The following is a 72089-nucleotide window of genomic DNA, read 5'->3' as shown; positions in this document are numbered from 1 at the left end:
ATTTACTCTGACTGTTTAAATGGATTACTAGCTGAGGAAAGGAGAAAGCAATACACCTTGGATGAAATCCTGCCCTTGAGCAGATCTTGTAATCCAAGTGCTGAATCCTCAGATGAGATTTTGTCCTGGAGTTAATCTCTTGAGGGAGCGGTTTTACACCTCTTTGTTGTTATGATAATGTTCAACCCCACCTTTATATCCCAACCCTTCATGATCTCTATGTAACTATGCTATAAGGGGTAAAAGGGGAGGAGATGAAAAATGAGATGCTGAGAACGAGACGAGTAAATCGACTGTCGACTGATGAGATGTTGAAGATGAGGAGATGAACTGAGACTTTGGAGACTTTGGGACTAGAAGGAGAACCAGATGACAATGATGATTGGAAGTAGAGGACTATGAGACTTTGTCAAGATGAGGAAGAGGATATAACAAAAGAGAGGGCTTTGAGGAGACTAGGATGATGGAACTCTGATGACTGCGACTACGATCAAAACTACGACTACAACTGTGCCATAAGAGAGAGATTGGACTACTCTGGGGAGGAGAGGAAGAAGAAACCAACTACCAACCAGCCCAGGGCCCAGTTCCTGTTCCTCCATTCTGCCACTGTGGATCAGCCTGGGGAGGCAGCTCTCAGACACCAAGTGTTCGAGTTTCCCATGGGCCCATGCACTGCTTCTCTTTGGAAACTTACACTTTATCTCTGGAGGCCCCACGACTTAGCATACTAATTTGTGCTACATAGAATATGCCTTATTGCTCCAGTTTCTTTTCTAAATAAATATATTCACCCCACAGGGGCCCATGGTTTTTATTTAGCAAAGGATTCACCTTATTCTGCCTATTTTTTTCCTCAAGATGTGCCAATGAGGGGCTGGAGCGATAGCAGAGGGTAGGGCATTTGCCTTGCATAAGGCTGACCCAGGTTCGAATTCCAGCATCCCATATGGTTCCCTGAGCATGCCAGGAGAAATTCCTGAATGCAGAGCCAGGAATAATCCCTGAGCATCACCGAGTGTGACCAAAAAAGGAAAAAAAAAGAAGATGTGCCAATGATTATCAAGAGAAAACATTCTCACAAAGCCTGGCTTTGAGATGACTGTCTTGCTCATACTAAATTTTTTTTTTTAATTTCAAAAAGTCAACTTTGACTTCCTTTTTCTATTCTTCATAATAATCTTTATCTTCTTAACAGGAAAATGAATGATACTCTTTTATGATTCTTTTTTTGACTTTCACTTCCTTGAACTTATCTTTTACCCCAGAATACACTTCAGTTGGCTACACAATTCCATTAATTTACTCTGTCTTTACAAAACAGAAAGAGTAAAAAAAGAGGAAAAAAAAACGGGATGGAGAGATATAACAGGGTATTAAGGGTAGCGCACTTGCCTTGCATATGACCAACTCAGATTCGATCCCCAGCACTCCATATAGTCCCCTAGGTACTACCAGGAGTGATCCCTGAGTGCAGAGGTAGGAATAAGCCCTGGACAATACTGGGTGTGCCCTAACCACATCCTCCAACACCCCATTAAAAAATAAGGAAAGGAGAAATAAAGAATTAGATTTCATCGACTTATAAATATTATACAAATTATAAAAATATATACTCACCAACAATATTGAACTAAATCTTCATAAATTCTAAAAAATGAAAAAAAGAAGAAGATTTCTGAGCTGAAGAGATAACTTAATAGCTGTGTGCCAAACTAATTTAAAGTGCAGAACTTGGTGCTGGAGCAATAGCACAGCGGGTAGGACATTTGTCTTGCTTGCAGCCGACCAGAGTTCGATTCCCAGCATCCCATATGGTCCCCCAAGCACCAACAGGAGTAATTCCTGAGTGCAGAACCAGGAGTAGCCCCTGTGCATCACTGGGTATGACCCAAAAAGAAAAAAAAAGGTGCAGAACTTCCTTGTTCTCCTATACATGTAGCCCTGGAGGCCCTGAGCACCACCAAGTGTGGACCTGGTGGTCCCCAGCATCTTGGGCCCAGAGCAGCTCCACATTCTCTGGCCCTGGCATTGAAAAACCCAGTCCTGGTGGCCAAGGTTTACTGTGACTTCCGGGTTCCCTGAACACTGGGAGACCATCTCCCACAATTCCCACCCCAAGAAAGAGAATTTCAAATTTCTCTAAAGTGCAAGAACAAATTCTTACATCCATTTGGGCCAAAAAAGAACCAGTTGACATTTTCCTGGGGTTAACTTTAATTGTAGCCAAGAAAGTATTCTATCTCTCACTCTGATCTCATTCTAGAAGTCACAAAATAGTCCTTCTATACTTGAGTTTCCTCCCTGACCACAGTACACTAGTAGACAAACTTGTATTTCTTGTTAGACAGTGAAGGAAATTATGTGGTGCGATAGATGTAAAGTTTGAATAACATAGTGTAGAAGGAAACAAAAAATATTTCATTTCAGCCAAATTCTAAGTCATTGTGACAGTAAGCTCGAATGAGCTAGAGGTCTGAGATGGCCCTGTGCCAGAGGTGTAACATAAACTCAAATCATTCCCATATTAGTCCAGTAGTGTGTAATCCTTTATTTATTTCATGACTCTCCCAATTTACATCAGGATTGAGTAAATTATTTCCTTAATCTAACAATTCAGAGGGTTCCCAAACTGGGTTGGCCCAATTCCCCCCTTTGCAGAAAACAACTCAGCAGCAGCCTGGAAATTGAACTTTTTAAAAATCACAGAAAGATTACAAGTTTATTGGGGGAAATATAAGAAATAATGCATTTGTGTGGGGCACACTTGACTGCGTTTAGGGCTTATGTCTCACTTGGTAAGCAGGTGGCAGGGCTCAGGGAACTATGGGTGGTGCCAGAGATCAAACCTGATTTGGCAGAGTGCAAGACAAGCAATTTACCCACTGTATTACCTCTCTGGCCCCAAGAATTCATGCATTTAGCGGGACCAAAATATTAAAGTATTCAAATAAAAGACTGGAGCGATAGCACAGCAGGTAGGGTGTTTGCCTTGCACACGGCCGACTCGGGTTTGATTCCTCCGCCCCTCTTGGAGACCCAGCAAGCTACCGAGAGTATCCCACCCACACAGCAGAGCCTGGCAAGCTCCCCGTGGCGTATTCAATATGTCAAAAACAGTAACAAGTCTCACAATGGAGACATTACTGGTGCCCGCTCAAGCAAAATCGATGAACAATGGGAGGACAGTGCTACAGTGCAAATAAAAGACATGACTGTTATTAATGCTCAGATTTTCAACAAAATACAGTGTAAGTGAATATAGAATATTTTTGTTACAGGAAATATCAAAACAACATGTAAATACAAAAATCTACCTGAGGCCCAGAGGCCTCAATAACTGTCAACCCCTGCTGTATATTGAATCATTTAGGGATATTTTACTTTATTTGGTTTGGCGGCTACAGCTTAAGTTTTTCAAGGCTTATTCCAGTCTCTATGTTCATCCAAGGAGGTCTCAGAGTACTATATGCGGTGCTAGAGATTGAACTTGGTTCAACTGCATGCAAGGCAAGTGTCCTACTTGTACTGTCTCTCTTGTCCCATCTCCTACTTAAAAATAAAAAAAATCCTGGGACTAATTTTTAAAAATTCTTTATCTTATTCACTGACATAACTCTTTTGATGAGGTATTTATTCTTATCTCTCAATTTGGGGGGCCCACCCAATCTCTTAAAAAATAGAATTGAATACTAGTTATGAAATTCACAGATCTCAGCCACTAAACATAAAATTTATTTATACTGTGAAAATAATTTGTTAGGGTCAAATCAAGCTTTACAGCTCACTGGTTACCCAGCAGCTCACTGAAGGGGACAAAAGAGGGTTCAACAGTGACTGAGATTGTATTATTCCCAATGGCATCCCCAGCTCCAATGGAACGATCTCCAAGAACTAACTGCTGGTATACGGTGTTATCATGAACTGGACACAAATTAGAGAGAGCATTTTAAGGACTTTAAGGTCAGAAAAAAATGATTTTTTGTATGGATTTCTTCATAGAAATGAAGAAGTAAAGAATTTGCTGGTTTAGTTCTAGAAATGTTGGGCCAGGTCGGCCCCTAGTGGATGTCTTGACTATTACAGTCGCTCACCTTTGAGTGGTTGAGCTTGGTAGTAGAGTTCATTCATTTCCTCAAGAGGCCACAGAGATCCCACGTCCTGCTCTCCCAAAAGGGAGCATAACGTGATGCACTCATCATAGCCAAGCCACTGGACCCTGCATCATTTCACTCTGGGCACCCCAGACGGGGGAGGGTGAGAACCCTCCCCACCCCAAGGGGCCCAGCCCTGGCAGCCAAAAACCTCCAGAACCCAACACCTCCTTGCTCAAGGCCACTCCCCACACACTCAGGTCGAGCCTCAAGCACAACTGATGTTATTCCTAGATCTCGAGACACATCATAAGACACACACCACCCATACTCTAAGAGTACCACACGGCATTTGATGGGATCCAAATAGTAGGTAACCAATCATAGGGGGAAATGTGTGTGTATACGTACATATACATATGTATATGTATGTGTATACACACACATACATATATATTTACAGATATATATACGAAAGTTTACAGGGCTCAACCTTTAGCAACATATTAGTGATAGAGAAGGTCTTAATGGCCCCTGTCAAAATAGAACAATCTTGACACTCTTTCCTCTATGGATACTTTTTTGTAGCATTTTCAGCGGTTTTTCATAGCAAACAATACAAAATATGTTAATTCGGTTCTGATTTTGGGCAGGGTTTGGGATGGAAACATCCCAAGTATGGTGGTGGGAAGGTGTAATGGTGGTGCTTGAATATTAAATTTGATCAAATACTGTGAACTACCTTATAAAATAAAAAAAATTTAAAGAAAAAAAAGAGGTCACAGAAATTTTAAACAGAGACTCATTTCAGATGGCAGAAATACGTTGTTCTCTCCACCACATCTAACTATACAGTGTGACTTTCATGACCCTGTCGCAGAAGATTGGTCTTCCTGTTTGTAAAAGACAGAATTAGTAAAGAGATTCTTCTACAGTTTCCCATCATATACAGAAGAAAATTCCAGAAAACCCTCTGTAGAGAAAAATGAATTCTTGGTATCTTGCTCCTTTTCCATCGCTTCATTTTATGCCTTTTCTCAGTTCCATTTGCAGTTCCAGGAACAGAAGGGAAAAACATTCCTAAGAGAGGGAATCTATATGCAAAGCACCAAAAGAATCCAAGAGTGCATGTTTAGGGAATTACAAATGGATTAGTGTTTCTGAAGTGAAAAAAAAAAGAAAAAGTAAAAGAGATTGGACAACTGGTTCTTTCAGTCTAACTCATTTCCTTAACTTGCTGCAGAGACAAGGAGTATTTCTCCATTCCAAAATAAACAGAGTGCAAATGGGCTGACAGCCTCCATACAGGGGCCCTGGGACATAGCCAGGGTGTGGATGAAGGGAAAGTCTAGCTTCTGTCTTAGCCAGGAAATCTGTCCTGACCTGGTGGAGGACTTTTCACATTTTCAGGCAAATCTCCACATCTGGACTTTTAGGATTCTGCCCTCTCTGTAACATTATTTATTCATTCATTACTGGCTACTCTTCATGGTATTAAGCCTGGGCTTATGGAAAAGAACAAAAGGGGACAATTTGTGGGGGAGTGATTCCACTTTAATGGGGAGAAAAATAATTTTAAAACCAAATTTTTTTTGATAGAATTTTTTTTCATTTTTTAAATTTATTTTTTTATTAGTGAAACACCATGAGGTACAGTTATAGACTTACAAATTTTTGTGCTTGGGTTTCAGTTATACAATGATCAAGTACCCATCCCTCCACCAGCACCCGTCCTCTACCACCACGGGTCCCAGCATCCCTCCCACCCCCATCCCATCCCACATCCCACCCTGCCTCTGTGGCAGGGCATTTCCCCTTGTTCTCTCTCTCTTCTCTTGGGTTCTGTTTAAAACCAAATTTTAAATGAAATGAAAAATATTAGATGGGGGAGTCCGGTGAAAGTTCTGTAATAGAGCGTGTACTTTGTATCCAAAGGCCCTGAGTTTGATCCTAACACTTGCCTGCATGCTAAGTCCTATCCTGGTGGCCCTGTTCTTTGGGTGCCCTTGTGCCACACCACTGTCATCTCTGGCATTCCACAACTTAGAGGTGTGACCTCTGGGTAATTGCAACAACATCAACAATGGGAAGGGCAAGGAAACAGAATGAAGAACAGATTATTTGATGGTAGTAAGTGCTATGGAGAATAACTTAGGGGAGGAAAATGAGGATGGGTGGAGGGGTGCTACAGTGTTGAGGAAGGTGGCTGGAGGAGGGCCACAGAGTAGGGCCTGAGAGCTCAAGATGTCTTGTGACTGGTGTGCTTATTGATATAGTGATGTTGATTGAACACTACTAGGGATGGATACGGATCTTTCTTCAGCAGAGGTTATATTTTTCTTTTAGTTTTTGTATGATCTCCCTTCCCCTTTCCTTTGTACTCTTGATGCATCTTACAATGGCCTGGGTTCACACACACACACATACACACTCACACACACTCACACACACACATATATACACACACATTTACACACACACACACACTCACACACATGCATGCAGATTTCGTTGTGCTTTCTGGTGCTCACCAGTGGTTACATCCTTTTATCGTAGCATCACTAGCACATACCAGGCTAGAGTAAAGTTAGAAATGGCTCTCAATGCTGGAGTCACAGAGAGCAGAGCTGCCAGGCATAAACAGTAGAGCTACCAGAATCTCTGCCAGCATACGTGAGTGTCATTGGAGGTCAAAGTCGTGGCCTCACATTTGTAGGCAGGCACTTAAGCCAGGAAGCCATCTTTTGGCCCCAGAGAATATTTTCTTGCTGGAATAAGCCAGACAATATGCCAGAAACCAAATAGGACAGGGCGAGAGTTAGAGAGAGCAAGAGAGTGAATGCGAGAGCATGAGAGAGCAAGAGAGCACGAGAGAGAGAGAGAGAGAGAGAGAGAGAGAGAGAGAGAGAGAGAGAGAAAGAGAGACTGAGTCCTTACAACAAAAGAAATAAGCTAAGATACATCAGAGGACAGAGAAGTGGCTCTGTGGGATAGAGCAGCTGGAAGAGGCCAACTAAGAGACAAGGGTGGAATGAGCAAAGTCTACTGTGCTAAGTTCTGGGAAAAGGCATTCAAGGCCAAGAACATAGCAAGGGCACAAGCTGGCAAGACGAATAAAGCTTGGTCACAGTGTCCAGTGTCGGGTCTGTGGAGCAAAGCAAACACATATGGTATGAAAACCCACAGCCTGGAGCAGGCTCCTGTGAAACTGTGAAATAAGAAATGTTCACAGTGACTTTTCCTGCTGGTGTCTGTCCTAGACATTATTTCCCTGTCTCTAGGTGCTTCTCTGGCCTCACTTGACCCCACACTCTTTGTCTTTCTCACTCTCAGGAAAGGGCACTTAGCTGTGTATGCTGAAAAATGATAAGGTGATGATTCCTCTTATGGGTATTTACATTCCAAGAATAATGATTTAATTATGAAAGTTGATGCATCAGCTGTTTGGGTATTAGAGCAGTTTATGGTTGAGGAAGTATATTAATTTCTGAGGATTTCTATAACAAATTACTGCAAACTTTGTGGCTTAAAAACAACACAAAGTTATGGTCTTAGAGGGCTGGAAACTGCATGTCCAAAATGAGTCAGCAGCACTTGGATGGTTTGGCAGCTCTGGGGGAGAATTCGGTTCCTCTGGTTTCTTTTTCAGCTCCAAGAAGCTGCCCACATTTTCTGCCCTGTGGCTCTGTGTCAATTGCCACCTCCATCCCGAAGCTTTCTCCCTCCCTTTTATAAGAATCCTGTGATTACACCAGCTGACTCTGATAATCTAGGATCATCTCTCAGTCTCAAGATCCTTACGGTAATCACATATGCAAGGTCCCTATTGCCATGTGAGATAACATATTCTCCTGTTCCAGGGAGAAGTACACAGACATCTTGGGGGGCCACTATTCTAACGACCACCAGGAGGTATATATTAACACCCTATGGGGGTAGGTATGAAATTAGATCACCCAAGAGTCTTCTTATTTTTAAGTTGCTTCTGTTCATTTTGTTGGAATTTTAGGAATGAAATAGCTGATCTTTGTGAAGGGCATTTTGCCCAAACCAATGGGTAATTTTCCTAAGTCTCAGTTGGTAAAGTTAGATAAGATGATATCTCACTGCACTGGTAGTTTTGAATGCGTTGTTTGCCCACAAGGCTATTTGAGATGGAAGCTTCTGGGCTGGGACTTCTAAAGCTCTGCAGTTTCTGACCTCTCTGGAATTTGAAAAACAAACATCTACTGAAACAGAAACAGGAGCCTGAATTAAAGATCTGAAAGGATAGGTTTTTTTTTTTTTAATTTTTACTGAAAAGCTTATCATGTAATGAGCGCTGTTTGGGGGGCCCAATAAGAATTCTTCTCAGCCTGGAGCAATAGCACAGAGGGTAGGGTGTTTGCCTTGCACGCGCCTGACCTGGGTTCAATTTCCAGCATCCCATAGGATCCCCCAAGCACGGCCAGGAGTAATTCTGAGTACAGAGCCAGGAGTAACCCCTGAGCATAGCTGGGTGTGACCCAAAAAGAAAAAAAAAGAATTCTTCTCTTCCTCATCTTTCAGCAAAGACCTGATTCTGTACTTCCCTGCAGAGGGGGACACACCCCCAGGGGTTCACCTCGGGTCTCTGAAGTGCTTTATTTCCAGTCTCTGATGGGTCAACTTGGGACAATGAGGTGGACTGGTATTTTCATTAGCACCCAGTTATTAATAAGCCAAACTCAACTACCAGTTCCTACTCTAAAGGCTAGTTATTTGGATTCTACTTCCCATACATTTGACCCAGTGCCATTTCCTCCATCAAATTTCCTCTTTTCTCAGCTACATGCTGAGTTAGAATCTTTTATATTCAAACTCTGGACATTTTCAAAGATTGGCATTTTACTGACTCAGCAGGCGCAGATTCATTCCCACTATGCCTGCTTTTCTTTTGTAGTATTTTTTTCACTTCACTTGATCACTTGACATCCTGTTACTCGTTGATTTGCTCGATCGGGTGCCAGTAACGTCTCCATTCATCCCTGTCGCATGCTAGTGTAGCCCAATGGCGTCTACTTGCTCCAGGAACACAAAGAACCTTAAACCGTTCGTTCAGTGTCTTGATGAAGAAGTCTGACCATCTCGTAGGTGGGCGGCCACACAAGCTTTTGACATCTCGTGGAATCCAGTTGGCAATGGCTCTAGTTCAGTGGTCGTCTCCAAATTACGTGGACAAATTATGTGTCCAGCCCATCTGATTTTCAACACCTTGGCAAATGAGACAGCATCCCTGATTCTTGATTGTGGACAGAGGTCGGAACTCCAGATTCTTTCTTTCACTTGAGTGAAGCATGATGCTCCAAGCATAGCTCTTTTGATTACTCTTTGGGAGACCCGAATGACATCCTCATCCTGTTTTTGTAGGGCCAAGATCTCTGAGGCATATGTTAATGCAGGAAGAACAGTGGAATCGAGGAGATGTGCCTGGAGCTGGAGGTTCTTTGTCCTCTTAGTTATTTCTTTGACGCTCTTGAAGGCATTCCATGTCACTTTCTTCCTCCTGCACAACTCAGGTGCCAGGTCATTCATCATGTTGACTTCTCGACCTAGGTACACATAACTGTTGCGATTGGAGATGTTCGTTCCGTTGAGAGTGAATGGAACATCAGGAATGAATCCGTTTCACATAAACATTGTCTTCGTGAGATTCAGCTGTAGTCCGACCTTTCCACACTCATGGTCGAAGTCGGCCAACATTTGTGCCACTTGGCTAATGTTTGGTGTTATTAGAATGATGTCATCAGTGAAGCGGAGGTGGCATGGTTGCCAACCATCTATCTTCACTCCCATTCCTTCCCATTCCAGTCATTGCATGACGTTCTCGAGGGTGGCACTGAAGGGTTTCAGTGAAATGGTATCACCCTGCCTAACTCCTCTTTTGACATGAATGATCACTTCCTTGTAGAATGGTGAGATCCTGGTAGTGAATTTGTAATACAGCTCACGGAGAATCCTGATGTATTGAGTTTGAATGCCCTGTTTGGCTAGGGCTTCGATGACCACTTCAGTCTCAACAGAATCAAAGGCCTTCTTTAAATCAATGAACGTTAGACAGAGCGGCATCTTGAACTCCCGAGAAACCTCAATGAGCTTGGTTACCATGTGGATATGGTTGATCCTGCTGAATCCTTTTTGGAACCCAGCTTGCTCGCATGGTTGTCCTTCATCTAGTGCTCTGCAAATCCTATTCAGGATGACTCAAGTGAACAGCTTGTAGATGACAGACAGCAGGCAGATAGGGTGATAGTTGCCAATGTCATGGATGTCTCCTTTCTTGTACAGTAGTACAGTCCTGCTGTTTTTCCACTGGGACAGAACCTTGCATTCAGACAGGTAGCATGTGAAGAGCCAAGCCAGTGTATTGATGAGTACTGATGGCAGGTTCTTCAGGTGTTAGAATCTAACCTTGTCTGGGCTGGGTGCTGTTCATTTCTTCACTGATGAGATGGCATGTCGAATTTCGGAAGGAAGAACGTTGGGAACAACATATCAATCCTGCGGATTTTGGTATGTGGGCGGGTGGACGTGGCTATAGAAGAGATTCGAGTAGAAGTCATGGATAATCTTCTCCATTGCCCTTCTGGAAGATGTGATAGATCCATCAGGATGTCGGAGGACAGTCATCTTGGTCTTGTAGTTGGCAAAGGACAGGTGGGCATTGCGAATGCTTTTCCCGGCTTCTACCGCATCTGCCAGCACTGCTGCTCTTCTCTCTTTGAGGGCTTCCCACCCCCAGTGTCAATTTCCCTCCACCAGTGTTCCCATATTCCCTCCCTACCCCAACCCCTACCCAATTCCCACTGTCAATGTGGCTGGCACATTATAAAGTTTCAGTGGTTGCAGGTTAGATCTCATGTTTTCACTTATGTTGAGTCTGTGTTTTGGGTATATGGCCATACCACTCTCCCATATCATCAGTGTAACTGAAGCCCTGATGCCTATTCACCCATTACTTCCCATTCTCTTCTTCCCCCTTTGATTTCTTTTCCTTCTTTGTCCTTCTCCTATCTGAACACTGGGGTCAAGAGTGATCGAGGTATCCTCCTTTTACTACAGTACATTTCCTGATCCAGTATTCTATATACTACAGATAAGTGAGATCATCCTATTTGTCTTTCTTCTTTTGGCTTACTACACTCAGTATGGTATCTTCCAGTTCCAACCACATTGCAACAAACTATGATTTCATCTTTCCTTGTAGCTGCATAATATTCCATTTTATATATATACCACATCTTCATAACCCATTCATCTATCATTGATCACCTAGGTTGGTTCCCTATCTTAGCTATTACAGTTTTTTTCCTCTTGTTGTCATTGTTTTTGAGTTTTTGGACCACAAAGGCAGCACTCAGGACTTACTCCAGGATCTGTGCCAGGAGCACTCCTGGTGGTGTTCAGAAGATCATATATGGGCGGTGGGAACTGAACTGGATAAGCCATATGCTAGTTAAGTGCCTTAATCCCTGTACAATCTCTCAGTACCTGCTTCTGTAGTTTTTGATGTGTCCAACTGATAAAAACAAAACAAAAGATGAATTTTCCAGGCACTCTTCTGTTTAATCACTATAACTGACTAAACTAATGGTTTACAGGGATTTAAAAACTATGTTACTTATCATCATTATTTATGTTGCATTGTATCTTAGAATTGTGAAGAATATGTATTCTTCTATATTTAAGATTGTAATTATCTCAGAAATTGGACTGTTGATTTTTAAATGAGCTGAATAGGAACAGGAGGAAGAACTGGTAGTGACAGTTTAAGTCAAGGAATTGAAAGAATGGCTATATCTGGGGCAGGGGAACTACCTGGGACTCTAGTTTGGTGCTGGCACTAAAACCTTTGCCATCTTTTGGGCAACCAGGCAGCTCGTGAAGCCAAAGTTTCTTCCTCTATTAAAGCAGACTGGAGATAGTGGTATTCTTTCTCTTAATTATGAGGGAAAACAATCTATGGCAAAAACAGGGGTTTAATCCTGTCTTAAAAATAGATGCCCCAGCTTTAGAGAGCTAATGCATGAATCACAGATCATGGTAAGTAGAAGGGACTACAAGGAGAAATGCAAAGCAGAAGACTTACACGGACTGAAGGAGGGTGGGACCAAATTCTTAGCCAAAGATTATTTTTGGAAAAACCACCTGCCTTAGGGGGAGGGTGTGTGAGACTTGCTCACAGGTGCAAAGAGGAGAATTCAAGACTTATTGGTTTAATATTACAGCCCTGGTAGAGGCTGAAACTGCTCTTTTGTAGGTCTTAAGGTTGGGTATAGCTGGAAGAATACCTCCACATAGGGAGGTATTTTGGAATAGAATACCTCCATTCTATTATTTTTTCCAACTACCACAGCATTGTGTAAGATTTCTAGGGTCAATATTCCACCTTGTGGTGTGGGCCTGGTTTTTCAGAGCTTGGATGATTATGTGGCTCTGCTCTGGTCCAAAAGTGCTGAGGGAAAGGAGAAATATGGACTTAGGATGGGGAATAAGCAATGGGCAGAGGTGCTTAGCCCAGAGGATATAAGGCACATGCTCCAGCCCTTTGAGCTATCTCCCTACTGCTCTCCCCATGAACTCTTATCTGTTTTCAGCATTACATGGCAGACAGGCAATCAGTATTTGTCGAATGAATGTTCTGGCCAGAGTTATGTTAACTTTATAGGTATAATGACAAGGTCGGTAAACAAAGCATTCACAACAGTTACGGGCTCTTCTTATAGTTGGATAATATGAGACAAATAAACCTAACCAGAGAAGCTTGGGTCAGTTTTTGTTTCAATTCATCAGGCATTCCATCTGTCTCCTTTAATCAATGCATTCCTTCCCTTTAAGCTGGCAAGTTCTTGTGAGGTATGCATCCAGCAGCTTACAAAAAGTTCTGAGGAGGGTGGGAGAGTCAGTATAGGGATAAGGCACTGGTCTTGCTCAGCATAGATCTGGGTTAAATCCCCAGGAATGCATGTGGTCCTCCGAGCACTGCCAGGGTTGCCCTCCACCTGGCCCCCACCACCAAGCTGAGTGTACATCTATCATTTTCTAAGGAAACCACTTAGAATCTTGTTTAAAGCTAAAAAATTAATTGCAAAAACCAATTAATGTATCTCCGGTTGGGCCAAATAACTGATCATGGATTTGCTAGGCCAGTTACCAAGGATCTCTAACTAGTACTGAACTGAAGATAGAACAGAGTTCTACAAAGAAAAGGAACTCTAGAGGCATTTGCATGGAGCAGAGAAGAGCAGTCTCCCAGAGGGTCTAAGGCAAAGGTTACCAAGGTCTTAGCTTCTCAGCTCCTCCCCTCACTTGGAGTCTCCCCCACTTGTTAGCAACGGTTTTTGTAAGAACTCAGCTCTGGTCAATCCCTACATTTAAAAAATCTGGATCTGCGAAGGTGAGTCCAACACCTTCCTTCCACAAGCTGCAAGAAACGAACTTGGAAGAACGCAGAATTTGAAAGGATCACCAGACTTTTGCTCTACTGCTGCCTTGCGGCTTCTCTGCTCCGTGTGTGTGTGTGCACGCACGCGCGCGTGTGTATGTGTTTGTTTGTGTGTGTGTGTGTGTGTGTGTGTGTGTGTGAGAAACTCAGACTTATACATTCTCACGAACCTGGATCCCATCCACCTGACCGGGGTTCACAGTTGACTAAGAAGGACCCCCTTAGGAGCACTCTTCTCTTCCACCCTTGGAAGCCTGCTACAGAGAACCCACCCCAACATTTGCATCCTCCAGCTCTGGCCACCTGGGTTCCCTTTTCGGGGAAAGCGGGTCATTTATCAATGGCAGGGCGGACCCAGGAGGCCTCCGATAACCCTGCCAGAGCGAGAAGGCAAGGGGCACCAGCTGGAACCGGCCGATCGGCCCTGGGGGGGGGGGGGGGGAAACCCCACGTGGCCACGCCCCCGAGCGTGTGGGCGGGGCCAGAGCCCATCGGGGCCCCGCCCCTCCGGTCCGGCGGCGCCAGCGGGCGGAAGTGACGCGCGCCCAAAGCCATTTCCGGCGGGTCGAAACTAGGAAGAAACTTGGGAGCTGCCCAGGCGCCCCTGGCTTGCCCGTCGCCGCTGCCCGAGTGCCCCGTGGCCCCGGGGCCGCGCCGAGCTGCCGGGAGCCGTGGCCATGGGGCGGGCCGGGGTTTCCTCCGCGTGAGGCTTGCGGGGCCTCCCCGGGGGCCGGCGGGGGGTGTCGGGGCCGGACGCCGCCGCCGCCGCCGCCGCCGCCGCCGCGGGCCCCGGCCCTCGGCATCATGAACATAGACGTGGAGTTCCACATCCGCCACAACTACCCGTGGAGCAAGTTGCCGGCCAACGTGCGGCAGGTACGGGGGGCCCGGGGTCGCCTGCCCCGCTCCGCGGGGGAGTGACGGGCGCCGCGGCCGACCCCGCCAGCTCCCACGCACGCCTCCCCGGGGCGCGCCCCGGTCCGAGCCCGGCGAGAGCCTCGGGGACGCGGAGGCCGGCGGAGGGCAGGCAGGGAAGAGGGATGCTGCGGGGCGACGGGGAGAAGGAGCATCTCGGGGGCGCTCGGGCGCGGGGGAGCCAGGCTTCGGAGCCTTGCCCTCCCCAGAGCGTGGGCAGGAGGGGGGCTGCCTGCGGAGGGGAGCCCCGCGGAGGCCACCGCCCGGCTCGGGCCTCTCTGAAGGTGCTGAGCCAACTTTTTTTTTTTCCCTCGTCCTGAACTTTGTCCCGCCACTGAGATGCAGTGATTGTTTCAAAGAGAGAGGTTTGGGAACGGGAGAGTGTGCCGGGACGGCTTGCCAGTTTCCATCCGCGGATGCTCGAGGGTCCTGTTTCCGCATCCTTAGGGAGGGTTGGGTGGTCCGAGGCGGTGAAGACCCGGACGGGGGCGCGCGCACGTTGCAGTGGACAGACCTCCTTTGCAGGCGAGAGGCCTGGGGACGCCCCCGCGTCCCGGTGGAGGCGAGAGGCGTTCCTGTTCCTCCCTTTCTCCCGAGGGTGACCGGGAAGCTGCTTTCCAAGAAGTGTTTGGAAAAGTGTGCGCCGGTGGGTGTGTTGAATGACTTCCACCTCCTTTACCCAGTTTGGGGGCTTCCTTCTAGGACATGGATAATTTGATGTTCTGGTAAAGACATCGCGTGTCGTGGCAGAGAAGATGTACAGTTGTGGGTCTGTAATTACCAAGCCAAGAGAGTCGAAGGAAACTTAAGAAACGTAGAATTCTTGGATGTCAGTGGCTTTCGGACATTTACCTTGGCCCGAGAAAACATTAAGCTCTTTAAACTGGTAAGAGAGAGAGTTTCCCTTGTTGAATGAGGACTTGGGCAGACACTTCTGTCCTTTCGTCACTTGTCCTAAAACCCTTGGAGCAGCTACCAGGTGTATTCTTTGCAAAGGTTTGTTCCCTACTCTTCTTTTCATGAAAGGGGTGTGCCATATTGGGAGACAGATGGAGGATTCTCTGGCGCTGGCATAAATAGTTGGGCTTACTTTTTGCAGAAGTTTTTCAAGCCTATGACTGTGATCTATGACCACAAGTCAGTGTTACTGATTTATTATCAATGCAAATATGACAGTGACAGTTCTTATTTTGTGGGGTTAGATTTAAAAGAATGGCTTGGGATAAACTCTTATGCTGAGAAGGTATTGCAAACCCCCTTTTACAAGTTACTGTTGTGGACTTGGTCTGGTCTTGCCGCTTGAATTTAGTAAATCAAGCTCCTTATTGGTTACTGCGTCAGTTTTCTCTGATCTCATTCCTCAGGGTAAAGCCCTCTTTTTTTTTTTACCTTTTTTTTTTTATTCTCTCTCACTTTTGGACCACATTTAGTGGTGTGTTTGGGGCTTACTCCTTGCCCTAGGAATCACTCTCGGCGGTCCTAAATGGATCATATCTGGTGCCAGGAGTTAAATAGAGCTTGCCAGCATGCAAGGCAAGTGCTTTTACCCCCAGCACTAGCGCTCATCCATTTTTCACACTAGGATAAGGGTTCTAAAATGCATGCTCAATCCTGTCACTACCACTTACAGAGTACTTGTACCTTTCTTTTTTGTATCTCAGGAACTCCTCCAGGAAGGGTTTCTTTGCTCTCAATCTAAATCTGGAGCACTTGACCTTGGGCTGGGTTGTCATTGTGTGTTCTCCTCATGGCACCGACCTCACTGTGTTTTGGTACATTTTCTGGTTGCGTTACTTTGCTTTGCTTTTGTATCTTGAGTTCCTGACCCATAGTCTTTAGTGGTCCATTTTGAAGTGAATGAATGATCATGCCAGCCTGAATTTTTTCCCCAGGTCAGCTGAAATTCAGTTTCAGTGCGGGAAATATTCCTTGTATGGAAGGGATTTGTCTTTATTCACTATAGCTACTAGGACTGAGATAGATTTTCCAGTAAGTTTTGATGATGAGTTTAATTTGAAAATCTCAAAACCTGCCATTTTTTTTCAATTCTGAGAGCTAGGGGATGGTGACTCCAGTTGAAAAAAAATTCATGCCAGTAATTTTGATACTGGCCTGATGAGGTTAAATGGTTTTTGTGTGATACAGGTTATGTTGACAAAATAAATTTAGAGATTATGGATGGGCACTCTCACCCAGCTCTGCTGGGGGGATGATTCCTAGTGATCCCTGGTACCCAAGTGCCTGAGCATTTTTGCCTTGTATGACCCTATGCTTGAACTTTCTGGCCTGATGGCTTAATAATGCTGGGAGTGGCCGCATAGTGACCCTATGAGCACTGCTTGGGAGATCCTTCCTCCTCCCCTCCCCAGGGAGGAAAAACAGTTATGGATAGAGCCATTATTTCAAGATATTTTTGAAGTTGTTGATCACTTCCCTTTATTAAAACCAGTCATACGTTATTTTAGGTTTTATGATGAATATGATCCAGATAATTAAAAACGTGTGTATTAGGGTACAGGAATGCATGTTGTATTTGGACTTATTTATTTATTTATTTGCTTTTTGGGTCACACCCGGAGATGCTCAGGAGTTACTCCTGGCTCATACACTCAGGAATTACTCCTGGCAGTGCTCGGGGGACCATATGGGATGCTGGGAATCGAACCTGGGTCAGCCATGTTGGCTGCGAGCAAGGCAAACACCCTACCCGCTGTACTATCGCTCCAGCCCCGTATTTCGGGTTTAAAGAAGCAGTGACTTCAGAAAAAAACTTCTTTGTGCTTTCAGTATAGTCTGATGTGCAGTGGCTATTTTTCCTCCACTTGTTCGTAATACTTTATCAGTTACTGTTCTGTTTGAAACTTGTCTTCATTTGTCCGCCCTGCCTCAGCAAATTGAGCTCTTCAGTGGCCTTCTGTGTGAAAATGGCATTGGTGAGAGGACTTTGGGATAGGCGTGGGAGAAGGAATCTTTGTGAACATAGTCAGTGATACTTTATTAAATATGTAAGTAGTAAGAATAAAATGAATCTCTAATGTGTATATATATATACACTTATATATGTACCATATATTGATTGATTAGATCCAGTTATTAATTTTTTAAAATTAAATTGCAGTTACAAAGTTATTCATAATTGGGTTTCGTCATGTAATGTTCCAATACATCTCTTCATCAGTGTACATTTCTACCAATGGTCCTAGTACTCCCATCCCCCTGCCTTTATGGCAGGCACTTCTCTCTCTCTCTCTCTCTCTCTCTCTCTCTCTCTCTCTCTCTCTCCCTACCTCTCTGTCTCTCTGTCTCTCTGTCTCTCGCTCTCGCTCTCGCTCTCTTGCTCGTGTTCTCTCCTTTGTGCCTTATTGGTTTGCAACACAGATAATGGAAGGTTATCAGGTATATCTTTTACCTGCTTTCAACAGATTCAGTTACTAATGCCTACCAAGTGCTTAGATGTTTGGTTATTGTAGTCTTAAATTTGCTTATGAATGAGGAACCCAATATTTTGTATAAGCGGTTTGATTTTTACTTTTGTTTGTGGGCCACATCTAGTTGTGCATAGGGTTACTCCCTACTTTGTGCTCATGGATGCTCCCTGCAGAGCTTTGAGGTCCATGAAGTACCAAGGATCGGACTGGGACTTCCCAGCATATAGAGCCTGCACTCAGTGTGTAGCTGTCGCTCCAGTCCCATAGTTATGAATTTTTATGGGTTAGAATAACTACTGTTGAATTTAGAAGCAATTTTAATTTTTTTTTTCCTTTAGAGTCTTGGAAATTCACAGAGAGAATATGAAAAGCAGGTTGTCCTGTATAGTATCCGCAATCAATTACGATATAGGAATAACTTAGGTAAGTAGAAACATTTTGCATTGATATGGAAATAACCATTGCTGATTTATTCATAAGCCCATCCTGTTTTTTCAATACAAGTTTCATATTTATCCCATGGATGGCATTTTAGAAATGGTGCTGACCATCCACCTAGAAAATTTTTACTTTGACTAACAGGTTTATTTCTGATTGAAAATTACTTTTAGGGAGTTCCTTAAGGTAAAGGTAAGGTAAAGGCCCTCCCGTTGATCATCGATTTGCTCGAGCGGGCCCAGTAACGTCTCCATTGGAGACTTTGTTGTTACTGTGTCTGGCATATCGAATACTCTCGGTAGCTTACCGGGCTCTCCGAGAGGGGCGGAGGAATCGAACTCGGGTCGGCCATGTTGGCCGCATGCAAGGCAAATGCCCTACCCGCTGTGCTATCGCTCCAGCGAGGGGGTTCCTTACAGTTTTGTTTTATTTTTAGAGCTTTAATTTTGTTTTAAATATCCTCTTTAACATAGTATGGGAACAAGTGACCAAAAGCATTGAAACTGAAGATTTTATCTCTAGAACTTAACTTTCTTGGGAGCGGAGAGGGCGGGACTTCCAGTGTCTCTGGGGATGGGTATGATGGAAAGTGATTAAAAATATTGTAAATCACGATGCCTTAATAAAAATGATGAAGGGGGGGGGCAATCCTTTTTGTTTTAAGTTTTTAAGTAGGAGAATATGCCAGAAAAGTGCATTGAGGGGTTTTTTTTTTTTAAATCTTCTTTTTCCTTTGTTTTGTGGTTGTGATCACTGGGTCACTGGGTGCTCACATATCTAGTTGTAATGTTTGCAGTTGTGCTTGTTAGGAGTCTCGTTCTTGAATTTGGATCTCTGTACACTCTGGATGGAGTGCTCCTGAGATTGCACATCACTCCAGCCATGTGCTGAAGATTGCATATGCTCTCTGGCGCTGGGGGTCTCAAGCAGCAGAGCTACCAGGACTGTAGATGTCCCCAGGGATCAAACTCAGCACCTCACACTTGGGTGGCAGACCCTTTTGTCACAGAATAATCCCCAGCTCCCATACTTCATTAATTATCAATTTACTTTGATCTTGTTCCCATCACTTTTCCAAATAATGTAACTTGAATGAAAACTATTTTAATTTTTTAAAAATTGAGTCAATGTGAGACAAAGTTGTTCATGATTGGAACTGTCATACAATGTTCCAATACCAGTCCCTTCTCCAGTTGTATACTATTTCTATAATAAAAAATATATTTGGTTCCAGGATTTAATTTTTTCTTTTATCCCCCACCCCCGTTTTTAAAATAGGGGTCAGAGGCACTTAGGGAATTAGGGGCTGTTCCTATCAATGCTCAGTCAGAAGTGTGGTCCTGCCAGTTCAGTGTTTGGATGGCACTGCTGTGCTTGTCCTAGTGATGCTGGCGGTCACTAAGGCCACACCTGGCAGTACTAGAGAGCAGGGAAATCAGTGCCGCATCAAGCATAGTCCTTGCATTTCCACTCCTTTGAGCCATGTTCCTGGCTCTTCTCACCTCTTTATTCAGTGTTTGCTTTTTATTTCTCAAATTAAATTATCCATTGCCCTATTAACTATTGTGTTACTCTTATTTTAAACAGAGTAGTTCAGAGATGGTTTTTCTGTTTAAAGGCACTCAATGGAAATCAAGTTCTTATATGTTTAAAAAACAAAAATGAAATCAGGGATTTGATGAATTGTAGCTTACCATTTTGGTGGACATTTTATGCTTTTTTTGCTTTCTGATTTCTTAAAAATTACTTCTTTTTTGGTCTGTCATTTTATATCTGTTAATTATACACTATATGAAACCTTCTTCTTGTGGTATAATTATTCCACATGTACTTTTAAAGTAACAATGACTTACAAATTTTGCTTATTACATTTATGTGTAACTTACGTGAAAATTTTCCTTTCTTCTAGTTAAACATGTCAAGAAAGATGAACGCAAATACTATGAGGAATTACTAAAGTATAGTCGAGATCATCTCATGCTGTACCCATATCATTTATCAGACATTATGGTAAAGGGCCTGAGGATAACACCATTTTCTTATTATACTGGGATTATGGAGGTGAGTTTGCAGTACATGTAAACCACTAGAAATGGGTGATGACAGCATCAGGGACACTTTTCCCATGATGAACAACTCTGTATCTCTTAGACACAGGGCACATTGTTTCTGCATGTATGATATGAAAAGGACTGTTGGTTGCAACCTGTTTTAGTCACACTTTATCGTGACTGTCATCTTTTTTCTCAGTGGAATATACCTGTCTATTCTATGTTCTTGAAAGCATTGTTGATTCTGCTGTTTTAGCATTACTCAGTCATTTATTTCAGCAGAGTATAAAATTTATTGCTCTTGCTGCATGATTAAAGTTGAAAATGTGTCTTGGACATTAAACTTACAGAAACAGTGCATTCAACTATTGACTAACTGCTGAAGAATAAATGATACCGTAAACTCAGCATTATATAATGTGCCAGGAAAAAATGTTAATAGCCCTAACTGTTAATCTTTTTCTATAATTATTAACTTTTAGGTATTTAGACTTTTTCCAAAAGTAATTTTTAGGTCTGTGTTGGACTTGCAGTGCGAGTTATACACTGTTAGTATATAAGTATGTATAAGTATATAAGCATCACTGTAGCACTGTCCTCCCGTTGTTCATCGATTTGCTCAAGAGGGCCCAGTAATGTCTCCATTTTGAGACTTGTTGTTACTGTATTTGGCATATTGAATACATCATGGGTAGCTTGCCAGGCTTTGCCGTGTGGGCGAGATACTCTCAGTAGCTTGCTGGGCTCTCCGAGAGGGGCGGAGGAATCGAACCCGGCTTGGCCAGGCTGGCTGCGTGCAAGGCAAACGCCCTACCGCTGCGCTATCACTCCAGCCCAAGTATATAAGCATATAAGTATATAAGCAGTATGAGTTATATACTTTGTGTTAAGATCAGCAATATTTATTAGTATTCATTTGTTAATTTTATTTGAATTCTGCTGTGTTGTATTAACTCTTCTCTTTAAGAGTCGAATTGGGAAGCTCCAGTGTCAGAGAGGTTAGGTCCTGTTCCGATATGGGGCATCTTTTAGAAGAGCTCCCTTTGTTTTTCTCCTTCAGTCTCTTTAAGGTTACTTCTCCCATCCTGTTCCTCCTTTTCCCTTATGTTGGGATGCTGCACCCGGGAAAAGCTCAGGTTTCTTTTGCTTCTTTTTCTCTAGACTCAGCATAACGAAGGTGGTATCTAATCTAGTGTTGCCCATAGATTTAGGGGAGATAATAGAGTCAGTTTTGTTCCATTTCTAGCTTTCAGTTATATCCAGGTATGCTGTTAGTTATAGCACCAGAATTGAAAGTGGGCCTCACCAGGAATATTGCTCCATTATTGGAAGTCTGTCTCATGAGCTGGGGGAGAAGGCAGCTGGAATCAAGAGGGTATCACTAAGTCAAGGATGGTTGGAGGAATCATTCGGGATGGGAGATATGTGCTGAAGTAGATAAAGGACCAAACATGATAGCCTCTCATATCCATATTGCAAACCATAATACCCAAAAGTAGGGAGAGAGTATGGGGAACTATGGGCTGCCATAGAGGCAGGAAGAGGGGTGGAATGACGGGGTGTGTATATTGGGGACATTGGTGGTGGAGAATGTGCACTGGTGGAGGGATGAGTGTTTGATTATTGTATGACTGAAACTCAAACATGAGTTCTGTAACTCTGTCTCATGGTGAATCAATAATTAAAAAAAAAGTGGACCTTATCTCCAAAGTAGGCAGTTGATTTATGATTGGACTGATAGATGGGCTTGGAAGAAGCTGAATTCTAAGTGTGACTCTTGCTAATTGGATTAGATGGCACACATAGCTGAAACCTTAGTTGAGCTGCAGGAATGGGAAGCAGATGGATGGAACTATGACATTTAATGATGTTCCCTCAGGGTGGGAATCTAGGATCAGATATGAAGTGTGAGCTCTACTGGAGGTGCTCCTTGCATAACTTCCACAGGGCAGAATTACAGAGCAGCTGCCTGGGGTTCATAGAGAGTGCTCTAGGAATCCCACACCTCTCTCTTCGCTTTGGTAACACGGTAGGGATCCTTTCTGATAAGTGCTACAGGGTGGCATGCTTAATTTAGGTCATCAAACTCATATCTCAGTGTTTCATGTAATGACTTGTTACTGTTTAACTGTAATTGTTTTTATTTCATGTGCACTTTTACTAATTTTGCACTTGAAATTCTATTTTCTTTTTAAAAGGACATTATGAACAGTGAGAAAAGTTATGATTCATTGCCCAATTTTACTGCAGCTGACTGTAAGTATTTGGAGAAGTTAATGTTTAGAGTATGTCTTTGTGTGTCTGCATGCCATTGCCTATATAATAATGCCTGCTTTTAATTGGAAACACTTATAAGCTGAGAACAGCAAGCGACATAATAGATGGGACTTGTAGCATAAGGTGATATAAGTTAAGATTTAGTCTAAATGCTTGAGGGATGTTTTGGGGTTGTAGAATGAGAAAATAGTGTACATTTCTGCAGAACAAAGTTCTTTCTAGTACTTGGTCCATATTGTATGTACCAAATGAGGGAAAGAAACTTGTACACAGTATTTTTATAGTGGGAAATATGATTCTTAGTAACTAAGTTATGGAGTTTTATTATGCTTAATTTAATGAAGTGTATAATAATAGTAACGTAGTTCTTTAGCATAAGAAGAAACTTGGCAGGACTTTTTTTGATTCTTGTTTGTTTTATTGGGTGACACGTGGGAGTACTCAGGAGCTGCCCCTGACTTGGTGCTCAGGGGCTGCTCCTGATGTGCTGGGAATCCCACCCGGCCCCTGCAATATTAGGTATGTGCTCCAGCCAGTTGAACTATCAGCCCAGGATTGCATTTGTAAAACATTTAGCATTTTTCAAAAAAATACATTGCTTCCATTTTGGTTTTCTCTTTTCTTTTTTTGAAGAAATCTTTTTAGTTTGGTATTGATCATCAAATGTCAAGAGTTTTCCCCCTGAGACATTTGAAGTGACCTGAAGTGACCTGACATTTCAATATGTATTAGATTTTCTTTAAAGGGAAGGTGTTTTTTTTTTTTCAGGTCTGAGGCTTCTTGGCATAGGAAGAAATCAGTACATTGATCTGATGAATCAGTGTAGATCATCTAAAGTAAGTTAGGATTGTTCCCTTTCTCATTTGTTGTTTTCCTTATTACTCTCCCATTTTCACAAGTAGTGGAATTTCTGTGAATTATCATTTCTTGGATCAGATAAAAGTATGCTTAATACAGAAACAGTGCAAAACTCAGAATATTCTTTGTTGTACCTCAAGTGATTAATCAATGAAACATTAATTCACAAGACATTGAGTTGACTTATTTGGGGGCCACCAATAGTCTACCGGTGATTCAGTGAAAGGGCTTGTGGAGGTGGTCCTACTTGAGCCTTGTGCTGTGGGCCATTACAGGCTCGCCCTGGAGATGCTCAGAGCCTCTAGGCCATACCCAACATGCCTTGTGCCTTTGAGGTTCGGTTTTTTTGTTTGTTTGGGTTTTTTTTTAGATTTTTAGATTTTTATTAGTGAAACACCATGAGGTATAGTTGTAGACTTAGAAGTTTTTGTGCTTGCGTTTCAGTTATACAGTGATAGAGTACCTGTGATTAATTACCTGCGGCCGTGTGAGCATTGGTCGATCCAAAATTAGGCCTCTTCTGCAGAGGCCACACCTCCTGTGGGTGCCTGGTGTGTGTGGGGTACAACCTGAGGGATGGAGACATCAGGCACAGCGTTGGAGACGAACAGGAAGAGGCTCAGGGATGGTGGAAGGCCCAGGGTCCTAGAGGACGCCTAGGGTGCATACGCAGTGAGAGTGACGTCCTGGGTTTGAATAAAGACTCGAGGTTATTTCTGGTGGTGCTTGCTGAACCTACTGGTGCTGGGAATCAAACTGTGGTACTATCTCCCAGCCCCAAGACATTCAGTTTATTTTTAAAATTAATTTTGTCTGCTGATCTTTTTATTTCCTCCTTTCTTTCTCAGGGTTTACTAAATGGGTGAAATTAGTGAATATAATCCAAATGTATTTCACCCTTCAGGTTTTATTTTAGGTTATGAATTTCAGTCCAGATATAATGATTAGTACTTCCTCCCTTTTTGTTGCTTTGTTGTTAACTTACAATATTATACAATTTTAGGGGTACACTTACTACTTCTGTATGTGTGTAGGATTTATTACATCCACTAAGTTTCAGAGTCCACCCCTTGCTCATACTTTCTGCTTATCTTTCTTTTCAGTAACCACCATAGTTTTCACCCAATCTTGGAGTCAGTTTGTTGACTTTTGCCAGTCTGTTTGCTTTAGTTATTATTTGACATACCAGTGAAACCATCTGATGTCTTTCACTTCCTTATTTCATTTACCATAGTCACCTTAAGTGTCATCCATTTGTTTCTCAAGTGGTACAATTTCATTCATCCTCTCTTATTGTCAGGGTAGTATTCCATTAATTGTATATACCACAGCTTATTTATAATGGTCAATTAGTTATTAAATAAGCAATTTATTTCAAAGTAATTTGAGTCTTTTTTTTGTATTCAATACAAGTAGAATACTTCAGGTTTTAAAATTTAAGGGTATAAAAAGGGTCATATTTAACCCAGTGTGAAGAGTCTTGCTATAATAGATTAAAAAATTAAGTTGTAATTTGGGATTGATTGCAAATTCTCAAATATTTGTTCCATTGCAGAAATTTTTCAGAAGGAAAACAGCCCGGGATCTTCTTCCAGTAAAACCAGTGGAAATTGCCATAGAGGCATGGTGGGTGGTACAGTCTGGATATATCACAGAAGATGATATAAAGGTAATTGTCTTTAAACATTAAATTTTTATAGAATTTTAAAAAGTTGTCCAATAATTGTTATAATTCTACAGTTTTGTTTTTAACACTTCATTTTTCTTGAAAATAAAAGTTTAAATGATCTTAGTAGGCTAGAATATTGATGGGTTTTCAAGGTCCTTGTTATAATAGGGGAAATGTGCTTCATGTCTGGGCATTTTGATTAGGTTAAGTTTCACATAAAGGGATCTAGTGTCTTGTCCTTCAACAATATTGAGAATATTGACTGATGCTTTGTTTGACCATACTTGGCCGTGCTCAGGACTTTTTCCTGGCTCTGCACTCAGGGAATCATTCATGGCAGGGCTCCAGGTACCTTACGGGGTGCCAGGATTGAATTGGGTGGACCATGTGCAAGACAAGTGCCCAACTGTCTTGCCAGCCCTGGCTGACAGTTTCTGAGCATGTGCTGTGTGTCAGATGTGGCAGGCACCATTCTTCCAAGTATTTTTGATCATCTGATTCTCACAGCAACTCCACAGTTATTTGTCCTTTGTACCCCATTTCCCATGTGAGGGAAGTGAGCCCCAGGGGAAAAGGGGCACTGGTTCTTTTGGTAGAAGTGGAGGCCATTTGTTCCTAGTCAGCACACCTAGGTGCTATCTTGCCCCAATGGCAGGTTAGTGTCTCCCTCGGGGGACGGGAGATTCTCAGTGGGGAAGCCACATTTGATACGTGCTTGATGTGCTTTAAAAGAGATTTGATTTAAAGCATAAGTTCCCAAATGCACTGGGCCTACTGCCTCCTTTTCAGAAGAAGAAAACACTCTGTAAACCCCTTCTAAGCAAACAGAAAGCACCCCCAAAAGCTCCCAAGGCTGATATGATACATCTGCCCCTCGCCCCTGAAAGTTTTCCAGTGCCTGGTTTAGAGGGTTTAGAGGGAAGGGGTGCGGTAGCAGTTGATGCCCTAAAGGCCAGGTCACACTTCCTGGTGGCTGAAGGAGCAGCAGTCAGCCTGTGGATGTCCCTAGTGCTTGTTATTGGACTCCAGATGACAGAATAAACCTAGTGAATGGAAGGCTGAGAAATTTTGCTTCAGATTAGTGTTTCCTCACTGACCTGTCAAACTCATAAAATAGAGAAATTTTTGTCACTGACAATAATCATGGCAGTTTGAGTGAACTTTTGATTGAGTGATTTAGAACCAACAAGTGGATTAGGTTCCAAGTCAAATGAAATGAGGAAATGGTATTATTAGTGAGTACTTAACCACTTAGCAGCAAGTTTTGGTATTTGTGATATTTATGTTTCAGTTTTTTGTTGGTAGCATGTTTGAGCACCCTAATTATTATGTATGTGGGTTTTTTGGTTTAAGTTACAGAGTGATCAGTGAAGAACATTGGTGACTGTTCAAGTCCTGAAATAATCACTGGTGAATATTAATAAATTTGAAAATACTTACTAGTTTGTACAGAACTTAATTTAGAATATTTTGCTTTCCTTAGATATGTACTTTGCCTGAGAAATGTGCTATCGATAAGATCATCGACTCTGGCCCCCAGCTCGCTGGATCACTAGATTACAATATAGTACATAGTAAGTGGTTAGTAGAAAAGGTCTTTTGTCAAAAATTTGTTTTAGAACATCCACAGGTACTAGCAGTTATTTACCAATTAGGTAAGAATAATCTTATGTAATGCTATTGTTAGAATTTATCCATATGAATCATAAGGATAATTGTGGAATTTGATTTATGTGAGGGAGACTGAGATTTGAAAGCTTGATTGATGTCTTCAGCTTTACTGTTCACATAGCATTGTTATAAGAATTTTTACATAAAATCAGTAGTGACCTTTTTGATTCCTAATGTTTAATAATAAGTAAAACAAGATATTTTTGCTCATAGGTTTGTATAACAAAGGCTTTATCTACCTGGATGTGCCCATATCCGATGACAGCTGTATTGCAGGTGAGGATATGCTGACAGTTTTTAGTAGGTACCAAGGGACTGCTGCTTGCTAAGCACTGCCAATGCATTAGCAGACAACTCCCAAGATTTTTCATATGAGAAAAGCACTTCTTCTTTATAATAGTAGGGTCATTTTGGTGGTTTCCTATTTTCATTTTTACTTAACTTTTTCATTACACTATAAAATAATAGAGAGCTGATATAAAGTTCTCAATCCCAAATATCCAATAGATGAATGAATTTATAAATTGATGTCACCTTTTTGTTATTGTTCAGTGCTTAACAGTGGTTACATATATGTGATAATATGATAGTTTTACGTTGCTCATTTTCATTTAACATGCCTGTCTTTTCTCATGTCACTACTATGTTTTTTTATTTTTTATTCTCCCTACCACCTTTACCTTCCTTTCTAAGTTAAAGATTAAGACTTGTCTTTTCTTCTTTACCTTACTGGATTTATTGATTTGTTAAACTGTATCTCTGTCACTGTTTGTATAGATTATTTCCAGGATTTGTTTTTGTTTTGTTTTGTTTGGCCACACATGACTGTGCTCAGGGTTTAGTCCTGGCTCTGTGCCCAGTGATCACCTCTAGTGGTGCTTGGGGGAAGTATGGTCACGGTCACGGTCCTCCCATTGTTCATCAATTTGCTTGAGCGGGCCCAGTAATGTCCCCATCATGAGACTTGTTGTTACTGTGTTTGGCATATCGAATACGTCACGAGTAGCTTGCCAGGCTCTGCCGTGCGGGCGAGATACTCTCGGTAGCTTGTCGGGCTCTCCGAGAGGGGCGAAGGAATCCAACTCAAGTCGGCCATGTTGGCTGCGTGCAAGGCAAACGCCCTACCAAAACCCAAGTAGGCCTCATGCAAGGCAGGTGTCTTGCTTGCTATACTGTTGTTCCAGCCCCCCTGCAGTTTGCTAGCCATATGAACACAGATTGGAGCTTGCTTCCTTCAAATTCTTGCCTACTATAGAAGCATGTACTATGTTTAGGTTGTGTATTTCAAGTATATTTCCCAGCATATCTTTTGACTGTTTTTTTGTTTGTGACATCATTACCATACTAAAGATACCATATTTGTGTAATTAAATGTGACATGTCTAAAGTTAACTATGAATAGCTCAGTAGTGATAGGACTCATTGTAGAATGTTCCCTTGTCTAATTGTTGAATCTTGTCTGCTATCATGTTCAAGTGTGTCCTGACCTTTGTGTTTAGAAAGTGTAGTGATTCTTTAAAATGCATTTTGAACCCATGCACAAGTCACACATTGCTTTAACTTTAAAAAAAAGAAATCAAAACCAAAAAACAATGAAGATAAAATAGATACTTATCCTAGGTTTATATAGTAGTATTATAGGAAGTTACTTGTAGTTATATTTGAGAGATTTGACAAGGAAATTATTTCTGGGAGACAGATTTTCTGTCAGGTTGGAAACATGAAAGCATAACTCATCACTTAAATTCCTCCTCTCATTTGAAAGAAATGGAGTTGACTAATTTGAGATGCACCAAAAGGAGTAGTAGTGTTGAGTGGACTTCAGTCCATTTGATTGATTGAAGACTGACTCATTAGCACTAAGTTTATTTGAAAGAAGTAGCCAGAGAATGGTCAGGTGGATGTCTTCCTGTTCAGTGATCTCTTGTGCCCTGCTGCCCTTCATGCCTGGCAGTGATTGGGGGTTCAGAGGCTTCCGGTGTTACTACCTCTCTTTGGCTGTTCCTCGACTTGCAGGAACCATGAAATGAAAGCAGTTTGACAATGGGGAAGCCACTAAATTCAGCAGAAATCTGTGACACTGATTCAGATGTGTTTCAACAAAAAACAAGCCCTTTAGGTTGTGAAACAGTGGGTGTGAGTGTTGAGGGTGGATAGTTATGAGAGAATTTGTTGTTAAATAAAAAGTATTCCATCATCAAACTTTAGGTGCACATTTTATGTCTACCCTCAGAGCTTCTAGATTTCTATTATGCTTAAATAGAGTAATACTTCTTGAATAATATTGATAATCCAGGAAATCTTTAAGATTTTTTTTTCTTTTTGAGTCACACCTGGCAGTGCACAGGGGTTACTCCTGGCTCTCCACCCAGGAGTTACCCCTGGCCATGTTTGAGGGACCATATGGGATGCTGGGTATTGAACCTGGATTGGCCGCGTGCAAGGCAAACACCCTACCTGCTGTGGTTTTGCTCCAGCCCCAGTCTTTTAAGATTTTTAGTGTGTATACTCAGTGCTTATATTCAGAAACTTATTTGGAACTTACTGTTATATTTGAAGCAAAAGATTCTCCCCTTCTCCCCACTGCCACCCTCGCCCCGTATTTGTATAACCAAAAGTACTTCAGTAAATGCTAGCTATGTTTTGGGCCGGGGTTGGAGGGGACATACACCCAGTGGTGCTTAGGGTTAACTTGCTCTGCACTTAGGAATCACTCCTGGTGGAATCAGGGAACGATACGGGATGCTGGGGATTGAACCTGGGCGGGCTGTGTGCAAGACAAGCTCCTTACCTATCCGTGCTGTCTCTCACCGCCTCTAGCCCTCTAGCAATGTTTTATGTTTTCTTCATAACACTCTGCTGCTGAATGGAAGTACTTACATCAAGCACTAAAGCCCTTTATATTGGTTCTAATGCTGATAGTCTTCTGCTTCCCATAAGGTAAAGGTAAAGGTAAAGGCCCTCCCGTTGATCGTTGATTTGCTCGAGCGGGCCCAGTAACGTCTCCATTGGAGACTTTGTTGTTACTGTGTTTGGCATATCGAATACTCTCGGTAGCTTGCCGGGCTCTCCGAGAGGGGTGGAGGAATCGAACTCGGGTCGGCCATGTTGGCCGCTTGTAAGGTGAACGCCCTACCCACTGTGCTATCGCTTTAGCACAGCGGTAGGGCGTTTGCCTTGCACGCAGCCAACATGGCCGACCCAAGTTCGATTCCTCCGCCCCTCTCGGAGAGCCCGGCAAGCTACCGAGAGTATCTCGCCCGCACGGCAGAGCCTGGCAAGCTCCCCGTGACATATTCAATATGCCAAACACAGTAACAACAAAGTCTCCAATGGAGACGTTACTGGGCCCGCTTGAGCAAATCTGCTTCCCATATTCGATTTTATTCTTAGACCACATTGTTTCGATCATAGTGGCAGAATAACCTTTAATATGACGAGATAGTCCCTGTGACTTTTTTGGCATTTTCTTAGCTATTTCAGGATCTTTTAAAATATTTATTTCTTAGCTATTTAAAAAAATTTTTTTGTGAACGTAATTAAAATCTCTAAATTTATAGAGATATAATATAAAACTGCATATTTGTTACCCCTGTTCTTAGCTTCCATATTTTTCTCAGCAACTACTGTGTGTAGTTGTTTCTTTCCAGACATTTACTGTACATACAAGCACATTCTTACGTGTATATTTTTACACAGGTGGTGTACTCTACCCACCTTTTATTTTTTTTGACTTAATATTTCGTAGACAATTCCATATTTTCTTTCTGTAGAGTTTGCTCATTGTTTTTGCTAGATGTAAGTGATATATTTCTAGCTTTTTAGTGTTTCAGTTTCTTAATTGCTGTAATGGGAATGCAGTTCTGAACAAGTCACAAGGTGGGAGGACTAAATGCAATTGTAGATGTAAATCACATGGTGTTATCCGACCTTAGTGTTCAGTAAAGGTTTTCTAGTATTCACACAGCTTAGAGTGCCAATAAGAATGAATGGTATCAGAATTTTTGTTTCAAAAACTATTTTAGCTTTGGGCCATATTTGGACCACATGGTATGTGGGATTGAACCTGGGACTTTGCAAGCAGAGCCTGTGTTCTAGTCCTTTGAGCCATCTACCCATATCAAAATATTTTTTAAAAAAAGCATCTGGGGACTGAAGTGATTGTACAGCAGATAGGGCATTTGCCTTGCATATGACTGATGTGGGTTCATTCCTCAGCATCCCATATGGTTCCTGGAGCATCGCTAGGAGTGATTCCTGAGTGCACAGTCAGGAATAACCCCTGAATATTGCCAGGTGTGATCCCCAAAACAAAATATCCCCAGAAAGCCTCTGATTCATAAAAAACAAATTGGATAACCAGAAATATAGTTGGTATTAAATTAAAAAATACATATTTAGATCTGTAAACTGAATAACCTGTGGTAAATGTACATTGTAGATTTTATACACTGCTTTTATTTTTGAGGCGGTCTGAATCCAGCAGTGCTCAGAGCTTACTCTTCACTGCTCAGGGATCACTCCTGGCAGGCTTGGGGGACCTGTGCTATGCTGGGGCTTAAAACTCAGGTTGTCCAGTTCAAGGCAAACACATTAACCTCTGTGCTATCTTTCTGGTCTGCTTTATTTTGATGACTTAAGTTTTGTTGGGGAGCAATTTAAGTTTTACATATAATTAGATGGAAATTAGGGCTAGAGAACATAGAGGTTCTCAAGTTGTGCTGTATCTTACTTAGGCACTTCTCCCAGAATAATTTCAAAGGACATGTACACAAGGAGAATGTCAAAGGGGAAAGCATTAGTGTCCCTTTGATATCAGCTCGGCAGGGTGCTCTAGTAAACTCAGTGTATTGATTGGAGAAGTGAGTATGGATCAGCCTTTTGGTAGAAACAGTGATGGGGCTGCCTCCTTAACTGAGATGGTCTTAACCTTACTTGAGAAGGAGAGAGTCCCAATGGGCAGATTTTCTTAGTGATCGATAAGAAAAGAGGTAGTCACACAAATGGAGGATTTCCCTCTTCCCAGGATGGATTGGGAAGATTGGAGAAAGGCGGAGAGCTATTGGTTTTATCTGGCATCATGACTCAGTTTTAGTCTTTTGCTTTTCTGCTTAGTGCAGTCAACCCTGCTGCCAGTGGGAGGCATTAAAAATTGTCTTTGCACAATTTCCCATTCTGAAGCAGTTCCGGGTCCCTCGACTTTGTACCTAGTTCATGTCTTCCAGCACTTTGTAATGCTTAAGAAATCCGTGGCTTAAAATACTCTTGGTAAGATTTGTGCTGTAATGTCAGTATTTCCTGTGCAGACATGATTGTATAGGGCCTTACTTTGAAAGTTTCAGTAAATGTGAAATAAAGAAAATAAAAATCTGAATTCTCTAAGTTAGAATTTTCTCTTTTGATATGGCTACTTGAATTTTACTTTTTTTTCCTATCACTGAGAAAAGTTTATTTTATTTCAGTTCCTCCTCTCGAAGGCTTTGTAATGAATCGAGTGCAAGGTGATTATTTTGAAACTCTCCTCTATAAGATCTTTGTTTCAATAGATGAACACACTAATGTGGCAGAGGTAAGTATGATCTTGTCTGTGGAAGAATTTAATCTCAAGATTATAAATTTATATAAAATAGGTAAAAATTATTTAGTGATGGTAAATGTTTCAAGTGTATACCTTGGCTGCTTATAGACAATATATGTAAAGTTTCTTTTTGTATATGCATACTTTCTAAATATCTTATAATTTGAGAAATGGTATGTGCTCAATCTTAAATTACTTTATAGTAATTTATAAGATTATAGATTAACAATCTAGGAATTTTCTTATTTGTATTTTTTGATTTTGGGTCACACTTTTGCAGTGCTCAGGGCCTACCTCTAGCCCTGTGCTCAGGAGTCACTCCTGGCTATGTTGGGGATCAAATACATGGTCAGCCATGTGCAAGGCATTGCCCCCTTACTACCTCTGAGTGCCCATGAATTTTATTTTGAAATGAAACAATGTAAAAGTATAAGGAATCTTAAATTATGATCACCACTTAGGTTCATACTACTATATTTATCTTAGAGACTTGGAAATTTTTGTTCCAAATTTATTCATTGTTTCAATTATTCATAATTTTAAAATAAGCTGATGATGGTTTACATGTTTACTACAACTGTGTTTTGTGCAGATAGATTTAAGAAAGTAAAATGATTTGAGATTTTATTTTTCAGCTTGCCAATGTCCTTGAAATAGACTTATCGCTGGTTAAGGTATGTCATTTTATACTTTTTACTAAGTGAATCCTACTGTAGATTTTCCTAGCAACGGGGACTAAGAAAGGGAAACCGGGAGATTGCTGTCAGGGTGATGCACAGGACAGGGACCCTGCACAGAGGCGAGCAAGTGAAGGGCCTCCTAAGCTGTCCCTGGGAGTCAGCATGAGGACTCAGGTAGTGTGGAGCAGAAAGCAGAGTGACCAGGTCAGTTAAAGGATTCACTCTTACCCAGGGTGTAGAGCAGAGGGAAGCCATGCCAGAGAGTACTTTGTCCCCCACATATTTGAAGAGTAGGCGTTCAGAAAGTTTTTTTCCTAGTTCTGGGGTAAAAATGTTTTCAGTATCACTTAAAAGTGTAGTCTGTAACTCTTGTTTCTGTAGATTGAATCGAGTGTATCTTAAGTGCTGTTTCCTGTATATTCCGTTTAGAACGCTGTTTCAATGTATTGCCGACTGGGCTTTGCCCATAAGAAGGGACAAGTAATAAATGTGGACCAACTTCATTCATCGTGGAGGAATGTTCCATCTGTAAACAGATTAAAGTAATTCATTTATTCAGCTTGAGATCTTAGTGTTTCCTGTTGAACAACGTATTTGTTTTTTCATATAGAAATTTTACGTAGTCTTTCAGTTGAAGTGAATTCTGTATTAGTGGTTTTTGATTTTCTCTGATAATAGTTCTTTCAAGAGTATGAAAACTCTCCCAAGAAAAAAGGCCATATAATATTTGGCACATATTTATTTTTTTAATTTAATCACTGTGAGATAGAGCATTACAAAATTGTTCATAATTGCATTTCAGTCATACAATTTTCCACCTCTACCAGTGTAATTGGGCTGGAGCGATAGCACAGCAGTAGGGCGTTTTCCTTGCATTCAGCCAACATGGCTGACTTGAGTTCGATTCCTCCACCCCTCTTGGAGAGCCCGGCAAGGTACTGAGAGTATCTCGCCCGCATGGCAGAGCCTGGCAAGCTACCCGTGACGTATTTGATATGCCAAACACAGTAACAAGTCTCATGATGGAGACGTTACTGGGCCCACTCGAGCAAATCGATGAACAATGGGAGGACCATGACCATGACCATGATCAGTGTATAATTTCCAAGTACCAATGTCCCCACCCCTTCAAGCCCCTCACTCCAGCCTGCCTCTCTGGCAGGTGCCTGTCTTCTTGCTGTCTCTCCCTTTCTCTTTCTCTCTATCATTTTAAGCATTATGGTTTGTGATACAGATGCTGAAAGATTATCATGTATATTCCTTTACTTGCTTTTAATGCTCAGTTCTTATCCAGAGTGATGGTAAAGGTAAAGGCCCTCCCGTTGTTCATCGATTTGCTCGAGCAGGCCCAGTAACGTCTCCATTGGAGATTTTTGTTGTTACTGTGTTTGGCATATCGAATACATCACGGGTGGCTTGCCAGGCTCTGCCGTGTGGGCGAGATACTCTCGGTAGCTTGCTGGGCTCTCCGAGAGGGGCGGAGGAATCGAACTCGGGTCGGCCATGTTGGCTGCGTGCAAGGCAAACGCCCTACCGCTGTGCTATCACTCCAGCCCTAACTAATTCTGTCATAATGGATCCTCCTGTATCTTTACTACCCTCCATCTCCCACACCATTGACCTACTGAATATTCACCAGTCCTCCTGGCCTGTTTTCCCTGGCCTTAGATATTAGTTTCATACTTTTTTTTTAATGAAAAAATGAATGTCATTCTATATCTGTTCCTCTCATTCATTTTACTCAGCATGATACTCTCCAAGTCTATCTATTCATAGACAGATTTCATGATCTCATTTTTCCTAATTGCTGTGTAGTATTCCATTGTATAGATGTACCATAGTTTCTTTATCTATATGTCTGTTCTCAGGCACTCAGGTTGTTTCCAGATTCTGGCTATGGTGATTAGTGCTGCAATGAACATAGAAGTGCAGATGGTGTTTCTGCTGTGTGTTTTTGGACCCCCAGGGTATATTCCCAGAAGTGGTATTGCTGAGTCATATGGGAACTCAATTTCTTGTTTTTTGAGGAATGTCCATATTTTTTTCCATAAATGATTGACCAGTCAGCATTCCCACCAGCAATGAATGAGGGTCCCTTTCTCCCTGTGCTTGTGCCAGCACTGATTGTTCTTGTTCATTTCTCCGTGTTATAATTTTAAAAGTTTTTGAATTCCTTAAAATCTGTGTTTGGGTCTTGACTCAGAACCGTTGGTATATGTGGGCAAAGCATTTTGGGGCTAAGTTTGATTTTATGTAGATATAAGCCTGGATTTATGTGGTTCATATTTAGCTAATTTTATAAGTTGTTGGCATGATTATCTTAAAGTGACTTTTCTTACTTATTAGAAGTACTTTGGACCCACAGAAGATGTTGCTCTCGTGGGATGGCGGGGAGAGTAGAAGCCCTGTACAAGAAGTTTCATCAGCTACTGACACTGATACAAATAGTCAGGAAGATCCAGGTGAGCATGAAGTCGCTTTCACTGGACTCTGTCAATAGAGAAACTAAATGTCTGCACGTACGTGCATGCAGTGAATGCTCACACATAGTTACTGACAGTTCTTGAGTTCTTTTGGCATGTAGTCCTTAAGTAACCCCTCAGATGTTAAGTACTATAGTCGCTAGGTCTTAAGGGATATAGAGTTGTCAGGAATCTAGTTCCTTCTGAGAATTCTGACTAGGGAGAGAGAAGACTTTACAATCACAAACCACAACAGTGAGGGAAGTGTTTTTGGTTCTTGTGGGGAGCAAAGAGGAAGGCGTCCCCTTATGCCTGGAGAGGTTTGGGTGGCATTGTGGAAGACTGGGCTAAGGAGGAGTTAGAGCTTCCCAGCTAATGAGTGAGGGAAAACAAGATCAGAGAGAAAGGCAGAGTGAGGCTGACTTGGTGGACCCCGGCACTGTGTAAGACTTTGTCCTGGCGCCCGAGAGGAACACAGTGTTCGCCCACATTGCTCTAAAGAGGTTATACTAGTTAGTCTGATTTATCTGACACTTCTTAGATCCCTGATTAATTACTAGTTTTCAAGCAGTTTATTCCAGAAGTGAAAGTCTACTTTAAAAAATTTCTCCTATAGTATATATTAGCCAGCTAATAAGTTTGTTATGATCTTTTATGACTTACATGTTTTTAGTTTATTAAGTTAAAACTACTTTATCATCTCAAATAATAATACTTTTTACTTAAGTGATTATAATTATGATTTTCTTTTTTCAGCTGACACAGCCAGTATAAGCAGTTTGAGTTTGTCTACGGGCTATACAAAGCGTATTGCATTTCTATTTGATTCAACTCTTACTGCCTTTTTAATGATGGGAAACCTTTCACCAGTAAGTCACAGTGTGAAATGTGAGAATGTTTGAATTATGAAATCTTTTATGAAAATGCTTTAATACGATAATGTCTTAAAGATAAAAAATGATGCAGTGCTTTTTTTTTTTTTAAATCTCATGTACTGTTTTTATTCTTGAAAACAAGCTTGACTGCTTTGCATCTTTTAGATTAGTGTTTTTCAGCACTTTGACTTACTGACCTCTTCTGGTCATGGTTCCTTCCTGAGGGCCCCTGTCCTGCCGCTTGTTCCCATAGTTTCATGCTGTGAGCCCTCTATAGACACGGTTTACCTGTGGCCTCCTTACAATTTCCTGGTTCATAGTGTTTTAGAGGAATGGGATAAGTTTTCAGTGAGGGCTGCTTGTGTAATTAGAAAAATTAGCACCTCACCTTAGTTTAAATAATAGACCTGTTAAAACCCCTATGGTACAATTTAGGTTTTTGTTTTTATTTATTATAGAACTTGAAAAGTCATGCGGTCACGATGTTCGAAGTTGGCAAACTCTCAGACGAGTCTTTGGATAGCTTTCTTGTAGAACTGGAAAAGGTGAGTCCAGCCTGCCCATTATGGGATGTCAGGGTATTCGGAAACTTACCTCAGTTATTGTGGCAGTCATTTAGACTTCTGTGTATTGAGTGAACAAATTAATGTGAGTTGTAAAGTAATTTGTCTCATCTAACTCTTAGCATAATTTGAGATAGTGAAGAAATTGAATATAGAAGCCTTAATCTGAATTTTTTAAAAAGTTATCTTTTTCTAAAATGACCTCTTGTTTTCCTGGTATGAGTGTAACATCCTGCAAGCTGGTTTCATTTGGGAGACTTTTGTTCTTTCATCTTAAATCTGGAACATTGCCCCTGGGTATCATATTTATGCTCTCACCATCCTTTTTTAGCACCTTTTTAAAAATTTTATTTTAGGTACCCTGATTTACATGAAACCCTGCCTTTAACCCTATAGCATCTGCTTCCTTGGGCATTTATGAGTTCCTTACTATTTTTTTTTATATCCTTTCTGTGAGGGAGACCATGCTGTATACCTCTTCTCTGACTTAGCATGATACAGTCTTGATCCATCCATTCAGCAGCAGATTGCATTTCATCTTATAGCCAAGTAGTAGTCCAAGTACTTTACTGTACTGTACTCTATTGTACTGTAGTTTTCTTTATTCAGTCATCTGGACATGTGGCTATTCCAGATTTTGGCTATTAAGAATAATGCTCAGTGAATATAGGCATGCAATTTCAGGTCCTTAAGGTAGGTATCAAGAAGTATAATTGCTAGATCGTATGGAAACTCAGTTGCTAGTTTTTGAGACATGTCTGTACTTTTTTCCAAGAAAGTATGGACTCGTTGACATTTCAATCAGCAGTGAAAGAAGGTCCCCTTTCCCCTATATTCATGCCATCATGGTTTGTTTTTGTTTTGTGGTATGTGGTATGTTCCTTTGTCACTGGTATGAGATGGTATCTCATTGTTTTGACTTGTATTTCCCTGATGATAAGTAATGTGCGGGGCAATTTTTCATATGCTTTTTGTCATTTATCTTTTTTGAAGATGTTTCTGTTCATTTCTTCCCCTCATCTTTGGATGGATTGTGTGTTTTTTTTTAATTGTTTATGCCAATGCTTTACATATTTTTCGGATAATAATCCTTTGATAGGTAAGAGGCCTTGTTTTCTCCCAACTGATATGTATGGAAGGAGTGTGTCTTTACGTTGTTATAATTTCTTTTGTGCAGAAACTTCTTGGTTCATAGTTTCATTTATTTTTGCTTCCCTGTAACCAGTGACATTGGGGCACGGAAGGTACCTCTAACAACAATGTTAATGAAGTGTTCTTCCTCTGTCTCCCTCAGTATGATTTATGGATTCAGTTCTGATATCAAATTCTATAATCCATTTTGATTTGACTTTAATGAATGGTTTTATTTTATCTATGTCTTTAAAAATATCATGGTATTTTCATAGGGAATGTGTTGAATCTGTATAATGCTTTGGGCAGGATTGTCATTTTGGTAATATTAATCCTTTCAATTCATGAGTAAAAAACATAATTTCCATTTCCTCATGCCTTTTATTTTAATAGCGATTTATAGTTTTCTTTATATCTTTCATCTCTTTTGTTAAACTGATTCCCAGTTACTTGATTTATCTGAAGCACAATTGTGAATGGGATTAAAAGAAAAAAAAATCTAGCTGTGAATTTCTACCTGCCACTTTACACGCGTATTCCTAGAATTTTTTTTAGGGCCACACCAGGGCTGTGCTCAGGGTTTACTTTTGTCTCTGTGCTCAGGGATCACTCCTGATGGGGCTTGGGGACCATATGGGGTGCAAGGTATTAAACCCAGGTCAGCTCTTAAAGGCAAGTGCCCTTACTTGCGGTATTATCTCTCCAGCCCCAGGTTTTCTAAGTGTAGCCTCATAGCATCTGTGAGAGCCTGATTGTTCCAGTCTGGGTCCTCTTAATATCTCTTTCTTGTCTAATTGCTATGACAAGAACTTCCAATACTGTATTGATAGTAGTGGTGAGAGTAGGTAACCTTGTCTTGTGCCTCAGAGGAAAGGCTTTCAGGCTTTTACCGTTGAGTAAGTTTCCTGTGGTCTTGTGGTAAGTGGCTTTAAGTACGTACGTGAGGAAAGTACCTTCACCTCCCTATTTATTGAGAATTTTTATCATGAATGGGTATTGGATCTTGCTAAATGTTTTCTTCACACATGTTGATAAAATCGTACAATTTTTATTTTATCCTGAGTTGATATGGTGGTATTATGTTGATTTACTTGTGTATATCATACCATCCTTGCATCTCCAGGATGAATCCTACTCGATCATGTTATATCATTTTAAGTACCTTAAAGACCCTTTTTATCTATTTTTAATTTTTTATTTCATAAAGTAGTTCACAATATTTTATTACAATTAATATTCAACCACCAATCCCACCATCATTACACCTTCCCACCACCGTATTTCTGATGTTTCCATCCCGAACCCCAACCTCTGCCCCAAAGCAAAACCGAAATAATATATTTTGTATTGTTTGTTATGAAAAACCACAAAAAAATTTCCTTAGAGGAAAGAGTGTGAAAATTGTATTTCACCGAGGGGACCATAAATTCCTTCTATAGGAGATCACTACACTAGCATTTTAAAGGTTGAATTTTGTGTGTGTGTGTGTGTGTGTGTGTATGTGTGTGTATGTGTATATGTATGTATGTGTCTTAAAATTTCCCTCTAAGATTGGTTGCCTCCTACTTGGAACCCCATCAAATGTGGTGCACTACTCTTGGAGTATGGGTAGGGTGTATGGTATGAGGTGTCGCACAGCCGCAAATGTGACCGCTCGTCCAGGAATAGATTCACTCATGGATGAGGCTCAGCCCGAGCGTGTGGAGAGCGGCTGTGAGCATGGCAGCGGTTGAGTTCTGAAGGTTTAAGTTTCTGGTACTGGGTCCTTTGGGGTGGGGAGGGGTTTCACCTGCCCTCTTTCAAGGCACTCTGAATGAAGCAGCTTGGTGCTGGGTCTGGCGGCATGGTTATGGTGAGTGTCATGTTATGCTCCCTTCTGGGAGAGAAGGACACGAGACTCTGGATGGTTGCCGATGACAAGATTCTAAAGACCCATTTTAAAGACCATATTTTTGTGTATCCTTTTTGCCAGTACATTTTTAAATATTTAGCATATTTTAAATTGTTATCTTTTTTTTTCCAGCAACATCTCACAACAAATTGTGAGACTTGTGCCCGCTCGAGCAAATCGATGAACAACGGGAGGACAGTGCTACAGTGCTATCCTTTTATTTTCATCCTAATTAGAAATTTAAAATCAAGGGTAGCCAGTTAGCATATTAGCTACATTTTTCCCCCTAATTTTTTATGCCATAATTCTTTTTTTGTTGTTGTTTGCTTTTTTCTTTGCTTTTGTGCCACACCCAGCGATGCTCAAGGGTTACTCCTGACTCTGCACTCATGAATCACTCTTGACAGTGCACATATGGGATGCCTGGGTAGCTGCATGCAAGGCAAATGCCCTACCTTTGTACTATTGCTCTGCCCCCACTGTAATTCTTTTTGTTGTTGTTGTTTAAATCACAGTAAATTCTTTTTTATTTTCATTTTTCCTTTTGTTTGGGCGCCACACAGGGCAGTGCTCTGGGCTTTACCCCTAGCTTTGTGCTCAGGGGTCACTCCAGGTTGGTCTCGGGGAACCATATGTGATGTCTGGAATCAAACTCATGTTGGCTTGAGCAAGGCAATTGCCTTACTGCTCTCCTATCTTTCAAATCTTGGAAAAGACTTTTAACTTGAAGTCTAATTTTTATGTTTTGTTTGTGGGCCACACCGGCAGTGCTCAGGGCTTGCTTTTGGCTCTGAACTCAGGTGGACTCAGGGAACTATATGAGGTTCTGGGGATTGAACCCAGTTTGGTCATGTGCAAGGCAGGTGCCATATTCACTGTTCTAGTTCTCCAGCTCCTGGAGTTGATTTTTAAAAGTTGTTTGACTTGGGCTGGAGTGATAGCACAGCGGATAGGGCGTTTGCCTTGCATTCGGTCTACCCGGGTTCGATTCCCAGCATCCCATATGGTCCCCTGAGCACCGCCAGGAGTAATTCTTGAGTGCATGAGCTGGGAGTAACCCCTGTACATCGCCGGGTGTGATCCCCCCCCCCCCCAAAAAAAAAGCGCGGGAAAAAAATAGTTCTTGGACTTATGAAGCCTAGCCTTGATTAAACTTAATTGATTGATCTTTTTAGTGCAAATTTTGTTATTTAGTTCTTCCTGTAGACCAGTTCTTTTATTTTTCATATTGTCTGTGGGATGATGTATATGTTTGTAATTATTAAATAGGTAACAGGTTTTTTTTTTTCTTATAGGATATTTTATTTTATTTTATTTTATTTTTAATTTTCATTAGTGAAACACCATGAGGTACAGTTGTAGATTTACAAATTTTTGTGCTTGGGTTTTAATTATACAATGATCAAGTACCCCTCCCTCCACCAGTGCCCATTTTCCACCACCACTGATCCCAGTATCCCACCCACCCCCCACCCCTCCTACCCACCCTGCCTCTGTGGCAGGACATTCCCTTTTGTTCTCTCTCTCCTTTTGGGTGCTGTGGTTTGCAAAAGAGGCATTGAGTGGCTATCAAGGTAACAGGTATTTTTGATTGAAAGAATATGTATTATTTTAAGAGCCTGTGAAAGATAGATTTTATCTACTATTCTACTCTTATCTCTTAGATCACATGGGATTAGTGAATTTTTATTGAATGTAAACTGTATGTTCATCAGTGGCTAATAGCTACATAGAATCATTTTCCAGTATCCCTTAAAAGTGTTACTAAAAATTTTTTAATCAAACATCATAATTGGATTGGAGTACTTTTCTGGATCAAGCAAAATGCAGGTCTTAGAGTTATTAAGTTCTGCACCTGATCATACAGTTTATATAATGATATAATTTAGCATTATTGGGCTGCTAAAAATGATAGTTTCAGTTGTTTCAGTAATTTTATTTTCAAAGATATAAAATGGGAACAGTGAGGTTAATATTCGTATTAGTATGTCTCAATAGTATGTCTTTTTAATGTCTTAATATGACTCAAAAGTGGCATTTGTTGTAAAATTATTTTTTTCTTGGTTTAGGTTCAGAGTACTGGAGAAGGAGAAGCCCAGAGATATTTCGATCATGCCCTTACTTTGAGAAACACAATACTGTTTCTGCGTCATAATAAAGATCTAGTTGCACAAACTGCACAGCCAGACCAACCTAATTATGGTATGATAAATATACTTGATTTGAAAATATCCTGTGGAATGTCAGAAAATTAGCATGCTCACATACGGAATCATTACTCATTTAATGCATATTGTACAGGGAGCAGATTGAATTTATCACTAAAGGCTTGTTTTGTAAATTCCTTCACTTGTCCATCGTTCCTTTATTGTGCATTTTACTTCTTTATGTACCACAGAGTAAGTTTAGACACTATCAGTACCTGGTGACTCACTTTTCAGCCTGACTCTGGTTCAGGGTAGACCTTAGCAGAATTGCAAGTGATGCTGTGCTGGACACTCTGACAATAACAAAATCACTAAATGCCACGAAGTCTAAGAAGCATCTGTTGATAGTCTTCCATTTCAGGGGGATATCAAGTTGATGACTTGATCTAAGACACAGTCTGGGAGATGTCTTTGGATGTGAACCACCTTGGAATTTCTGGGATTTTCTTCGTGACTTATTGAAATAATGGAATTAGATTATTTGAAGTGTTCTGTTACAGCCATCTTTCCTGTTCATGAAGTTATAGAATATTAGAAAAGAAATAAACTGAACCTTTTCTTGACTGAATCTCCTGCCCATTTATTCCTTAAAGTCCATGAGTGAAAGAGCTGGGACATGAATCCATATGTTTTGGAAGTTTTTCTCTCTCCCTTATGTTATTTTCTCTTGGAACATAAAGATTTTTATTTAAATAAATATAAATATCTATAAATATCTATTAGTGGTCTGGATTAACCTTTGGTTTTCCTGGTGAATAGTCTGTGTACCATCAAGTAAACCTTTTCTGTATGATAGTAGTTAAAATATAATTCTAAATGTTAAGATATATTAATAGTGAACTGATTGTAGCACCAGTTGGAGATTTAAAACTTAGAATAATGTGACTCCGAGGTTAAATTATTTAAATTATCATTTAATTCCTTCACGTAAGTCCAAATTTACAACTATTTATAAAGTTTTCTTATTCCATCCAAGTTTAATTTTTTATGAAGTTGTATTATTTCAACCAAGTTTTATGTTTCTTAATTAGGACTTTGCAGTGAAATCACAGTCTTGAACATCATTTGAGTGACTATTTCTCAGTTTACACATAATTAGTAACATCCTAAAAGGTCATTTATTCCATACAGAGAATAGCTAATGGCAATGGGACTTAATGCTTTATCTCCTAATTGAGGGAGATTGCCTTCTGTTGGTACTAGATCTGATAGCTTAGTATTATTCTTACAAAGTTAAAAACCTGTGGTGTTGGTTTAGTTTTAAGCATCTTTTTGAGTAGAAGTAATTTTTTCTGTTACTGATAAGTTGCAGTTATCTTGTACTTGATGTTCACTATAAAGGAAATAGCTTTGTTAAATTATAGTAGGAGATGACTGGTATATATGAAAAGGACAAATTTTAATTTCTTGGTTTAGTATAGCATGAGGCTCAGCTTTTTTTAAAAAAGATTGCATTCTAATTGTTCTTCATTTTATAATTGTTTTCAGATATCTTTCAATAAAACATCTTTTTAGTAGGTTTAGAGCAGGTCGGCATAAAAGCCATTGATAATTTGGCAGTCTCATTCTGTGGAACCGATTAGAGATTAAACCATGTTAGTAGAGAAACTCACAGATGCAGACCCTCCAAATTCTTTTTGCTTCATAGCTGAACTCCATATTGCCTCTGATGAAGAAGAACCAAATGCTCATTGACCAAATTTTGGTTTAGGCTCGCTCTTTCGTACTCCTTAACTGTGAGTCCCCCTTGCAATGGCAGGCTGCTAGCAGGCTGCTCTTCTTTTTCCTGGAGAAGGAAGAGGCTGCCCTGTCTTTCAAGGCCCTGCACCTGATTCTCCCTAGCTTTGTTCCATACCTCTCTATAAAGGGATGCTCTTTTCTTGCCTAACTTCAAAGGCCTTTTTAGCTTGGTGTTTTCCCTCCCCATTGTAACAGTCTCCTTAAACCCCCAGAAAATGATAGAATTCTTTGTCCTTGCTCAGGATTTTTTTTTTTTATGACACTATTTTACTCATGATTTTGTCATTTCTCAGTTTGATTCTGAGAGTAAATTTGTTTGTACTTAACCAGACATATTTTCTCAGTCTTTAAAGAAATTGTTCTTTTTTCTCTTTTTCCTGCTGACTTTTCCGGATTTTTCCATATTGTCCCCTTTCCTTGCTCTTGTACTTCTATCTTTCTATTTGTCCAGGTGCTCTTTTAATGACTCACACCATTAAAGCACACATTAAATGCTATTTTTGGCATTTAATTTGGAAAAACTTGAAATTTACAGAAAAAAATTGTAAGAAGAAATAGGTTATTTTCAACCTAGAATTGAGAGTAAGTTGCAAGTCATAGCATTCTCCTTTATAATTATTACTCTTACGGTTATATTCTTGAGCTGTATTTTGTAAGGAAAGGGTATTTCTCTTACGTCAGCTGCAGACGATTTAATATTGATAGAATAGGGCCAGAACAATAGTGCAGTGGACAGGGAATCTGACCCGCATTTGATACCTGGCATGTTATATGGTCCCCTGAGTCCTATGAGAAGTGATCCCTGAGCTCAGAGCCAGGAATAAGCCCTGAGCACCATTGGGTGTGGCCCTGAAAACAAAACAAATTGATACAACAATCTACCATTTGTGTTCCAGTTATCAGAGACCCCAAAAATGTGCTTAGTACTTAGTATCTTGCACCTCTCAAATATAGAATTTAACTTAAGACAATGTGCTTTTAGTTGCCTTTAATCATCTGATATTTATTTTGAAACAAAATCTGTAACCCTTTAATCTTGTTTTGTTTGGGGACCAAACCTGGTGTTACCCGGGCTATTCCATCTGTTTTGGTAGGGGGATGTCTTGCCTAGTGGAGTTCTGGGGACCATGAGGAGCAAAAGCATTTGTCCAGACAGCTCCCTAGTCCAACCTAATTATCTTTTTTTTTCTTTTTGGTTCACACTGGCGATGCTCAGGGGTTACTCCTGGCTCTACCCTCAGGAATTACTCCTGGCGGTGCTTGGGGGACCATATGGGATGCTGGGTGTTGAACCTGGGTCGGCCACATGCAAGGCAAATGCCCTACCTGCTGTGCTATAGCTCCAGTCCCTGTTCATCTTTCTTGACACTTACTCTTTTTTTTTTTTTAAACATACTGACTCTTTTGTGTTTTGGTAAAAAGTTTCTCATCTTAGTAGGATGTTTCCTTGTGATTAGATTCAGTCTATATGTTTATTATCCAGAATACAATCTAAATTATGTTGTGTCCTTCCCAGAATATCATGTGGTTTCCACCTGTCTCCCAAAGGGAATCTTAGTTTTAATCACCCAGTTAATATGTTATCTGATATCTCCCCTATATAGTTAACAATTTTCCCGAGAGATAGCAAGTAATACTGGGGAGATACTTGATCACCATGGAAATACCTTATTCATCAATATCTCCTTTAACATTCATTGATGATTAGTGCTTGGGCTATTTTTTACTGTGATTATTGTAAATTAATTTCCCCTGCTTCAGCGCTTCATTATTGTGTTGTTGCAACTAGGCATTCGCTTGTATTCTCTTTCTGTTTTTATCAATTCATTTTTTTCCCAATAAATTATAGTTAGCTGTTGTTTCCTCTTTTTTTGTGCTACAATTTTCACAGATTTTGCCAGTGGATTTCCTTAAAAGTGGCTTCTCTCTCCATTTTATTGTACCTCCACCTTTTAAAGCATTTTCTTTTGTGGTGGAGGGTGGGGGTGGGGCAGATAATTTTTTATTTTCTCCAAAATGATCTTATTCTTCTGTTGCATATCTGGAATCAGTTCTTTTATTGTTGGGATTAAAAAATAAAAACTGTGTAATAAAAACTACCTGGTGCTGGGGCCGGAGCAATATCATAGTGGGAAGGACATTTGTCTTGCACGTGGCCAAGCCGGGTTCGGTTCCTCCGCCCCTTTCAGAGAGCCCGGCAAGCTACCAAGAGTATTCCAAGGCAAAGCCTGGTAAACTCCCCATGATGTATTCAATATGCCAAAAAGAGTAACAACAAGTCTCACAATGGAGACATTACTGATTCCCACTTGAGCAAATCGATGAACAACGGGAGGACAGTGCCACAGTGCTACCTGGTACTGATTGTGCTTATTGCTCTAGATTCTTTCATCAGCTGTATAAAATAGTTGTTTGGGAAAAAGCAGGGTGCACACCTGACAGTGCTTGGGCTCTTGGCTCTGTACTCAGGAATTACTCCTGACAGTGCTCACAGAACCTTGTGTGATGCCAGGGATGAAACCTGAGTTGGCCAGGTGCAAGTCAAGAGCCGTGATTGCTACCCAATTGCTCTGACCCTTTGTCCATTCTTGCTTGAGAGGAAGTTGGGCTAAGTTGATCAGAGTTTAGGAATTTTCTCAACCTTATATATATCTTTTTAAAGAGCAGTATGGTTGATAGTTTCAGATAGTGAGATTCATAGTTTCAAAAGGTTTAAGATTGGCAGCACCTAAAAACTTTTGAAGATTGAGAACATCATGCTTTGTGAATGACCAATCTGTGCCTGTATGCTATATTGAGAACTTGTCTATGAAGTTCTTCAGAGAGACTCAAGTTGGGGGAGGGAGGGAGACAGTTTCCTAAGGGCATGGAGATTTTCATCATCTGCCACTGCCATTAGGTGGAGGGGACAGCAGGAATATGAGCAAGGTAAATCAGACCCTCATCTGTTTTAAAAAAATAATAATAAAAGTGAAAGACAGCCCAAAGGAACACCAGTAAACAAATTTTCTCTTTAAATCTGAGAATAAATAAATTCATTTTTATGTACATTTAAATTTCATTTTTATTTAAATCTTTAAGTGAGTGATCTAGGAAATTTGTTACTTTTCCACAGAGCTATTTTACTTCATACTTTCTTTTTTTCTTTTTGGGTCACACCCAGCAATTTTCGGGGGTTAATCCTGGCTCTGCACTCAGGAATTAGTCCTGGTGGTGCTTTGGGGACCATATGGGATACTGGGGATTGAACCCGGGTTGGCTGCATGCAAGGCAAATGCCCTACCTGCTGTACTATCGCTCCAGCCCCTACTTTTTTTTAATATCAAGACAGTTATTAATATTTTGTCTCAGACTTTTTGTTTACCTATTGTCAGTCTTTCATTCTTTGTATATGGTTGGTTATATTCAGGTTTTCCTCTGGATCTTTTACGATGTGAAAGCCTTTTGGGTTTGGACCCTGCAACTTGTAGTCGAGTTCTGAACAAAAACTACACACTGCTTGTTTCCATGGCTCCTCTTACCAATGAAATCCGGCCCGTCAGCAGCTGCACCCCTCAGGTAAAGCCCGGGTTGGAAGCTTGCTGGTGTGGTCATTTCATTCTCCTTTGCAGTGACTAAAGCAGAGGTTTAACCGTTTCATTATTCTCAGTTTGCCAATACCTGCTAGTAAAGTCACTGACTCAGAAACTTGTTTTCTCTTTTATGCTGTATTTTGTGAGATGTAATTGATAGATTTTATTTATGTATCATTTGGTGGCTTGTGGATCATTAAAATTTTCTTCATGCGTGCAGCCATTCGAAGAGAATGCTTTTGGCTGCTCTAACCTGGATTGCCATGAGGGGTGAATAATAGCAAAACAGGGTGTTTGGGGAGTGGGGTTAGGATACTCAGTAAGCTGAACAGAAAAGATTGTGCTTGCAAGCTAGAGCTTGATCTTTAAATTTTCCTTTTGAGAATGCTGATGCTGAATATGAATGCAAACAGAACACGGGCTGTGAATATGGCTCAAAGTGGTGCAATGTATGGCTCACGTGTGCAAGGCCCTAGGTCTAATCTCCAGTACCATGTGGCCCCCTAAGGAAGCCCTCCTCTCTGCTGTTGACAGCCTAAGCCAGGTGTGATCTTGGTGGTGCCTAAGCACCACTGACTCAAGTACAGAACTCTTAACCTGAGTTCTGGGTGGGTATCACTGAGGAAAGCATCTTAGACTCTTACCCTTTCTCCAGCTTTACTGGGTGTGGTCCCTATAATTTTCTTTTAAAGTTGAATTTTTGTATTTAGCCAGGATAATGTGGCCTGCAGCATTTCTGAAGAGTGGAAGAGTTGGGATTTTGTTGCTATTTCTAGTGCAGCCTCCTGCCTACTTCCTGACTTGCATGGATTATTGCTGTACAGGAAAAGATGAGATTGTTGTGCAAGATTGATTTTGTTGTCTTTGCTCTTTTATCTGCCTCGGTGGCCTAACCCTCCCCTCCCAGTTTTATTCTGAGATAAGTTTTTGGTATTGGGGGCATGCAGGAATGGGGCCATACCTGGTGGTACTTGGAGATTACTGTGAGGTTTTTCAGGGATTATTCTTGGCAGTGCTTACAGAGCCACATTTGTGTTGAATCTGGGTTGGCTGTTTGCACAGCAAACACTTTAATAACCCTTGTGCTATCCCTCTAGTCCCACGTTTTATGATTTTTTTATTGTGTGTCTCCCCTCACCCAATCCCTGTACATTCTTTCTCCTATTCTTTACGACAGCCTGTAGATGTAGGAAGAATCACAGCATGGTATGAATGATAAGTTAGAAGGAGAGTTGGACGTTCTCCTTGTGAATAATTGCATGTGACTAATGATAATAGTAGTTGACACTTTGATATATAGAGCTTTATTAGATGTCAGGTAGCTTTTTAAAAATTTTTTTTGAGTAACCTTAAAATCCTTATGTGTTAAATATTTTATTGTCTTTTTACTGATGAAAATAACTGAGCCATAGAGTGCTTAGGTACCCTCTTAAGACATGATTGGAGGGGATGTAGCCAAAGATAAACCTTGAATAGTGGTCTCCCTCAGTTCTTTTAATTGTGGCGTAATGTGTGCTTTCTCATTCCAACATAAAACAGAAGAAGCACTTTGAACGGAGCATTTAAAATTTCTTAATTTTTTTTTTAAATTTAAGCTCCTTGATTTACAAACTTGTTCATACACAGTTGACCCATCACCAGTATGACCTTCCTTCCACCGATGTCCTCGGCTTCCCACCCACCTTCCCAAGCCTGCCCTTTTATCCAGCACTAACAAATTTACTTCCCATTGCCAAATGGCAAGAAGTGGAATTTCAGAAAATAGTTCACTAAAAATGAATTTGTCATAATTATTATATCTAAAATGGCATTACTAAAGTCATCGCACATTTACTGAGCTGTTTGTTGTTGGTTGAGCCTTCTGTGTCATTGTTTTTGCTCATGGAGTTTGATGGGCTTTGATACAATTTTCCTATCACATTTGCTGTGCTTCCTCTACTGGGCTTTAAGCACTGTGAAATTTGGGGGGTATTTTGTGGCTGCATATTTGACTGCACCCCAGGAGCTGTGGAACCAGGCAGTTTATGTGTTGGAGGATGTTAGGTATGGGGGCTGCTGGGCCTATCCAGAAGGGAAGGGGATCTGCCCACCCCCGTTTTGAGAAGGCCACAGAGTTTTCAGTCTGAAGATTGATCAACCTGGGACAATTGGCAGCTTAGTAACTTGACCTTAAAATTTATTTTTATATACAACTTTTACTTAGAGTAGTTGTTGTAAGACTACACTTGGTTGATTGTGAATTTGTGGGGGTTTTTTTTGATAAGTATTAAAATTTTATCTTATGTATTTTGTAATTATAGCATATTGGACCAGCTATCCCAGAAGTCAGTTCTGTCTGGTTTAAACTGTATATTTACCATATTACTGGGCAAGGACCACCATCTCTTTTGCTGTCCAAAGGTACAAGACTCCGAAAACTGCCAGATATATTTCAGGTATGTCATAGGAAGTATTTATTATTCTTTAAATTTTAGTTTTGAGGGAGCTCATAGTTGTTAAGCAGAATTACAGAAAAATTTAACTCTTCCCCCCTTATTTCTAAATTTTCTTTTCCATAGGGTTATGACCGCTTACTAATAACATCTTGGGGCCATGATCCTGGGGTAGTTCCCACATCAAATGTACTCACAATGTTGAACGATGCTTTAACACACTCTGCAGTTTTGATTCAGGTATAGTAACTGTGTTTGAAACAATCACTTTTGGGTTATTATATTAACAACCATAATCTGGCTTGTGCTCAGTTGCAGTTGAATATCAATACTTTGTAACTTCTGAAGTTGAACGTGAGGGATGGTAGCTGAGTTTTCAGTCCTGGCCATTGATTGTGTAGGGACGGTAGCCATGTGGATGTTCAAGTTAGGACCTGGGTTTAATGTGTTTAAAAGAGTTAAAAAACAAACCTCCATTGAGATATAATTCACATACTATTAACCAGTTGAAATTAATACAATTCAGCGGTTGATTTTAGTGTACTAAGTATCTACAGCTGTCATCATGTTCAACATTTTAGTTCTTTCAAAAAGAAACCCTGTAACTTTAGTTCTTAGTTCTCTATTCCTCATCTGCCTCTTCTGTATTCCCAGTCTTCCAGCCCCAAAGAACTGTAATTTTGTGTCTTTGTAATATTTGTTTTGGGCATTTAATGTACTTGAAATCATATCTATCTAGTGTTTTGTGACTGGCTTCTTTTCACTTTATAGAGTATTTTTAGGGTTTTACCATGTGCCTTGTATCATTACTATATTCTTGTTAATGACCAAATAATATTTCCAGTATCAGTAAAGCATCCTCTGTTTATTCACTCATCAGTTGATTGATTTTTGGGTTTCTCCTACCTATTGACCATCATGAATAATAGACACTCTATAAACATTATGTTCAGGGTTTTTGTAGGGGCTTATTTTAATTTCTCTTGGGACTCTTGTCAAGGACCTGAGGTAACTTTTCCGTGTTTAATGATCTAGGTTTGGCTATTTTTTAAAGTGGCTACACCATTTTATATTCGTACCACCACTTGAAATTACCTTAGATTTTTATTACAACCAATTTGATGTCGGTTGAAGTGTTACTGTGCTTTTGATGTTTTATTTTCCTGATGTTGTTAAAACTTTTTCCCTGAGATGTTTGTGCTGTGTGCCATGTTATAGATATTCCTCTTTTACTTAGTTTCCCATATATAAAATGGAGATGAAGATACCAAGTACATAATATCAGAGTAGTGGTGAGCTCATGGTGTGAGATGAGCAGTATGTAGTGAGAGGATTGCTGGTTGAGATGAGGCTGTATGTGTGAAATACACAGCACACCTTCTGGTACATAATTGGCTTTCGGTGAAGAGTTCATTAGTTCATCTATGATTGTATGTGCCATCTCTGTGCTTATTGATGAAGATGTGCAGTTAAGACATGGTCTGTCCCCATGAGACTTAGGTCTGGTGGGAGGAGCTGTAGGCAGTGTGGTGGTGGTGTTGGGTGCTGAACGGACAGCGATGATGGTTCAAGCATTGAAGAGAATCTCAATGATTCTCCAGTGTTACATTTTATTTTATGATACTCAGTGTGCATAGTTAAATTCTTTATTTTACAAATTATAAAATCAAAAACAAACTTTGAAATTAAAACTTTAACATACATTGAAAGTGATAAGGTGAAGCAATTATTTTTACTATGGGAGTGGGCTGGTAAGATTCAAAGACAAAAAAAATTTAATTCTTAAATATATAGCATACTTACATGACTCAAAAATAAATTGTTCAAAGATATAGAGAAAAGGATCACTGCCCTTCTAACGTAGTTGACCCACTTCTTTCTCCCCCTCTCTCCTCCAAATGAGATAACCACAGCATTAGTTTCTTCCTTGCCCCTCTAAAGTTTGTTTGTGAGCAGTTCACATGAGGTGCCCCTTCTTCCAACTTAGCAGTTGGAGAGTGTGTAAATTGCTTCCCGTTCTCTTTTGCAGCTGCAATGAAAATATTACTTACTTAGCCAGTCTGTCTTCTATTATGGGCATTTTGGTTGTTTCCAGTTACAAGATATGTAATTGGAATGATGAAGTAAATAAAAGGTTATGTATTTTTTCAAGGCAAATTCTTGAGTTTCGTATTCTTAGTACATGATATGCCAGGTGATTATATGAGAATTCTTCCTTAACTTTTTCAGAACTGTAGCCAAACCTTGTGTGAGTGTACTGAATCTCCTCCGAGTCTTCACTGAACTAACATCTTATTTTCCTGTTAAATCAGCCTCCTTTAGCCCATAAACTCAACTTGAGGCATATTGCCTCATAGGTTTTTTAATCGGATAAGATTGTCTTGTTGTTGGACAATGTTGAAATTTGTTGACATTTTTTAAATGAGTTAATGTGAATGCATCATCACATGATATGATCTTACTGTTTGAAAGTCTGTTACCGGAAATGCAGGGTTTTCATATCCTTTTCACCTTGTGTTTCATCACGTTTAGGGACATGGTTTGCATGGGATAGGAGAAACTGTCCACATACCGTTTCCATTTGATGAAACAGAACTACAAGGAGGTACCTTACTTTTGAATTGTAATCGGTTGACTTATGTATCAGTCATCTTTGTCAACAACTTGGTGGAAAATAGTAGGAAATGAAGTCTTAGGGGCTGGAGTGATAGTAAAATGAGTAGGTCACTTGCTTGCATGTGATCAGCCCGGGTTTGACCCATGGCATCCTGCATGGTCCCTGAAGCCCACCAGGACTAACCCCTGTGCAAAAAGCCAGGAGTAAGCCCTGATCATTGTAGGTATTTTAGATGTCGACCAAACACCAAAAAAAATTCTTTTTATAAAGTTTTAAATTTTCAGTTCTAGTATAGTAACTACCATTCTGTTTTTAAAGAAAGTCAGTATGGGTTAGTTTTCCCATCATATGCCTTTTCTTATCAAGAGCCAATTGAGGACCTCTTAGGTTTCTTCCTATTTTTCCTAGAAAGAACAAATTGTTGAGGACCTTTGTTGGAATATGAGTCTGCCTTAGAGATAAAGAGAATAAGCAAATACCTGTCTAGGTGAATGAGTAAGTTTCCGCTCTGTTTAAGATTAGGGAATAGGAGGAGTCACATAAAGGATTTTGTCCTCAGAAAGTCACTTTTTTTTTTTTTTGGCTAAGATGTAGTGTTCTTTTTCACGGCCTTTTAAGAAGACATTTTTAGAAATCGAGGCTAGTGAACATTTTTGCGCGATTTCATAACATTCTCACTGATAAATTGTGGGTTTTTTTTTTTTTTAGTTAGGATTTGAGTGGATGTAATATTTGAGAGAAATTCACCTACTTAGAATCAAGAAGGGAAAGCTAAAGGTGAATGTGAACTAGAGTATGTTTGGTGAAAGGTGCTCAGAATATTTTTTTTTTAATTTTTTAATCTAGATTTTAATTTTAAACTGTAAAGTCAATATCAATTGAAAAAGAGACACAATGTATTTCTTTTAGGCCACTTTTCCTACAAAGTTTGTCTAAGTACACTTGGAGAATATGCAGAATTTCTTTTTAAGCAAACTCTTTCTACCCTTTGTCTAGTGTAGAAGATACCTTTACTGTTAATTACTAAATCATATTTAAAAGAAAATTTTCTTATTAAAAATAATGTATGCATATAACACAGTGTTTTCTGCTTCTGTAAAGCAGTTTTTCTTTGTATTACCTCTTTTTCTGGTCTTAGAACTATATTACATGGGATTTTAGAGAATAAATGGCTCAAGTCACTTAAGTCATCAATTCATAAAACAACTTAGGGTTCTTCCAAAATGACTTTAGTCACCATTGTACCCCTTTTCTGTGAAGAGAAAAGGAAATGGATTTTTGTAAATATCTCTTTCCTTTTCATATGGTTGAACTTCAGAACGGCTTTTTTGAATTTAAGGTGCTCTTTTCGGCTCTCATGAATAAATGTACTCAACATTTGAAAAAGATAGATTTCTTTTTTTTGGAAATAAAAGCCCCTATTTAAAAATTAGCATTTCTTTGGAGCTATACTTTGCTATTTCATCCTTTGATACCATATAAATTCTATGTACAAAACAGTTGTTCACATAAGATACATAATCTTAAGTTAATGAAAATTGAGTGATGGTTCTCTTTAACCTTGGAATTACTTTGTGAATTTTTTTTAAAAAAGAGGAATTTTCATATTTTGGTATTGAGCATCTTTCTGTTTCAAATATTTATGAGAACATGGCCTAATGTTTAAATAATTATTGAGATGATTTCAAGTAAATTGATAGTTGTTAAAGCAAGTAATTTCATTTTAAGAATAGTTTGAATTTCCTTAAATATTTGTCAATATGTATATTTAATACATGTCCCAGTAGAATATTTTACCAAGTAAAGATCTGAGACAGAACTACAAAGATAAGCATAAAAATTTGCCACTGACTGGCCCAATTGCTTATTTAGCAAATAATTAGTTGCAATACATCAAATACTTCCCTCTTGAAGGTTATAAATATGTCTTGTATGTGCAGTATCCTTTTGCTTTCATGGATATTACTTCATTAGACTCGATTTTAATACATTAGATATCAGTGTCATACTAAGAATTATTTGATAAAATGGAAGTATACTTAACTTTTGGTATTATGTTATAAAATCTCTTAAAATGTGATGTCAACTCTTTATTTTAGAGTTTACTCGTGTCAATATGGGTGTCCACAAGGCATTGCAATTATTACGGAGCAAAGTGGACTTACAGCACTTTTGTGGATATGTGACCATGTTGAATGCTTCTAGCCAGCTTGCGAACAGAAAACTCAGCGATGCTTCTGATGAGAGAGGTTGGCCTACAATTGAGTTTAAATTAAGAGTAATACATTCTTAATGCTTAAAAAGCAGGGTGATCCTTGGGGATTTTTAATTTTTTAAATTTCTTCTGTGAGGGTAGGAAATACTGTGACATCCTTTGGACTTATACCTGTTCATATGGATTATTCACTAAGGAAACATTTCTCTTGGATTGTGTGTCATTGACTGGTCTGAGTTTCTTGGTTTGAAATTTTGAGGGAAAGTGATTATTGCTAGTCCTCCAGCGGATTGGTTGTCTTGGTTTTCTTTGGATGGGGTATCTTTTCCTCGCCTATTTCCTATGGCCAGAGCACTTGTGTGCCTTTCAACAATAAACTACCAGTTATGGCAGTGGCATTTTTCAGAGAAGTCGCCTTTAGGTTTGGCAGTCATTTCTAAGTGTGTTTACTATAGCCGTTTTTTTTTTTAATTTTAGTTTTCTACAAAAAATACTTGCTTCAGTGCTAGAGATACTCAAATCGGTAGATACTCATTTTATTTCAATGAATAAAACAATAGCTGGGGAAACAGGCAAGCAAATCAACTGTTGGTGTGCAGTGTTGAATGACTGCTATGGGGGACTGGAGAGATAGTACAGCAGGCAGAGTGGCGTTTGCCTTGCCAGGTTCACTCCCTGGCATCCCATATGATCTCCTGAGCAGCACCAGGAGTAATTTCTGAATGCAGAACCTGGAGTAACCCCATCGCCCAGGTGGGGCCTCAAGATAAGACTGCCAGGGAAGTGTACTGTGACTTAAAGTGCTGTACAGAAGCACAGCGGAGGCACTTCTCGGTCCCATGAAACTATCAGAGAGGGCCTCTTAGAGAACATAGAACTGGAAATGAGGTTTGGAAAAATGACAGAAGTTGATAGATCTTGAGAAAATAGCAGCCCTTCAGGAAAATGAGTTGGCCGAATGACAGGATTGGCCAAAAGAAAGGATTTATCAAACAGTAGATGAGAGTAAAGGAAGAGAGTTAGAGAACTTTGAAGAGGAAGAACATAATCAAATTGCATATTTCCACAGGAAAGGAAGTGATTTTCTGATGTAAGTGAAAGCCTAAACTCATGTTCTGCCCTTGGAATCTTATTTCAGTATGTCTAGGTTTCACAACTTCAGCAGTTTGGATTTTGAGTTGGCGAAGTTACAAAAGCAATCCTGTGTCTTGTAGGATATGTAGCAACCTCAGAGAGCACAATAGCCTTTCATGTAGGATTTATTTATGACTTATGCTAACTACCAGAGTACTAATAAAGAGTATGTTCTTTAATTAAAAGGAGAACATGATTTGGCTTCTGGCTCAGATGTAAATGGCAGTACAGAGTCATTTGAAATGGTCATTGAGGAAGTAACTGTAGATTCAACCGCAAAGCAAAATTCGGGTAAGGTTTTAAAAATTATGCAGTCTTTGATTTTTGAGTTTTTTTTAATGTCATTTGTTTTCTCTTACTATGCTAATGAAACTTTTCAATTATGTATTTTCTGGGAATACTGATTAAATCCCAGAACTGTGACCCAAGAATAATAAGTACAGTTTTATTCTTCCTGTGTTAAATATTTTTATTTAGTTTTTCATCTTTTTTAATCAGATAGTATTTTCAGCATCTGATAAAAGCTTTGTGCCAGAAACATTTCCAGAGTTGGAGATGTACTTACTCCGTCCCTGCCTGTGTAGGCTGTTAGTGGCTATCTCTTGGGTAGAACCAGTCGTTCAGTTAAGGAGCCCTCATCAGTCACAATCAAAGTGAGTATCTGTATGGTTAATGAGTTCGTGTGTCCTTTTGTAGTTGCTACAACAGAAGCCGATTGGGTTCCTCTGGAGCTGTGCTTTGGAATTCCACTGTTCAGCTCTGACTTAAACCGAAAAGTGTGTAGAAAAATTGCTACACATGGCCTTTGCAGAAAAGAGAGGTGAGTGTTTATATTCATCGTCATCTTTTCATCTACTAGGATTTGGAGCCCTCAGTAGTTGATACAGCTTAATTTTAATTTTTTTCCACACATGACCGCAGGAATTGCTTGTATATATATATATATATATATATATTGACTAAGTTTCAGCAGCTTGTATATTTGGCATATGCCAACATGTATTTTAATTACATTAGCATGTTAATTAGCGTGCTTTTGTTATGTTATGGTTTGCTGAGATTGTGGTGAAATGACATGCTTATAGGTGATTAGGAACTTTTGCTTTTTTTTTTTTTTTTTTTTTGCTTTTTGGGTCACACCCGGCGATGCTCAGGGGTTACTCCTGACTCATGCACTCAGGAATCGCTCCCAGCAGTGCTCAGGGGACCATATGGGATGCTGGGAATCGAACCTGTGTCGGCCATTTTGGCTGCGTGCAAGGCAAACGCCCTACCCGCTGTGCTATCGCTCCAGCCCCCCTTTTTGCTTTTTTAAGTAAATAACATACACAGACTCAAGTTTTATTTGCAGTCATTATATTTTTTTTTGTGGCGATGTAGATGAGTATCTGAATTTCCTTCCTGTCATATGGTTTTTAAAGTGAGCTTGAATTAGTTATCAGATGTCATGCAGGTGGCCCCCATATGTCCTCTCTGGTCCCTTGGGGATGATTAGCAAGAGAGAATGTCATGGTCAGGTACATGGAGAGGTGATAGTACAGAGCACAGGAACTTCTTTATTTAGGAAAACAAACTTTATAACATAGTAAATTATTTACATTACTAAACTGGCTTCATGTAGGTTCTATCCGAAATTTACTCAATTTGCAAATAACTTCAACTGTGCTTTGAAAATAAAAAATAGTTATAAATCAAAAGTAGAAATGCATAACTTTAAATGAAGCTGCTTAAATTGTCACCTACTTACATATTTGACAAATACTAATTTATTATAGATGAATTGATGTATGTTATATCTGTTAGCCTTTTTCTCATGATGGTTTTTAAAACTAACTTGTATGTTTGATGTTTGTGTCATATTTATCATCCCTCAGAGTTCTTACATTTGTTTTAAAGATTTTGTTTATAACATTCTGTTTATTGATGGCTTTAAATTTATTTTATTGGCAGGAATATTTCATATTGTTGTATATGTTTAAATTAAAAACAAAATTTTTAATAATTACTCCATGTTAAAACAGGTAGGAATTGCATTCACAAGCATTGCATTTAGGTTTCTTAAAATTTTATGTGATTAGTAAGGATATACATACAAATATATACATATTTCATTTGCTAAAATTAAACTCTGTGAGATACTTGATTTTGTTATTAAATTAAAAAATTTCCTCCTCCCTTTTTTCTAGCCTTCAAGACCTTTTACATTCCAGTAGAAAACTCTCCCTACAAGTCCTTAACTTTGTTCACTCATTCCAGGTAACAAAACCTAATAAATATAAATTATTTTATGTAGAGCTATAAAGAATGCAGAAGACGTCTTAATCTCTTTGGTACACTTGCAAGATGTGAAATAAGCACTGACTATTATGATTACTGGTTTTTAAACACATTCAGCTGTACTCAGGACTTTCTCCTGGTCCTGTGCTCACACCTGGCAGGGCTTAGGGGACTGTATGTCATGTTGGGCTTGAACTTGGGTTGGCCTTGTTCACAGCAAATGCGCTACTGTTGCTCCCGCACCCTTAAGCATTCATTTTAATTGATAAATGAACATACTTAGATTCAGGAAATAACGGTTTACCTCTGATTTCATTGTCTGGCCTTGAGTTGAAAGCAGTGTTACACAAAGTGGGCAATATGCCCTCCGCCCTGCCCTTCAAGGGTGGGCTGGAATGCTAGGTGAGCTGTAGTATGGTAGTAGCCTGGGGCTTAGTTTCGGGGAGGAGTCGTGCTCTCTCTCTTTTTGCTCAAAGGAGGTAGATTTCTAGGAGCCACTGAGAGATTTTTGTTCTTATTTTTTCTGAAAAGGGGTGGTAGGCCAAAAGAAGTTTGGGAGCCTTTGGTGAACTCTTGGTTCTATGCCACTAGCTCAATAGAAACGTATTCAGCACCTATTATGGGCCACACTCCTATAAGGTACTGGTTTGTAGTTGTAATCCCCCTCCTGAATTACTGCAGTTAGTGTTTTTGTGGCTGAGATGGGGTTGTCTGTGTAAAAAACATTGGTTTAGACCATTGTTCCCCCAAATGATAATTGTCCTCATGGGGGCTGCTGACATGATTCAGGGGGGTGATAGGAGCCTCAGGTGGAACTGGGGTTGCTTTCTGTTTATTCACTGGAGGAAGGCAGATGGGGTCTTTTTTTTTTTACCATTTTTTTTTTACTTATGCCAAGTAAGTTTAGGTACTTTGCTCTAGACTTTTGTCTTATTAGGAGGGAAAGAACGCCTTAGGTATGATTTGTAGATAAACTTTGACAGAATTTTCTCTCAGAATATCTGATCCAGCAGTATGAAGTCAGTAGTTTGGAACTTTTGCTTCATGGGTGTCTTCTGTGAATACTTGAATTTCTGCCAGAGCCTTTCTGGAGTGCTAGAGAAACAACGTGACCTACGCTGTTGAGCTTCCAGTGTTATACAAGATAATAGTCGGGAAATTTGAAGTCTGGAAGTAGACACTGGGATTGAAACAAACTCCTTCTAGTGTGAGGAGATGAGTACAGTGATAGAATTGATTTTAGGGATGTTACATAAACGGGAACCTAAAAGTTGGGAAGAAGATTTCAGACAGAGCTTAGGATATGCGAAGACCCTGTGTCAGGACGATCTCTGTTCAGGGAGACTCATCTCTTATGGCATAATCTGCCTTGTGAAAGAGCCATAACTGCAGGGGATGGTGGCACTTCTATAGAGGATATTAAAGAATTTTCACCTTATATTGAGTATACCAAGGGAAGTCTTTATTTTTCTTTGGGGTGAGAGATTGGGTCATTCCCAGGATTATTCAGTGGCTACTCCTGACTCTGCTCAGGAGCAACCCTTATCCAAACCACCATCTCCTTTGCAAAAAAAGAAAAGGTTTAAACAGTTTCTCTTTGAACTCAGGTCACATGCATATAAAGCAAGTACTACTTTTATCCCTTGTACTATTTTTAAGTAGTACCTCTTATACTGTGTCTGAAAGTGTAAGCTTTTAGACAGTGGAATGGCATTGCCTTAGATGAATTATTTTTAAAAGTTTATTATTAAGGGATAGATTAAAAGAGGACAAACAAAAACACCATCAGCTCTAAGACTGTTGTAATAGTGAAGTTAGTTGAGGATTTGTCTTCCTTAAAAATGATGGCGACGGCTGGAGTGGTAGTACAGCGGGTAGGGCGTTTGCCTTGCACGCGGCTGACCTGGGTTCGAGTCCCAGCATCCCATATTGTCCCTCGAGCACCTCCAGGAGTAATTCCTGAGTGCAACAGCCAGGAGTAGCTCCTGTGTGCTGCTGGGTGTGACCCAAAAAGCAAAAAGAAAAAATTATGGTGGTGGGGGCAGACTTAGGAGTCAGACTGGTACTGATGTCAGGGTGTCGGTGAAGTCAGCCCGGTGTCAACATGTTATCCAAACTATAAGAATTTAAATTTTAAAAAAATTGAGTGCCAAGAAGGGTTGGGGTGGGGACAGGGAGGGAACCTTGGATCATTAGGTGTTGGATACTGACACTGATGTGAAATTTTGGTTTATTTTGTTTTGGGGCCATCCCAGTGGTGCTCAGGTACTCCTGGTGATGCTCAGGGAACCCTGTGTGGTGCCAGGGGTCCAACATTGTTTGGCCACTTATAAGACAAGCGCCCTACCCTGCTCCAGCCCTGGTGGTGGGTTTGCAGTTGGAACATTGTATACCTGAAGCTCTATTATCAGTAGCACTGTAACACTGTCCTCCCGTTGTTCATTGATTTACTCGAACGGGCCCAGTAACGTCTCCATTGTGAAACTTGTTGTTACTGTGTTTGGCATATCATATATATAAAAATATATACATATATATACATATATATATATACATATACATATATAGGGCTGGAGCGATAGCACAGTAGGTAGAGCATTTGCCTTGCACGCGGCTGACCTGGCCTATCCAAGTTCGATTTCTCCGCTCTTCTCAGAGAGCCGGGCAAGCTACCGAGAGTATCTCGCCTGCATGGCAAAGCCTGGCAAGCTGCCCATGAATTATTTGATATTATCAATAACTTAATAAAATAACAATGAATAAAAATACAAAAATTACAACTGGGGCTGGAAAAAGAACTCGTTCCCCAGCACCACCAGGCCACACAAAAAGACTATAATAATCTTTTGTAAAAGATTATAATAAAATTTACACATATCACTAGAAAAAGTTTATGACACATAAGTTCTGTTATACCAGTAAATATGCATATTAGAACCCCCCAATTTTTTTTAAACCCCCAAGAGAAGAGGGCAGGTAAGGTGGAAGTTTTTTGGGGTTTTTTTGTTTTTGTTGTTTTTTGGGTCACACCTGACGATGCTTAGGGGTTACTCCTGGCTTTGCACTCAGGAATCACTCCTGGCAGGGCTCAGGGGACCATATGGGATGGTGGGAATTGAACCCGGGTCGGCCGCGTGCAAGGCAAATGCCCTAGCCACTGTGCTATCACTCCAGCCCCAAGGTGAAAGTTTTGAGTTGGAGACTGGGGAGAAATCTGTGGTCAACTTGGAAACCTGGGAACCCTGGCGGTTGTTGCTCTTGCTTTTGTAGATTGTGAGGTTTTTAGGGGGTGCCCAAGAACTCTTTGTTCTTCCTTAGCTCGGAGCCTCTTCGTGTCGGCTCAACCACCACAGCCTGACTCTTAGTGATCACTTTTACACCTCTTAATCCCAAATCATTGTTCTTGGGGTTCGTGGAGAGGATCTTCGCTTCACCCACAGGACCTTGCGTTTCATACACTTCTCTCAGCTGTAATTAGTGGTTTGGATGAAGTGCTGACTAGAGAATCTTCCTCTTGTTTCTTCGTCTTCCAGGAAGGTGCTTCCCCATTGGATCTTCACACAGAGGCCAGCTTCTCAAGTTTGCTTTCCCAGTCGTCCTCCTCTGCCGATCTGGGGGTTCCTCTGCCTGCAAAGAACTTGATATTTAAAGATGGCATCTTATCAGAATGGAGTGGACGGTCACCCTCCTCACTTTTTGTCGCTAATCTCCATTTGCAATAATTCGGTTTCGCCATTCATTGCCCACACTTTATGCCTTTGTTCCTTTTAACATTAGCTTTATAGTGGCAGCCACCAAGAGGCGCCCTGCTGCTGCCAAGTGGGTCCTGCGTGACTGGTGCGACATGCTGGGGGGAGGGGGCAAGTGCTTCTGACCGCGCCCTGTTCCTGCACTTCCAAATGCAACAGAGCTTCTCAGCAGCTTGCACTGTATTTTTTACCTGGAGACAATCTGCATTTCTTTTTTAAAACTAACAATATACTTTATAGGCTTTATGATGACTGTTAAGTTTATCAACAGTCACTCTGAATATTGCAGTGGTAATTTTATATGTTAGTTTATCAAACATAAATCTTGTTTAATTTTATATTTTGTTACTTAACTCTTTGGGGGGGATCCTGGGGGAGAGGTGGACCTCTTCCTCTGAAAAGGTTTCTTGGTACGTAACGTGAAACTCTTTAACAGTGAACATCCAGGATCGAGAGATGATCCGTGGGGCATTAAGAATTTCTCTGGATGTCTGTAAATTATGTATATCAGCTGAGCATTGTTGGAGGTATGTAAATCAGCATAGCTGTGTATAGTTTAGCCTTGATTTTAAGGTCTTAACTCAGAATATGATTCTACATTGACATCTCATGAAAAGCTTTGGAAAACATTCTATTTTTTAAATAATGTTTATATGTGGACTTCTTTTACCATTCTCTTTGGGCTTTATATTTTCAGAGTCTCTATGGAAAAAAACAAAATTTATTTTCCACTCATAACTGTGCCTGCTGTGCATTTCACCCAGACTCACTTTTTGTTTTGTAGCTTTACCAGTGAATTGTTCAGAGATTGAATTTTATGTTTTCAAACCAAGGATTGTGATTTTTAGGTTATGATTAGATATTAGCGGCATTAAGTCTGTATCTTCTGATCAAAACTCTTAATTATAAACCTCTTTGAAGACCTCATTACTCAATATGGGTTTTAAATTCATGTGAATAGTTTTGGGAGGAAATGATAAAATATTATTTTCACATGTTTCTTGAGTCATTGATTCTTTTAGTATCTCAAGTACTAGAATAATTGGAATCATTTTTTAGATTTTTCAATTTACCTTCCTTGGGAAGTTTGTGCAGTGTTAGCTTTTCTCATAGGATAATATGGTTTGTTAGTTTAAAACTGTAACCAAATGATCCAGTCAAACATGTATTTAAGACTTTAGAACTAAATTAACCTAAACATCTTTGCTGATAACTTTTGTTCTTTATAGAACTAATGTTTGTGTACTTAGCATACTTCTGGAAATATATATGCCTTTCTTAAAGCGGTTAAAAGAACCATGCACTCAATACCATGGCTTCCCTGTAGAATTGAAATTTTGGGGACAGGTTACTTGTGGCACGTTCAGTGCTGTGTTTGCGGTAAATGCGGTAACACTTAAGTTTTCTACTTTGGCTCATATGAAGTAGATACCAAGTGTTTATTATGTGTTTGTCTGTAAAACAAAAAAATACCAATAGTAAAATAATTTCTTATGACTGTGAATCACCCATTTATTTTTCCAATTATTGATATTGTACATTCCCAGTGCAATTGATTAGGTATGTATGTAGCTTCTACAGTTTTCAACCAAAATTTTTAACTTTCATTAATTCAATCAGGGCTCTTTAATCTCATCTTTATTTGCTTTGTTTGAGTTAACTGTATTATTCCTCTGTTAGTAGTTGAAAACATACTGTAATAACATGTACACTAATAAAGAATTGAATATTTTTAGTCGTTTGCAGTGAACCCCAGTGGCGAATTTAGGGCGTGAAATGTGGGAGTGATTTGCTGCTCTTTTTCTCTTCAGAGATAAGAAGAGAGAGATAAAACCCAGTAATGATCATGAATTTTGGGGAAAGTTACTGAAAAAACATTAGGTCATATCTGGTTTCTCTAATGACTAAGGAAAGACTGATTCCTAGCTAAAAAGCCTCTCTCTTAAGTAGAGAAAGTCTGCTTTTTATTTCGAGCTGATATGAAAGCTGCTTTTGTGCTTTGCCTGTGAATTTGGCTGTTTCATTCAGATGTTAACTCACATTAGGCCCTCTCTCCTAAATCTTAAATGTTGATCCAGTTCACAAAAGGTAAATTTAAAATACAGTCTTTATTATTTACCAAAGATGTATGAAAATGTGTTATCAATTCTTTGTGTGTGTGCAAATGTTTAAAGTATTTTCATTATACTTTGGGCTGCCTTTCCACTCCCCCAACCCCCACCTGATATTCTCTAGTGTAGCTTAAACCACAGCAAATATTTTTTAGAAACCAAGAGAAAAAAAGATATCAAAAAGGGCATAGAATTTAATATGGTACAGTTTCACCATTCAGGCGGTCAAAAGACCTGCAAGTTTAAGTCATTAAAGAATAATGCTCATCTGATTTTGTTTTAAAATATGTAATCAGATGATTTGGAGGGTTTTTGGGGGGTGGGTGTGGATTCTTTTATTTGATGTTTTTAGTTTTCTCTGCCACATATTCATGTTTCTCTTTTCAGTGTTTCAAAATACAGTTTGTATTGAGAGATTTTAACGTATCAAAACTGTAACCGAGTACAGTGGGTTGTTTTCTGTATGATGTTAATAGTATACAATGATATGTATAAAGTGTTGTCAATTTGATTGTTGACACATATACTATGTTTACAATAAACTGTGTTGTTGATCAATATACTGCTAATATGTGTCTAATCATCTCTAAGTCCCTTAATTCTAAGTTCAAGTTTTCAGTGCAATGGCTTTCTAGTATTTTTTTAAAAATTGCCCTTTTGGTTTTTTATAATAATTTCATATTTATAGCAATTTGGTTCCTTTTTTTCAGGGATTTCTTTAACACCGGAATATTTATAAGTAGTACTCCTGTGAGAAACAAATTGATTAATTTTCTAGTGTTTAAATTCTTTGATTTTTTTTTATCATTAGACTTAACACTCTCCATTAAAATACCCTTTCTAAGTAACATAGTTCAACATCTATTCCCCACTCCACTGAGATCATGTTATGCCTTTTTAAGACAGATTCACTTGTTTCTGCATTACATCTGGAATTTCTCTTGCTATTCCAGTTAATTTTTTTTTCCATACCGTAAAATTACTCTGTATGAGATTTGATAAATATAAAATCATGGATCTGCTATTCAGTGCTATAGAGAATCGTTCATAAATCATGACTCCTAATTCTTTGTCTTCAGCCTTGCACCCACTTCAATAAACACCTGTTTGCCATCCTGTTAATTTTGCTTTTTCACTTTTTTCCTAAATACCATATAAATAGTAAAATTGTGCAGTTCCTGGCCTTTTGAGTGGCTTCTTTAGCATAGCAAAGTGCATTTTAAATTCATGTATGATTCCATAGATTATATTGCTTTGCACCTGAAAACTTTGTTATGTGACTGTATCAAGGTTTGTATCTTATTTACTACTCATGTACAGGTTTATAATATAAATAGAGTCTGTTTGGTTTGAGTAAATACCAAGAAGTATTTCTGTGTCTTATAAATATATTTATACATATAGATATAAAATCTGTCTTTTGGCAATGAGAAATGACCACTCTTTTTCAAAGTAACTGCCACTTTGATTCCCATCAGCATTGAGTAACAGTTCCCAGTGTAGTGGTATCTCATTGTGGTTGAATTATTCATTTTCCTGTGCTTATTTGCTATCCGTATTTTCTTTGATAAAGTGTTCAGATCTGCTGCCCATATATTTTAAAGTGGGTGTTTACTCCTTGATATGTGCACCCACACACTCATAGCAGCAACATTCACAATAGCTAAACCGTGAAACCAGCCTAAATGCCCATTCACTCATGAGTGGATAAAGACGTGGTGGTATATGTATGCAGTGGAAAGCTGCTATGCCATTCAGAGAAGATTGAAAGCTTGCCTTTTGGAACAAAACCAGATGGAACTTGAAAGACTGTGCTAAGTGAAATAAGCTAGCAGGGGTAGTTTTGCTCATGGGGGTTATAAGGAGCAGAAGTGAATCCGTTGGCAAAACTAAATGAGGCCTGGCTGAAAACTGGGGTGGGAGAGGGTGCCAGTGAGAGGAGGGAAAGAGACAGGTGGGAGGGATAGCAGGGACAGAGGCTGCCCCTCAGGATCTATGCGGAGCTTCCTCTGGGTGCTGGGGCTCAGATTCCGAGAGCACACTGCCCAGCTGAGAGAGTGAAATGGGAAATCAGAGATGAGTTCAGGGGACCTCCTTCTTGGCCTGATCTTTGAATGACACGAGAACTCCGAGATGACCAGACACTGTGTTCCCTGGAAGAAGCGTTCTTCTTCTGCAAGTCTAAAATCTCCAGGTAAGGGGGTAGTACAGTGGGTAGGGCATTTTCCTTGCATGTAGCCCACCTGGTTTGATTCCCCCACATCCCATATGGTCCCCCAAGCACCTCCAGGAGTAATTATTGAGTGCAGAGCCAGGAGTAAGCCCTGAGCACTGCTGGGTGTACCCCCCAGCCCCCCCAAAAAGTGAAAGAGTGAAATCTCCAAATAGGCAAAACAGCTGAAAACGGTTTATGCATGTAGTAGGAAGATGAAACCTATCCAATGCCTTTCACAGACAGACCCTGCGCCCAAGGGTAAGATAGACCATGTGACTATTCAAAATGTGTACTGTGAGACCTAAGATGTGCCCACATAGACACACATCTCCGTGGGTCCTCTTGTATGCTGCTGGTGGAAAGAAGCTCTTAAGAAATTCTAAAAAGTTGAGCATTTACATTTCCTGAAATGTAGGAATTCGTCCTGCAAAAAAACCTCAAGAGCCAAGTAGCGGCACTGTTTATAACTTATTTGTAATAGCCAAAAGAGAAAAGGAGGGGGCAGTCCAAAAGTCAGTAGAAAGAAGGAATGCTTCTTACTGCCACTGTGAAACATACAAAAGTGGAAGCAGTCACCTTTTGACTGTTAGGTACTTTTAAATGATAATTTTTTACATTAAATTTTATTGATAGGTACAGTTTTCTAATATCCCCTGGAAGGTACTAATTACAATTTTCTTTTGATGTTTTCTTCTACGTTGTCTCTATTTTCTGAGTTCATTTGTTGTGTTTGTGCTTCCGATTTTTTTGAGGCTAGTGATGATAAATGTTGAGTATATGTATGATGGGAAGTAGGGGGTAGGGAGGGAGAGCTCCTCAGTATCTGGATCTGGAGGTGTTGAACTCGGTGGGTCAGTGTCAGTGACAGCGGGAAGGGGGAGTGCGGCTGTAAAGAGAGGCTCCAGAGAAGGTGTTGCCAGTTTTCTGACCAGGCTTTATCAGTTCAGCTGCCAAATTTTGGGTGTTGGGAAGGGAGGTAGCAGCATCAAAGCCTCCACCTGACTCTGGTCCTGCTCCTCATTCCATTTCACCCTGGTTCAATTTCTCCTTAGTATCTTTGCCGGAGCAGGAAGAGATGGAATTTGGGGCCCTCCATTTTCTACACTCAGCTCTCTTCTCTGCTGAATTCTTCATTGTCTGCTCTGCAAAGTCATCTGTCCATCCAACCTGTTTGCCATCTATATGTCTTTTGGTTTGGGGTTGCAATCTTCTTACTGTGGTTTTGTTTTATTTTGTTTTGTTTTGGGGTCACACCTGGCAATGCTCAGGGGTTACTCCTGACTCCACTCAGTAATTATTCCTGGTGGTGCTCAGGGACCATATTGGATGCTAAGGTAAGTGCCCTACTCACAGGACTATCTAGTCCACAGTCCTCTTAGTTTTATCAGTTGAATCCATCTGAAGAATACAAAATGGCTTTTACGTACTTGATGAAAGTATGAGGTAGGGAATGAAAAATTCTAAAGAATTTTCTCTGGAATGGGTGTTTGATTTAGCTGGGAGGTTGGGAGATGGTTTTAAGTTTTATTCCCTCATGTTGTTATAATAATAATATACTATTACTAAAATTCACTCACCATGTAGCTGGGGTAAATTATCAGGGCTAGTTACCAACTGTTCAGTTGCTACAATGGCTGGCTCATGGGTGGGTTATAGATGCAGTTTCATGATGTGTGTGTGTGTGTGTGTGAGAGAGAGAGAGAGAGAGAGAGAGAGAGAGAGAGGAGAGAGAGAGAGATTGTTCTCTGACTTATGGTGAGTGGGAATGAATGATGTAAATTCTGGGCAGAAGACTTAATTGCCAGTACGAGATCTAGGACTTGTCTTCCCCTTCTGAGAGAGTACCAGCCACACTTAATGTGGTGGGGGCTCCCTCAGCCTTAGTCCCCCATGACAACAATAAGTAGATCTCTCCCTGACCCCCACCACCCGCCATGAACTGTAATAGACAGTTGTATTGAACCCACGTAAATGTAGGGAAAGTGGAACATACACAATTATGTAGCACTGTCTGTAGTACTGTCCTCCCATTGTTCATAGATTTGTTCAAGTGGGCCCAGTAACGTCTCCATTGTAAGACTTCTTACTTTGTTTGGCATATCGAATACGTCATGGGTAACTTGCCAGGCTTTGCCGGGCTCTCCAAGAGGGGCAGAGTAATCAAACCTGGACCAACCATGTCAGCCGTGTGCAAGGGAAACGCCCTACACACTGTGCATCGCTCCAGCCCTGCCATCACTCCAGCCCACACCATTATGTAAAGTGGTTAAACAACTCATCTCAAAGTGCTTATTGACAAGCGTTATCAGGGAAATGCAAAAGCAGACAACAGTAAGGTGTCAATCTCACACCAGTGAAAATGCTATATGTTAAGAGAACCAGAAACAACCGATGTTGGGAATGCATTGCTAAAGGAACCCTCATTCACTATTGGTAGGGCTGTTACCTGGTTCAGGCTTGCTAGGAAGCAGTATGGAGAGCTCTCATAAAGGAAAGAATAGAATTTCCCTATGATTCAGTGATTCCACTCTTGGCATCTACTCCCAAACATTAATTTGTAAAGATGTATATACCTATGTTCATTGTAGTGTAATGTCCAATGACCTAAACGGCTGATGACAGATGAATGAATAAAGAAGTTGTGTGGACAGTGCCAAAAAAGGGGGGGGGGGGCGCAGAGAGAGAAAGAGAGAGAGAGAGAAGTACCTGTCATAGAGGCAGGCTGGGGTGTGGTGTGGGGGTGTTAAAAGGGAAACTAGGGACACTGGTGCTGGGAAATGTACACTGGTGGAGGGATGGATGTTGGAAAACTGACTGAAAACCCAATCATGAACTTTATCGGAAGGGTCTGTTTCAACTGATTCAATTAAAATTGTTTTTTAAAAAATGAAGGTATCTGACTATATAGAGGCTTATAAAACAAGGTACGATCTATGATATTAATTCCAAAGTAGAAAGCTACTTGTGAGTTTAGAGAAGAAAATTTTTCTGAGAATTGGAATACATATATTATTAAGAATAAAGTCGTGTGGATACGTGATGGAATGAGACACCTCTAAGAGGAGATGAAGTCATGCAGTTTGCAGCAAAGTGGAAGGACCTGGAGGGCATCATGCTAAGCAAAGTTCACCAGAGGGATAAGGACAAATCCTGGATGATCTCACGCATCGGTGGACAATAGGACAGAACAAGGGAACAGACAGTCTGAACAATGATGAACCCTTGCCCTTGCATTTCAGTGCTAACTACCAAACTTGGGGGAGATGAGGAGGGAACAACAATTGGACTCCAGGTGGCATAGCCATAGTGGGAGGGGTGTGTCAGGCAAAGTGGGTGGGGTGCAGTAACTTTGCACATCAGTATCATACACTTTGGCACTCAGCTGTCTACCTCAAACTGTAATAAATTAAAACAATTTTATTTAATCTTAAAAAAATGTTTCCTTTTCCATATGCACAGTTTTGGGGAGGCCAAATATTCTTCATCTACTTCAACCAAAATAACATCTCACAACAGATGGAAAGCTGAAACAGATGCGATTCACTCACTGCCTTCTGGAAAGCCGAACCTGAAAAAGATTTGCAAAGATGCAAAACCAAGCTATTCTCACTAAATTATTTTTGCTTTGAAAAATGGTTCTTTTTCAGAAAATATTTACGTAACGGATTTATTATTGTAATTTTAACTAATAAATATTCAATTTGTTCTCAGTTTTAAATTTCAGCAAGTATCAATAAATACAAATAGAACCCACTCAAACAAAAAGTCCTTTGTCATTTTGAAGGTTGTAATTGAATCCTGAGGCCAAACAGTTTGAAAACTTTTGGCCTAAATTTTTTTTGTTACAGTACCGAGGAAGGTACAAAACTAAAATTTTGCTCTCAGCCATCAGTCAAGGCTTACAAAATCACTTCATTTTTTCTTCCTTATTTCAAAAGTCATTATAGTTACAATTTTGCCTGATTAGGGAGCAATTCACATTCAATTTGACAGCTTGGAAAGTGCAGGGGAAAATGAGGAAAAAAGATTTCCCATAGTTTTACTGGTCCGAGATAAGAGCTGAGTGACCTCGTGGCGCAATGGTAGTGCGTCTGACTCCAGAGATAAGAGCTGAGCACATTTGGGTGTATTTCCGAGGTGCTTTTAAAATTTTTTTTTCACTTACCCTTCATAGAGAGACACTCAAATTGACATAATTGAACACTGGAAACAATTCAGAAGCATCCTGTGAGTTAAGCTGGTCTCTTTTTTCCCATTTAACACCAAAGGCTCAGAAGGATTTTTTTTCCATCTGTGAAATACTTTCTGATAATCTACTTTATTGGGCTAGGGGAGAGCCCATGTCACACCTGGTAGTGTGCACGGACTTTTCCTGGCTCTGTTCAGGGATCTCTCCTGACCACGATGAGGGGACCAAGTGGTGCCTGGGATTTGAATGAGGGCCAGACATACGCAAAGCAAGCGCCTTAATCTCTGTTCTGTCTCTCTACTCTGAAAAATCTACTTTTGATGTCATGAAAAAGTCCTCATTTGGTATACCACAACTCTTATTCAAGAAATTTTTTTAAAAATATCTTGGCTGGAACGTTTGCCTTGCACTTGACCCACTGGCGTTCGATTCCCAGCATCCCAGATGATCCCCTGAGCACCACCAGGAGTAATTTCTGAGTGCCGAGTCAGGAGTAGCCCCTGAGCATCACGGGGTGTGACCCCCCCCCCGCAAAAAAAAAAATCTTGAAGTAGTGGTTTTCTAATACCAACGGAATAAAATGAAATTGGTGCTAGTTTGGGTTTTCGTGTGTGTGTGTGTGTGTGTGTGTGTGTGTGTGTGTGTGTGTGTTTAAGTTCACTAAGTGTCTCATTTTCTCAATCCTAAAATCTCCGCAGGAGAGTAAACCTGTCGGTAGCCCTAAATAAATGAATTTACAGAACAATTCTGAGGTCAAATACAATCTAAGTGGGGCTTCTCTCTCTCTCTCTCTCTCTCTCTCTCTCTCTCTCTCTCTCTCTCTGAGAAAAAAAAAAGCTCTGTCAAATGTGAAACCTCCAACGTCAAATTTCCTTTCAAAGTGTTTGTTTCCCGGGGGGCTGGAGTGATAGCACAGCGGGTAGGGCATTTGCCTTGCAAGCGGGCAACCCGGGTTCGATTCCTAGTAATCCCATATGGTCCCTTGAGCCCCGCCAGGGGTGATTCCTGAGTACAGAGCCAGGAGTGACCCCTGAGCATCGCCGGGTGTGACCAAAAAATAAAAATAAATTAATTCAAAAAAAGGGAAAAAGTATTTGTTTCATTGCCAATGGGGGTAGGGAAGAAATTCACCAAAGCCAAACTGAGTAGCCTTCCTTTTCCAGTCAGCCAGCCTCTGAGCGCGGCGGAAGCGCCAGACGTCCAGACTGCCGTTTCTCCTGAGCCCTCCCTCGCCGCCCTCCCCTGACCCTCGGCGCTGCCCGAGTTTTTCCTTCGTTCCTTCCCTCCCGCGGGTTCCCTTCGTTGGCCGGGAGACGCCCGCGGCGCAGCTTCCTGCAGCCCCGGCGGAGCCGGCAATGCCTGGGCAGGATCCGCCGCTCGCAGGCAGGGCTCGCGCGGCCAGAGGGGGGCGCCTGGTAGGAGCCGCCTGCGCTGGGGCATCGGGACGGTCCCCTGAGGAGCCGCGCGGAGCCGCCGCGGGTGCGTGCGGGGAGCGGCGTCCGCCCGCTCTGCCGGCGGGGGGCGCTGTCGCCCTTCAGCATCTTTCTGAGCTGGCAGCACATCAGGCCGGCCTGTTGGCTCCCTCCA

General features: G+C 40.4%; 1 protein-coding gene across 1 annotated transcript; it reads left to right on the top strand.

Annotated features, from left to right (window-relative positions):
• The first annotated feature begins 14121 nt into the window (after positions 1-14121).
• On the top strand, positions 14122-64658 carry FAM91A1 (family with sequence similarity 91 member A1). Its single transcript, XM_056109868.1, has 24 exons — positions 14122-14433; positions 18239-18323; positions 20248-20399; positions 22588-22645; positions 23435-23502; positions 25080-25193; positions 26677-26767; positions 27078-27140; positions 32327-32433; positions 33078-33116; positions 33552-33664; positions 35469-35584; positions 36341-36453; positions 36918-37004; positions 42114-42246; positions 47401-47549; positions 49864-49998; positions 50122-50235; positions 52528-52600; positions 54712-54861; positions 56148-56252; positions 56658-56781; positions 58148-58217; positions 61772-64658. Exons 1-24 carry the CDS (start codon positions 14362-14364, stop codon positions 61958-61960), a joined length of 2520 nt encoding a protein of 839 aa, XP_055965843.1. The 5' UTR covers positions 14122-14361; the 3' UTR covers positions 61961-64658.
• Positions 64659-72089: the final 7431 nt, after the last annotated feature.

This window comes from Sorex fumeus, unplaced genomic scaffold (assembly GCF_029834395.1).
Source record: "Sorex fumeus unplaced genomic scaffold, SorFum_2.1 ptg000002l, whole genome shotgun sequence".
In the NCBI taxonomy this organism is placed as follows: Eukaryota; Metazoa; Chordata; class Mammalia; order Eulipotyphla; family Soricidae; genus Sorex; species Sorex fumeus.
This window is presented reverse-complemented; position numbering and strand designations above follow the sequence as displayed.

Bases quoted from the DNA above. Each gene is read 5' to 3' on its own strand.
- FAM91A1 (XM_056109868.1), top strand. From the start codon at position 14,362: ATGAACATAGACGTGGAGTTCCACATCCGCCACAACTACCCGTGGAGC. The intron at 50,236-52,527 runs GTATAGTAACTG...CATCACGTTTAG, and splicing joins ACTCTGCAGTTTTGATTCAG to GGACATGGTTTGCATGGGAT. The intron at 56,782-58,147 runs GTGAGTGTTTAT...CCTTTTTTCTAG, and splicing joins GGCCTTTGCAGAAAAGAGAG to CCTTCAAGACCTTTTACATT.